Source organism: Electrona antarctica (assembly GCF_951216825.1).
Source record: "Electrona antarctica genome assembly, chromosome: 5".
In the NCBI taxonomy this organism is placed as follows: domain Eukaryota; kingdom Metazoa; phylum Chordata; class Actinopteri; order Myctophiformes; family Myctophidae; genus Electrona; species Electrona antarctica.
In genome coordinates, this window is record NC_136810.1 from 26,180,101 (window position 1) to 26,242,062 (window position 61,962).

A 61,962-nucleotide genomic window follows, 5' to 3' on the forward strand; every position below is an offset into this window, starting at 1 on the left:
AAAACCCTTAGCAGCAGTAGGGGGATGTGTAGGGAATGTTCAGAATTGTAGGGGGGGGTGTTTATTATCAGCTATATAAAATGTATGGTGAGATATATACATCCATATAAAAGCTGGAGCGTTGATTTAACTCAGGGCTGTATTTTGCGTGTCTTAGGTACCAGGTCTTATTACTTAACTTAAGACCTGGAGGCGTGATCAATGCCATTTGGCTATTCTGAGTGGCCAAAGAGCATTGACCACGCCTCCAGGTCTTAAGTTAAGTAATAAGACCTGGTACTTAAGACACGCAAAATACAGAGAGTGCAAACATTTCTGCAGAGTTAAATCAATCAGTGGATGAGGATGATACATGATTTTTTTAATATACAAGCTTTTCATAAGCAATGAGATAACAATTTACTGTGCACACATATAGCAAACTCGTATAACAAAAGTGTGGCATTGGACGGTTTGTTTTGGCAGGCAGAGACATTCTAACGTGTCACTGTCACTTCTGAGATGCTGGCGGGCATTAGAGGGCAGTCCCACATCAAGGGCATAGCCCGACCGATAGGCGGTATCCGACTGGACCATATATCTATCCGACTGGACCATATATCTATCCGACTGGACCATATATCTATCCGACTGGACCATATATCTATCCGACTGGACCAAATATCTATCCGACTGGACCATATATCGGCCATTATTTCACCTTTTGGACTTTGGTATCGGCAGTTGTGTAGCCAGTGAGTCCTGATTTATTTTAAACCACTTTAAAAATAGCAGACCTAAGCTTGTAGATCGTCTATTTTAGAAAGCAATAGGGCTTAAAATGGCACTATAACCTTTTTAAATGAATAAAATGCAATTTTGTCCAGTCTGTATGGTAGAATGTGTAAATACAATATAAGTCAGTATCAGTAATTGGTGGACTTGCTCTCTCAAAGATTAGGATCGGCATCAGACACAAAAATGGTGGCATCGTTCGGGCTCTAATCAAGGGCATGATCACCTCTGGTCCTGCAGACAGAGTTCCGTTCCAGTCCAGTCACGCTGCCAACAACGCTGGCTGGTTGAAAACAATGCCACAATGCTTCCAGTGACGCGTGGGACATCTCAACCACGGAGCCCACAGTATGCCAAGCATGCTTGGTGACTGTGTTTTTGTATTAACAGTCTCTCTTCTTGTTGCATCAGGGCTTTGGCATGTTAAAAATAACAACAATTCTACACAAAAGGTGTAAAACTGACATTAAAAGCCACACAGATCTTCATCCACTGTGATTTGTTACACAACGTACAATGCTATTTTTAGACAATAAAGGCCAAACCTAGATCATCATCCACTTCATCGTCACTTCACCCTCATGCCATCTCGTTGAAGACACAGAACTTTGAAATGGCAAAAGGTTTGTTTTGTCCCTTCAATCCCTTCAGCCAACAAACTGTACTGTACTGCTGTATTGGGACATCATTGTCTTTGGTGCTATGTTGTTGTGTACTATATGGTTATGTTGTTGTGTACTATATGGTTATGTTGTTGTGTACTATATGGTTATGGTGTTGTGTACTATATGGTTATGTTGTTGTGTACTATATGGTTATGTTGTTGTGTACTATATGGTTATGGTGTTGTGTACTATATGGTTATGTTGTTGTGTACTATATGGTTATGTTGTTGTGTACTATATGGTTATGTTGTTGTGTACTATATGGTTATGTTGTTGTGTACTATATGGTTATGTTGTTGTGTACTATATGGTTATGTTGTTGTGTACTATATGGTTATGTTGTTGTGTACTATATGGTTATGTGTTTTTCTGTTGGAACAGACTGTGAAGATGAATATCCCTGAGGGGACAATAATTATTATTATTCCGGCCTGATATTATCTGAAGGAATTATCACCAAAACACAAAGGCCCGGACAAATTGAAACATGTGTGCCACAATAGAAACAAGTGTGTGTACATGCGTTTGTTGCTTGTCTGTCTGCATGTACGCGTGCGCGCGTGTGTGCATATGTGTGTGTGCATGTGCATGTGCATGTGCGTGCATATGTGTGTGTGCATGTGCGTGTGTGTGTGTGTGTGTGTGTGTGTGTGTGTGTGTGCGTTTGTGGTGGTGTTGTTGTTGTTGATGGAGGGTCTCCAGTGAGGCAGCTCTTGAAACAGGAAACTGGGAGGGGTGAGATAAATTAAGCCAGGGGAATTTGGAGAGCAGGTCTGGACACAGATGAATGGCCTGCACGGCATCCTCCTGGACTTGTGCGCGCGCGCGCGCCAGTGAGCACACGCGTGCAAGTGTGTGTGTGTCCATGTGCACATGTGCGTGTGTGTCACAGAGATACCTCTATAAACTTGATGAACTGCCTCTTGCTATCTATCACTTGTAATCACCCCCCAATCTACTCCCCTCTCCGACACCCACTACAGCAATCACATTTAATGTGACACACACACACACACACACACACACACACACACACACACACACACACACACACAACACTTTTTTTTAACCATAACCCCAAAGCTGAAAATAGGTAATCTTTGAACTTGCACAATGAAGCATATATCTGCCATAAATCTAACCATAACCCCTAAACCTAACCTCGACAGTTAACACCCTGAGCGGCATAAACGGAGGTCTCCGTCCTATCAAATAGTTAAGCTCAGCGCTCAGGATGGAGATTAATCACAGGACAGAACATTAATGATATCATAACCGTGCACCGCTCCACAGGCTGGGAGTGCCTGTTGGGCAACGTTCGATGTCATTTCCGGTTGGGACGTCATCCAAAGTGATCCCCCTCCACTTTAGTGGATGAGATCGAAAATCTTAAAAACGTGAATAACTCTTGATCTAAATAAATCCTCCCAATTCTAACCAAAGATTATGTTTTTGACGGGCCATCGCGGTCCCGTCGCTAGTCGCGTTAGAAGTAATCATACCTCCCGTTGTTGTCGATCGCCTCAGGTGCGTTTTGGCTACATCTAGCTACTTCAGCTACATCCAAGATGGCGCCTGGTGCACCTTGAAATGCGCTCCGTAGCTGCAAATCGCTGGCTGGGCGCCCTGATTTAATGGTCCTAAATACCCCCAGGCTTTCGGGGGTGTTAATATCTAATCCTAACACCAACCTGAATCTTTTCTTAAATGTATATAAACCTATAACTCCCCAAATCTTTTTTTTAACCATAAAAGACGGAGGACCAGGAAAATGATCTTCACAATGTCTACTGTTCTAACTCTACTATACGTGTGGGGACATTTGGCCCTTACGGTACGGAAAACTCCAGTGAAGACCAAACGGAACATCAGTGGTATTTGAGAACGTATACAGTAGACTAGGTGAGAGCCAGTTCACCGGTTCACCAGCCAGTTGTGAACCAAGCAACGCACCCATGTTGTTTTATTCATCCGCATCGCACGGTAGCAGGTGCCGTGAAAAATACCCCCCCCCCCTCCTCCCCAAAGCCTACATGGATATTTAAATGTAATATCCACGATGAAAAGGGAGAGTAATAGCAGTATAGGTGAAGCGAGATGTAGATTAACAGATTTAAACAGAGAGAGAGAAAAGGACGTAGATAAACAGACTTTACTGGGACTATCGGGTGAAACCGCATTTGGTATGTCCAAAACTGTTATTTTTTAGGATTCAATGTAAAGAATAACAAAAGTAGCAGATCTACAAGCTCGAAACGCGGCGTAGATCTGCTACTTCTGTGTGATGCTGTAGTATGAACAAGTAGGGCTTTAATTTACCATGAAACACAACGTTTCAAATATGGAGATATATTTAAAACATATTCCTACTTTGTCAACCTTTTCAGATGGAAATAAGTCATTTTAAGGCTGGGCAATATGCCCGACAGATCAATATCACTACAATCACATGGATTTTTTTGATTGATGCATCAGGATATGACTTATGTTTGCAAAATCTGACAGTCAATCAAAGTGCTAGTCACTGCAGTGGATTGAAAGGCAATGTTATTTGTTTCATCAAGCAAGAATGTTAAAGACTTTATAACAAAGTTTGAGTTAAATTCGTAAGAATTGTGTCTAAAGTTAAACCCTGCAAGACCCGTATACTGTACATTTATACCTGCAAAAAAAGAGATTTCAACCTTACTACTACTTACTAGGACTTTGTAGAGGAAATTATGTAAAAAAAAGAAAGTATGCACATTTATAATAATTATTAAAATAATAATAAATTAATAATTTACATTGGGGGGATATCTTTCACAATAATAAATAAAACATGTTCTAGACATTCTAATGATCACAAAAAACATATATTACAGTTATTTTACTTACTTTTATCATCACATAATGATGATACAAATGATAACATCATGTTTTTGAGTGACACCAAATGATTGTGCAATGAAGCAGAAATGATCCTTTATTCCTTTACACCAGTGGTTCCCAAACTTTTTCACGTCAAGGACCCCCAAATTGACACTAATTAGCCCACGGACCCACATTTGAAAAGATATTCCAGGGACCCCGATAAGAGAAGATTTTTTACGGCTCTAGCAGAGATTCTCAACCCGTTTAATTTCAAGGTCGGACCCCCAGTTTGACATGCATAGTCTATGGACTTTTTAATGGCATTTCTATCTCTGGGACCCCCAATTTATAGTGTAAAATCAAGGTTAATTTAACTCTGAGAGTGTACAAATGGAAGGTTCCATTTGTACACTCATTCCATTTGTACACTCTCAGAGTTACAGACCCATACAGGTCCATTTGGTTCCAAACTATCACCTAGCTGGGGACCCCCTGGAACTCCCTCATGGACCCCTGGGGGTCCCCGGACCCCACTTTGGGAACCAGTGCTTTACAGTACTATAGTATACTGCATCATCGCATAGCATTCATGCATGTAAAATCCAGTAGATAAAAGGAGCCTGATGACCACAACAAAGAGAAGGAAGGGGAAGGCCAGAGGTGGAAATGGTCTGTCGGGTGGAAACCTCACATGTCCAAACCTGTTACTTTTCCGGATTCAAAACGCGTTGCTTCGCGCCGTTTCAAACTTGCAGATCCGCTATACTTTAGATGCTTTCGTGTGACTCTGTAGTAATATGGGTCTAGGGCTGTTAATTCACGATAAATACACAAAAAGTTGAAATGTGGAGATAAGAGGTTTCTGGCCGACAGCAACGAAATAGCATAATAGTGCACAAGAAAAGACATGATTGTGTTCTGATGAACAGGCTTCACTACAGTACGACGTGCTACACATGAAGAACATGCAGAGAACAACTACTGTCTATGTGATGGAGAAGAACAACAACATTTACTACAGCACAGCAACAGTGAGTAGGTGGGTGAGCTAAGAGAGAGAGAGAGAGAGAGAGAGAGAGAGAGAGCCCTGCATGGTCAGTGTTTTCATGGGAAGGAGTCGAGCGCTGCTCCCTAACCTTTGACCCCCGCGACACTGGTCGAGGGAGGTGGTGGGGAGGGAGAAGGGGGAGGGGGGGGGGGGGGGGAAGAGTGTGTGTTATTCAATGAGGATCTCTCCTCCGCCTAGCAACACAACCCGCTTCAAGGCCGAAGCGGGCAGACGAGATAACCATGGAGATGAAGCAGAAACCAAATTACAAGAAGACACCACTCCACACAGAGAGACAGAGATAGGCAGATAAACTTGTAATTACTAATTTCCCATGATTGTGATGTGTGAGTATATAAGATTTTCAAATCTTTAAGGACAAACATGTACATAAATAGATACACATACTGTACAGTGTAGTATATTGTATATCATATTTAGTATAGGCTAAGGCAGGGGTTCTCAACCTGGGGGGTCGCGACCCCCAGGTTTTTTTTATATATTTGGCAACTGAATGGCTGGAAAATGGAAATTAAGAGTTTACATATAGTAGGCCTACACGTAGTACATGCATACATTTCCTTAATGATTATATTCGGTTTCAGTATTTATTTATGAAGTATTTTCTGTATTATTAAGGTTATTATAGTGGTCAATTTGTATTGGGGGTGGGGAGGGGGGCGGGCGGGGCAGGGGTCGTGAGACATGGCCAAAGCATTTCCGAGGATCCCCAGCCAAAAATGCCTTTTACTTAATCCTCTTGCTATTCTAAATTATATCTTTGCTATTGTTGTTAGTGCTGCTATGTTGATGAACCGACAAAGAAATGACAGCATTCTTTTACTTGTTTACTTGTATACTGTCGCGGTAGCAGAATGCTGTCATTTCTTTGTCGGTTCATCAACATAGCAGGGGTGCAGTACGTATAGTTCAGACAAGTCATTGGTCCGACCAATGACAACCCACCTCATCTCCTAACCTAACCATAACCGCAAGCACGGGAGCAGACGCTAGTCCGACATGCAGATGCATGTCGGACTAATGCCCTGTCTGAAAAGCGTCCACCTCCCGAGGCAGAGAGCAGGAAGGTTCAAATTAATTGATTTATTCAATTAAATGAGGTCAGGCTTACAAAAGTTAGCAGTAGCTGCATGCAGAGAAAAATCAGGAATGCCAAAAAAGAAGAAGAAACTTCAAAAACACAAAGGCAAAAATGCAAACCTTTCAAAGGCACCCATGCAGTAAAGTCCAAAAACGCCAAACACTAGAGCAAAGCAAGGAACCAGAAACTTCGAGAGCTCAGGGACAACAAAGTAGCGCACCTGACATTGACTTATGTTCTGACAGTGTGTGTGTGAAATGAGTCCAGTATTTATATAGGGTGTACCAAAATCTCCTGGAGGGGGCGTCAACATATGTGTCACGTGGTAGCGGCCGCCATACTTGCTGGCTTGTCTGGTTTGTTTACATTGAGCGACTATCCGTGTGCTTGTATACGTTCTTTTTTTAAACTGACCTCACAATGGTGCAGACTTGCTCAGTAAATAAGTGCCACAGCAGGTCACGTCGAGGAAATGAGCCAGAAAACGGAATTAGATGTTCAGCTTTCCAGCATGGAGACAGCATCAAGGAACCCAGATTGACGAGTTTACAAAAAGACGTAGAATGGCTTGGATCGGCGCACGGGCGCAGAGACTTGGGGCCCTATTATGCATGTCTTAAGTACCAGGTCTTATTACTTAACTTAAGACCTGGAGGCGTGATCAATGCCATTTGGCTATTCTGAGTGGCCAAACAGCATTGACCACGCCTCCAGGTCTTAAGTTAAGTCATAAGACCTGGTACTTAAGACACGCATAATAGGGCCCATAATGTTCAACAAAGTATCTAAGCACAGCCGTGTTTGTTCACAACATTTTCCTTGTCCTTGTAATGTATTTGGGCCCGACGTTCTTTCTATCCACCCTGGTGTTGGTTCACTATGTTGTCGCCAAGAACGAGCTTAATATTTACAAATACATACCACCGTCACTCAATTCTGAGTGATGTGGGCTAGAATTTAATGCCCACGAGAGGGCCGTCCCAAGCTTTTCAGACGCCGCCCCCCTCTTGGTGACGTACACGTTCTCACACGCTATAGGTGGAGGGTTGATTGGAGCAGTGTTCACAGGTTTGTAAAGGGCTGGGCTGATGAGAGTGGAACCAGGTGCAATGGGAAGTGGGAGTGGCCGAAGTGGAAAGACAGACAGAACTGGGCAGAGGGAGAGATACAGAAAGGGAGAAATAGACAGGCAGAGAGCCAGACCATGACTGTATACGAGATGTAACAATTGAATAGTAAAAATATGTGTGCATCATCCGATCATCGCACTTACAGACCATGGGTCTTCAACAGGGGGTACGGGATCCCTATTGGGTCCTCAGAGTTAATACAGGGGAGCCGCCAAATCTTTGTATGATAAGAGTTTTTCTTTATCCCCTAAAATGCCTGGCTTTTGAAATTACGTCATATGGCAGCCAAGTCTATGGACATTTAATGTTTATTCAGGGCAGCAGTTAAACAAACTTTGACGACGTGCAACGTCATGTGGCCAGTATTATAAATACATCTTGTGACTGGTTTCGTTTCATACAATAACACGCTGCATTCATGTCTCCTACCGTAGATAGTGTTTTATACAATAACACGCTGCATTCATGTCTCCTACCGTAGATGGTGTTTTATACAATAACACGCTGCATTCATGTCTCCTACCGTAGATAGTGTTTTATACAATAACACGCTGCATTCATGTCTCCTACCGTAGTGTTTTATACAATAACACGCTGCATTCATGTCTCCTACCGTAGATAGTGTTTTATACAATAACACGCTGCATTCATGTCTCCTACCGTAGGTGGTGTTTTATACAATAACACGCTGCATTCATGTCTCCTACCGTAGATAGTGTTTTATACAATAACACGCTGCATTCATGTCTTCTACCGTAGGTAGTGTTTTATACAAGAACACGCTGCATTCATGTCTCCTACCGTAGATGGTGTTTTATACAATAACACGCTGCATTCATGTCTCCTACCGTAGATAGTGTTTTATACAATAACACGCTGCATTCATGTCTCCTACCGTAGATGGTGTTTTATATAATAACACGCTGCATTCATGTCTCCTACCGTAGATAGTGTTTTATACAATAACACGCTGCATTCATGTCTCCTACCGTAGATAGTGTTTTATACAATAACACGCTGCATTCATGTCTCCTATAATATATGGCAGAGTGACTTTCATTCCTTTTCAGATTCACTACCACTATACATAACCGGTAGTGAATCTGCAAGGAATGAAAGTCACTCTGCCATATATTTGCAAAGTAAGTGGGCGCCTTTCATTTCACACAAGTGTGATTTTTAGATTAACGACATGAACCCTATGATCCCTAATCTTGGGAAAACACTCACCCCCAGGACGTGTTGTGTTGGATCGGCTATTTCTGGCAAAGCGGTTTGTTGAGGGGTTGGGGAGGTGGGGGCAAGTACAGACTACAGAGCCAAAGGTCAAGTTTACAAAGTATTGAGGGTTGGCGGCCATTAAACACGGACAAGACACAAGACAAATGTTGTATGCATGTTGCAACAGTGTAAGTGAGGCCTAAGAGGTCCTTAGCCTGAATTGTTTTTAAACACCCTTGCTATAAGGCTTAAGATCTGCTATGGCGGACCATCGACCAGGCCCACAACATTAGAAATGCATACATTTGGGTGCTACCTGGCAACCTGCCTGATGCAAGTGCACAGCGTCGCGAGAAAATGAAGGCAAATCTCAAATAGATGGGGAGGAAAGCATAATGACCCAACATGGCAGCAAACGCCCCGCGAACACAGGGAGATTCCTGCTGCATCACAACCACAACACACTGCGGGCCCACATGTTGTCCACAAACACAACATCAAAACAATAGGCTTACAATCATATTGTACGCCTATATGGGCTCTATCAAAACACACCTCAAAGTCAACGGGTGAAGGCGTTGCCGCGTGCACCGTGGAATCATAACAACATCTAATGAGGTCACAGTAACACACAAAAAAAACACACAGACAAATACAGCTCAATCTACAGTAGTTTGTATGAGGATTGTACGCGGTTGCAATCCTGGCAAAACAAAACAAAACACTTGCGAGCCTGCTCCCGCAGCCAACGCGTTATATATAAGGCATACTGACATAGTGACAGACTTTAGTCGTGACGTGCAAAAAGGCGTGAGCGAGCGCCGAGTCAGCAGCAAGCGGCACAGTGAGATATATCAGACTTGCTATAGCGCATCGTTCTATACTGCTGGCAGACCTGCTGGCCCTGCGTGGATCTCTGCGCTCCGTTGTTTACCTCTATGTGGTGTTGCAGAACGCCTCAGTCAAGCAGAGCATCATCACAGTGCCCAGGGATGCAATCATCTCCGTCTCTCTGCTATCCGCTGTGTACTGAGCACATCCTCTGACGCTGCATATGTCTAATGGCGACCGAGTCTGCTCTCCCACTCTCTCTCTCTCTCTCTTCCTCTGTGTGTCCCTCCTTCTCTCTATCATCCTCGTTCTGTGTGTGTGTGTGTGTTGTGCGGGGACCAGGGATGGGGAGGGGAGGGAAGCGTGTGCCTGGTGGTGGTGCGTGGTGAAGGGAGAGCAGGGGATAAGGGTGCTCAGCATATAATATAATGCTGCTCCCTCTGACTGCAACACACCTCATCTCACAACAAGGCAAGCCCTTTAGCTCAGCTGCTCTCGCTGCTCAGTATGTACCGCATCCGCTGTACAGTGGTTTGACAGAAAGAGAGAGAGAGAGAGAGAGAGAGAGAGAGAGAGAGAGAGAGAGAGAGAGAGAGAGAGAGACCAACCCTTTCAGCATCCTTACTCAGCATAATAAAAACCTATCTCCTGCATCCCTTCCGCATCATCCAGGAAGGAATACTATGGAGGGAAAACAACCCCCCCCCCCCCCCCCCCCACACACACACACACACACACACACACACACACACACACACACACACACACACACACACACACACACTCACACTAAAATAGCCAGCAGCCAGCAGCAGCTCAGCATGAGGCTCTCTCACACAACAGCGGAAAACAAAGATGAGAGAGAGAGAGAGCGAGAGAGAGAGCTATAGAGAGAGAGAGGTATAGAGAGGTAGAGAGAGGTAGAGAGAGAGAGAGAGAGAGAGAGAGAGAGATTGTGCAAGAGCTGAAGCAGATTCTGCCGTTGCCATGGAAACAGCGTGGCCGGGGTGAGCCGAGGGGCAGGGAGGGTTGCACCACACACACACACGCACGCACGCACGCACGCACGCACGCACGCACACAGTTTTAACTCTACTTTTAACTCCATATTTTAACTTTTTTGTTGTTACTACTATAGCGTCACACAAAAGTAGAGATCAATTTGAGCTTGTAGATCTGCTAGTTTTGCTATATATTTATTTTGAATCCTGAAAAGTAACTGTTTTGGATGATTCCAGTTTCTAGTTATACCCAGCAGAGACGAACGATATTAACTCAAGTACTGTACTTGGGTATGACTTACTTCATATTTCTACTTTCTACACAAATGCACTTTTTACGCCACTACAATTATTTGCAAACTTATTGAAAGTTATTCATACTTGAAGATCTACAAGCTCATAGATCTGGAATGTAATCTTGAATGATCTACTTTGACCATAATATATTGTACTTAACACCCTCCGCGCCATTGCCGAAGTCCTTTGTCAATATGCCACAGACGAATAACAGTCTAAGTCCACACTATTGATCCATAATGTATAAATTATAGATAAGGGTTCAGGACAACGAGGCCTTTTCGTGGAGGGGTCAGAATGAAATTTGGACTTAGACTGTTTTTCGTCTGTGGTACTCAGAAGCCTAATTCTGATTAGGGGTGCACGCACCACAGTTTGGGAACTTGACTATTGTAACTCCCTCCTTACTGGCCTACCGGCATGTGCACTTAAGCCTCTCCAACTGATCCAAAATGCTGCAGCTCGCTTGGTCTTCAACCAGCCAAAATTCTCACACGTCTCCTCCCTTCTCCGCTCCCTCCATTGGCTCCTGGTTGCTGCCCGCACAGAATACAAAACTCTGATGCTGGCATTCAAAGCAACCAAAGGTATGGCTCCCCCATATCTTGCAAGTACAGTATGATCGAACCCTACAAACCCTCCCGCACACTCAGATCAGCCAACGCAGGGAAACTGGAAGTACCTTCACTAAAAATGCCGGGACAACGCTCCACACGTCCCAAACGCTTCTCCCTTCTGGCTCCAAAACTATGGAATGCACTTCCCATTACAATCAGAACTGCAGCCTCACTCCCAATCTTCCGCCGTAGTCTGAAAACCCACCTTTTCAGACTCCATCATGGCCCGTAGCACTTGCCCTAGCCCCTTAGATAGCACTTTATGTAGACTTAGATTTTGCATTTTATGCAAAATATGTAGGCTTCAATTGACCTAGATGTACGGCAATGGCGCTGAAAGTATTAAGTACATTTTGATTCCAATACTATTGTAACAGAGTATTTCTATATTGCAGTATTGATACATAAAAAATGTTGATTACTTTTTTTCCACCACTCCACATTTTGCATTATAAGGGGCAGATTCTACTGTATCTGACTACCCACACAGCTCTCACCTGTTCCTTCACAACGAGCCTGCGTGGTCTAAATGTGTTCCCCGCCCAAAATAGTTTGTTGTATCCAGTGCGTGACGTCGCCGTGTTCCAGAGAACAAACTAGAAAAAGTGCCCTTCTGGGCAAAGGTCTCCACCAAGAGGATAGGAGTGTGTGTGAGGTTTGTGTGTGTGTGTGTGTGTGTGTGTGTGTGTGTGTGTGACTGTGTGTGTGTGTGTGTGTGTGTGTGTGTGTGTGTGTGTGTGTGTGTGTGTGTGTGTGTGTGTGTGTGTGTGTGTGGCGCGACTTGGCCCGTTGTAGAGCCACTGTGAAAGATTCCAGGCAAAGTGTGCATACAAAATTTTACACAGATCCGTGCAGTTGGAGGTAAAAACACTAATTGGCCAGTTATAGTGCCACCATGAAGCTGAGTTGAAAATGTTCCAGTGGCATTTCTTCCTCAGCCTAGTGGGAATGTGCGTGCACAATTTAACGGAAATCACACGATGTGTTCATGATTTGCGGCATTTTGTTTGAAACCGTGCACTCCTGCGAACTTTGGTAGCCAATCTTACCAGGATGGAGTCTGAAAAATCTGAAAGACCCGTTTCATTGAATGGCTCTAGAGAGACTGTGTACCAATTTGCGTGATGTTTGGACAAATCTGTAGTTGTACTGTCCAATAAATTGTTTTGCACAAAGCGGCCTCCTGGTGGCGCTATAAGAGGCCAATGTGAAAACCTTGGGGCAGAGGTTCAGCTGTGGCATTCAGGGAGTGTGTGTGCTGAGTATGGCTGCGATCAAGCCAACTAGCCATCAAGCCAGGAGATTAGCTGTCCAGACGGACGGACGGACACACACACACACACACACACACACACACACACACACACCACACACACACACACACACACACACACACGGACGGACGGATGGAGTGCAAAACATACTCTCTCCCCATGCCTTCGGCCTGGTGGAGACAATTAATAAGGCATCACGCAAGCAGACGGTCTCATCCTGCTCTGAATTGAATAACCTCACAGAACAGCAAGCTGAAGGCAACTCTATAAATTCTATATATAGCCTGTCGACTCATGCCATGGTGTTGTTCGGTGAAAATAACTGACTTCTTAACCGTTAAGTGGGCCGCGTTGAGCAGCACGTTTATGTGAATAAGCACAGACCTTTTTTCACAGCAGACATTTACTTTTGACATGTCCTAGATCTGTGCTTCTCAACGTGGGGTCAGGGGACCCCCAGGCGTCCCTGGCTGAGGGCATTCCAGTGGGTCCCGGTTAAACCACTGCTAGGAACCACATGGACCCTTAATAAAGGAGAAGTCCATGCTAGAAGGATTTCTTATATTTCTTATTCCTTATTTGTAGTTGTTATGTCCCCACCAAAGGGGGTCTGAGCAATTATGTTTTAGTTTATTTTATGCCAGTGTTAATTTTTAGTTGGCTAAGACTAGATAGTTTAAGTAGCCTAGGCAGGCCTAAAGTTCAATGGATTGTTCAAAGACTGAGCTTAAATCAGAATTTGCTACTAAAAGTAAAACTAAGACTGAGTTGCTAAAATACTTTTAGTCTTTTAGTCTTAAAATTACTAGGTTAGGTATCTGGTTTAGGTTTAGGTTTATTCTAAGTGGGGAACAAAGAACCTTTTTTGCATGGTGGGGAACACACCATGCAAAAAAAGTTACACATGCTGGCACACAGAAACACCTAAAATAAATGGTAGCCATTAAAATAGGTTAGCAGGACGATACCCAGCATGCAGTGTGCGTGTGGGAGCCCAACGAAGTGCAATCACAGTCACAGTGTTTTAAAGTGAACTATCTCTCTTTAACCCAACCAAACCTGTGCCTAAATCTAATCATCTCTATTATACATCATGGGTGTTGTCCAGCAAACATGAGCTATTGAGCTATTGAGCTATTAATGAGCTATTAAGTGATGCCTAAAAGATAATGAGATCCCCAGATAATGTCATCATTTGGCGGACAGCGGTGGTCTGCTAACCTGACTCCGCCAGATGGGGCAGCAGAGAGTACACTGGGTTCCCCCCCTCGGAGCAGGAGGGGGAGGAACCCCAGTGTACTCTCTGCTGCCCCATCTGGCGGAGTCAGGTTAGTGGTCTGCTGCTGTGAAAGAAAAGATCTATTATGCAATAACCCATTTAGACCTGAGGACGATTCTATAAATGCCTTCTAAATGCTGACAGTTTTCTGAAAAACCCAGTCGTTCTCAAACATTTTCACGTCAAGGACCCCCAAAAATATATATGTATTTGGTCGCCGACCCCCATCTGAAAATATGGGAAAAGATTTGAGTTGAAAACATTCGCTCTGACGTATATATATTCAACGATTTGCACCATATTTTCACAATTTTTCAAAGATCAACAGTGACACTTGGTGGTGACAATATGCTATTTCTGTGCTCGGACACAGGGACACAGGGACACAAACACATAGCTGTCTATAGGAGTGGTTGCACCACTCAAAAATAGCAGGTCAACAAGCTTGTAGCGCGGCACTAGGTGCCGCACTATGAGCTTGTAAATCTGCTATTTTTCAATAGCTAAAGTATAACATAATGCTTAAAACACCAAAAGGGGTTCCCACCCAGAATGGGTTAAAAGCTGCACAAATGAGCTCTATCACGATTCACGACAACCGCGTTTTCAACGACCCCCAACATTTATGTGTATAATGTGGCCGACCGTGGACCCCAACCTGAAAATATGTTGGACCAGGGGGATCCTCATAAGAGAACATTTGTGTAAAAGAGAAATTATAAATGATTCCAAATGATAAACTAGCAGATATTATCTGCTAGTTTTTCATTTGGAATCATTAAGCTTTTTTTCCCCTCTTCTGGGGGTCCGTGGCACAAAACATTTTCAGTTGGGGGTCCGCGGCCAAATAACCTACATATCAATTTGGGGGTCCTTGGCATGAAAAGGTTTGAGAAATACAACTACTTGAGAAATACACTCTTGGGTACACCGACATGGTCCTTTTTTCACCAGATATTTCTACAATAGCATGTGTTACCAATGATGCTAATGAAGGCTCTGTTCCATTCTGGTCAGAGTCAGAGTGCTGATATTCTTGTTGGCTAACTGGAAACACTGCTACACCAGTGGGTCTCCCAGAGTTATGGGGGTCCTTGAAACTAAATGGTTTGAGAACCACTGTGCTACACTAGACGGAAAATACTGTCCAAGGAAGTAAGTAAGAAGAGGCCCAATTTCTTTCATACAGATTCATACAGTCAGGTACAGTGTTATCAGTGCTGAGTGATAACATTGAAATACCATGTATTATACTATCTAGGCCAAACAAGTTTAGAACAGAAAGAGAGGAAATAGTGTTCATTCAAATGCACAGGGTCCAACTGGCTTTTCTGTATGGCTGTTACAGTGTTACACTCTTTCATTGCTGTCGGGCAGAAACCGCTTATCTCCATATTTTAACCTTTTGTGTATTTACTTTATTTTCATAAATTAACACCATACTTGATCATACTACAGCAGCAAATATACAAGCTTGAAACGCAGAGCTTGCAGTTCTGCTACTGTACCTTTGCAGGGGTTAAAGTCAGTTGAGAGTTGATAACAAAACAAAAAGCAACCCTAAGTCTTTTGTACTGTCAAATATAATGTCAATGAGACAAAGTTGGAGGAAGTAACCTTATCTCTGCAGGAGTGGATATAATCCGCCACCAGAAGACATACCCACCCCGGCTGTTCTACAAAACCTATGAGCTAACTGAAGCATGAGGGATTCACCTCAATGATGCCATATCGCACGGTGGGGAGAAAGACAAACACAAAGAGATCAACTGGAGGACACCCAGCACTGAGGTAATATCATCCAGGTTATTCATTAACCCCTGTGCATAACGTCATCCATCTGTAGTGTGGCCATGCACGGCCTTCCCACTACTAGGGCTGAGAGAAGACTCTGGGTCTCACACTACGAGAGGAGAGGCATGGGAACCGTTTGCTACACAATAAACAATTATGTGTCAGACAGCCACCACCTCATAGCGCTCTCCCCTTTCTCTTTCCCATCATCTCCCTGACTCTCTCTCTCTCTCTCTCTCTCTCTCTCTCTCTCTCTCTCTCTCTCTCTCTCTCTCTCTCTCTCTCGCCAAAGGCAGTGGTTCTCAAACATTGTCATGTCAAAGAGCCAAATTGATATTAATTTTGCCGCAAAGCTGGACCGCAATCTGATCTGCCTACCAATGATTCACTGGCAGACAGACATGTTTCTGAACTGTCCACAGAAGAGAGCATTAGTGAGGACTACAGTAATTATATGAAGATAGGTTGAAAATGGGTGAACTGGTCCTTTAAGAGATGATAGAAATCCAACGCAACCCTGTTTTCTGCCCCACTAAGGGAGGGGCTGGAAGGAGCGCCGCGGCTTGTGATTGGGTGAGACGGACCGTCAGTAGGGTAGGGAACGCTCCGCTGTGTTCATTGTAGCGGGGATGAGGATTTACTATTCCATGCCTATCGGTCGTAACTCGAACAAGACTGAGTTGGCTCAAGCGAACTTTGCAACGTTCGACACGGCAACTTGCTCGCTTTAGCTCGCTCGGTGCTATATCTCGTGGCTCAAGTTCGCTTGAGACGGCGTCCCTCTGTCGCGGTCTAAAACTATAGGGTTGAATTCCCTCCTTTCGAGGGGCAGAATACTGTGTCGCTGTGCTGACATGAGGCACCATATTAGCTACACAGAGGAAGCACAAACACAGGTCACCTCTATACTATGTGGCGGGATGTACAAACATGACTTTCACAAGCACACTTACAGTATAGTATACCAACACAACACACCACAGTACCTATTAAACAAGTTCACTGCTGTAAACAAAATGATATGCATGGTGAAGGGGGGGGGGGGGGGACCTTTTTGTGTTATCCTTTTAGCCTTATCACTGTACCATGTGCTGTTTACACATTGTCTGACCAATAAAGTATTGAGTCAATCAATCAATAGAGAGACAAGTCACTTAGACTTTCATACAGCATGTCATACACTTCTCTGTATCTATTGTTTTAAACCACTGGTTCCCAAACACTGGGTCGGGACCTACTTTTCGGTCACGGACACATTTTTATTTGCTGTAAGAGTAAATATGCCTTTATTCGCTTTGTTTTGTTTTAAGGATCAGAATTTTTTTCTTCCAAAAAAGATCTAAGAAATTCCATGAACTTGAAAAATTGTAAGAAGTATAGTAGGTGAAGAATAGCAGATCTACAATCTCGACCTAAAACGTTTTTTCTGGGAACCAGTGTTTTAAACAATTAGTAGCCTAATGTCAAAACAACAATTATAATAAGTAGACTATATATACTTAATCTACCATTCTCAGTATTACTATGTATGCCTAGCAGCTTGTATTGTTACTGTGTGGTGGCCAGGCTGGTATACATGTGAGACAAACAAAAAAACGATATGCAACATAAGCTGTGTTATGTAATTTTTCATATCGATTTGTGGTAAGCCTGATTTTTTTAATATTGTGGTGATGGGGCAAAGAAATTATATTAATTTCTATAAATGAATAGACATTTCCAATTATCCTCATCTGATGTTGGCTTACAAACCGTGACGGCGTGACCCATTAAGCTTGTCTAAGACTCTAGCTTCTACATACATTAAAACACGGATACAAAATGAAATAAAATAAACAATATGCACGAATAGCAAATAATGCTGCTTCATTGAAATAGGTTGGGAGATGTATTTCAATGAAGCAGCATTATTTGCTATTCGTGCATATATTATATGCACGGATAGCAATGAAATCATGCTTTGTTGAAATAATGCATGGAGATATTGCCTATATAATTCAGAGTATTATTATTCAGATCAAAAGCAGAGATGATGCGCACACATAACATAAATAATATAGACGTTATAATATCAAAAATCATGGCCATGCAGGGCCAGATAATAACAACAATGCCTCATGGCTGAGCAGAAACGCCACGGAGGGAGGGAGGGAGGGATGAGCTCTGTACACGCACTGGAATAAAGCACCACAGATTGGGTTGGGAATAAGAATAGCACACAAGAAGAACACCACAGATAATACGCACAGCATAATATAGCCTGCAAAGCAGCCTATGGCCGAAAATAGACATATTTCATTGAACCGCAGATTCATTTGTTGTTGTGTGACGTTTAAGATGTCAGCGTGCGAAAAAACGGGGGTGGGGGGAATGCACACATGCACCCAATTGACACAAATTGCAATGCGATAAAAGCAACATTAAAATAAAATAAAAACCGCGTTGATATATGAACCTACCTTTAAAATGAGAACGCGACGAGACGAGACGCTGTTTGTTTGTTTGTTGGGAGAATGAACCGTCAGTGTTCTTTTATCAAGCGCTGATTTGGAGGTTTAAATTCCCATTATAAATAAAGGCGGAGGGGAGAGAGACGCGCGCACGGTGGAATGCGCACTGAACTGATGGGTTGACGGTGACGGACTAGCGGCGGAGAGCAGAGGACAGATCTACAAGATCTACAACGCGTCGCTTTGCGACGCGCTGTGAGCTTGTAGATCTGTTCTTTTCCGGCCAGCGAGTAATAATAAACGAGGCTATATAGCCGCCTCTGCTAGACCGTGTATTATGTAATAAAGCTACAAGCATCTGAGAGAGGGGAGAACAATATTTTGACGGGTCACTTTTCTAATCGATACGCGCTCACACATGCACGCGCGCGCGCGCACACACACACACACACACACACACACACACACACTCACCTCTTGTCTCTCCTCTTCGCCGGCTTTTTTGTTAGCGCAATTGTTGTGTTCAGCTGTCCTCCGGAGTCCATGCTCCATGTGTATGTGACAGCTAGCGTTTCTCCATGACACTCATATAATACACACGCAATGCAACGGGGAAGGCAGGCAGCGAAGGGGATGGTCACTTCAGTGTTTACTTGTCAGTTGTCATGGGGGTTCGAGGGCAAGGGGGACACACAACACTCACTACTACTCAGTAGCCAACTCTACACAGCTGACACTACTGTCACTCACTGCGTCAGTGGTGTGTAAAGTAACTCAAGTGCATTTACGTAGTACTGGTAGCCAGCCTATAGTACTTGCACTTTAAAATTAAGTTGTACAATTTGATATCATACTTCCATGATAGGCTATATAGCCTACTTTTACGCAAGTCAATTTTGAATTCCTGACTTTTACTTTCAGCAGAAAGTAAAAAGGACAGTAGAGTAGACCTATTGCTACTTATACTTAAAGTTAAAAAAAGGTGTAGCCTATACTTCCACCAGAAGTCAGAAACCCTACTCTACAGCTGACACTATACTGACTAGGCTACTGTCACTGTGTGTGCGCAGCAGAGGAGATCAAAGTGACACATTGCATTCTGGTGGGGTCACTGGGCTCTGTCACTGCTCACCTATGCTGCTCACTGGTGGACGTTTGATTTCTAGGATAGAAAGCACATGCTAGGTACCTTTTTTTGTACTTTTTTTTTCACAATACAAAAACTTCCTTTTTGTTGTTTTGTTTGTTTATGGGTCCCTCTTGAAAATGAGATGACGCATCTCAAGGGGCTGTCCCTTCAATAAAAATCTGAAATGTTTGGGTGGTTGGTTGGTGGGGGGGATATTTATCGAAATAGTTTCAGAAAGCTATTTGTCTCAAAAGAAAGACTGCAAACCCGAACAATTGCTGCTATTTGTTTCAAAAAGCTTTATCGACCTATCAGAAAGCATTATACCAAGTAGCATACCCTCACCATGAACATGTACAAAATTGTACATTATAAAGGCCTAATAACTGCAAGTTTTTTCCCCGTGTTGCAATGTGAGCTCTGTTTAGTATGTAGCCTATACCAGCTAACTGTATAGAATAGGCCTACTTTCCAGTTTATTTCAATTTCATTATGTGTTTGACCCTTGCTTTGACAATGTAAAACGTGTGTGTTCTCACACTAATAATAAAGGCTCATTTGAATTTTGAATTGAACATTTAATTGAATTGGTTTTAGTGTCTCTAGGATAGATTTAGCACACAACACATGCTAGGCTGGCTACGGTATATCAGCTAGCAGAAGGAGAGAGAGAGAGAGAGAGAGAGAGAGGGGGGGGGGGGAGATGCACTTTAGCACTTAACATGAACTAAAGGATGAGGTCATGGTTCAGAAGGGAGAGAAAAAAGAATCCAGGCTGACGTCAACGTCAGCCAATCGGAAGCGGTGGCTCAGGGGTTAGTTGACGTCAGCCTTCTGATCCGTAGATTAAAGGGTGCTGGCTCTTAAAGGAGACGCGCGCACATTTTTACCATAACTATGATTTTTACTGACTGATAATTCCAACATTCAACATTCCAAGATTTATTTCGTAGAATCGTAGTAATATACCTATAACTTTACCCATATGAACAAGGTGGACCTCTTGTAAACAAGTGTAATGCTTAATTGGGTTGTCCACTCACAGTTTCGGTTAACAGTCTTTGTATTGAGTTTGTGCTTGAAATGTACTGTAATTCTGCAAACTGTTAATACATATTTCAATCAATCAATCAAAGGTACCTAGACACGATTAAAATTCCGCTCCTCGATATTGTAGCAATAAGAATAAAAAGAATAGCAATAAAGTCACAATAATATTCATAGGCTAATATTAGTAGTAGATAATAGATAACTACGTCATAATAATGGTGTGTGTGTGTGTGTGTGTGTGTGTGTGTGTGTGTGTGTGTGTGTGTGTGTGTGTGTGTGTGTGTGTGTGTGTGTGTGTGTGTGTGCGTGTGTGTGTGCGCGCGCGCGTGCGTGTGTGCGCAATCGTGCCATTGTGCCCAGTATGAGATCTGGGATGCTATAAATAAAGTCACTAACATACTGTTGTATATAGTGTCACCTAGTGGTGGTCGTATGTCACTACATGTTGTAGTGCTTCAGGAAATGTTTGCAGGTGTCAGATATATAAATGTATAGTTACATACTTAAAGTTACATTACATCACGCACACGCCCAAAAAAAGAAGACAAAAGACAGAGGCACAGGCTCATGAAAATCTACTTTAATTTTGGATGCAAAAACTCACAACTTAAAGCAATACTGTATAGCAGAGGAGAGGAATACTGATTGCTGGTTGATTGTATGACTTTGTATGTCGGACTGTTTGGCTGTTTTGTCATCTCCACTTTCATCACCTGAACAACAGGTTTAGTAAGAGAGAGAAATAAATATATATAAATGGACTCACAAACTCAGTGAACATTATCAGCTCGCTAATGTCAGCCGGTTTGGGTCTCTCGAGTCTCTCTGATTAATTTTCAATGACACTTCCATTTTTCTCTCTAATATGGAATTGTGGCAGTATTTATGTAGCCTATTAATTTACACTCAACCACAAAAAATGTCTAAATCATAAAAAATAAACTGTCTACATGCTCACAATGAGTTGCACCTTGTAGATCTGCTGTTTAAAAAAATTGAAATGCTTTATACAGTATATAGGCTATTAATCATAATAATTACATGCCCAAATTTTAGAAGAAGATTCTAGAGAGACACAGTTGAGGATTTGGGAAATTACATGGAAATTACAATTACATGCATCATGATATCGTCTCCTTCGGCTGGAAACCTAATATGTCCAAAACTGTCACTTTTCAGGATTATATAATAGCAAAAGTAGCAGAACTTCAAGCTTGATCACTGTGTTTCAAGCTTGTAGATCTTCTACTTCTGATGTTTTTGTGTGACGCTGTGTAACGCGACAGATGGAACTTTTATTGTGACATGCTTCTTGCCATGTTGGGTCTCACAGACCTTTATTTCACTAGTTTCCTGTCCAAACTTCAGAAGCACATCAATGGGCACTGATTAGGTTGATCAAGTTCACCTGTGGTGCTGCTGATGCCCAGCATGGTGCTGCAGATTAGCCTGGTTAATAAACCAGACCGAATCAGCCGTTGGCAAAAAAAAATTGCCTGCCAGCGGATTAGGGTCTGGCGAGGCTCAGTAGCACGCCTCTTTCCTACAACCGAGAACAGGTCGGGCCAATCGGGACACGGTATGCAATATGGGCGGGCTTTGGTACAGTGACGTTCAATGCTTGAGACCTTTGACTGACAGTAGCTCTGACCAATTGCGTCAAAGAGAAAATGTTTGAACCCGCCCCCCGGGAAATGAAATCCAAGTGGAGCCAGCCCAGACTAATATACCGCGACAGTGTTGTGTGATATTAGTCTGGTTTATTAGCCAGGCTAGCTGCAGATAGCAACAGTAGACTATAAAACAGCCTCAGTGGTAGAGGAGCGAGAACGGCATCACTATGGGACCAGTAGGCTACAATGGAAAGGACTGGCGGTCAAAAAAAGCCAAACTTTATGGAACAAATGGACGCCAAGCAGTGTTAGCACATGCCACGTTAGCACCCAGCTGGAAAGGGGACAAGGTGAATCTCTTTTTTTATGGTTATTTGGTCTGAGACTGAGGGTCTTATTTTTGTGATTTCTTGTCTGAGGTTTATTGTTGTGGTTTTCATATTGCATTTTGATATGGTAGTTTTAAGCTATGTAGGCCTACTGTATGGATTGTATGGGATATGTATTATGGTTTATTGGAACTTGTTTGCTGTGCTGATATTGAGATGTTGGATAATGGATGTTTAATGTATCTGATTTATGATGTATCTTTATGCCTTTGTTCTACGTTGATTACAAATAAAGAAACTTCAAAATCATCAGTTCAGTCTTCAACCTTTCATGGCCAGCTGGGTCCGCTACACGCTGTATTATGATAAAGTAGGGGGCGTTAATATACATTAAAAAAAAGTTAGAATATAGAGATGGGAGGTTTCCACACAACAGCGATGATTTGGTGGCAGACTGGCAGTGGCTCAGGTGGTAGAGAGCAGTCGCTTGGGAATGAGAAGACTTCCGGTTTTATTTCCGGCTTCTCCTGGGTTAGTGTCAAAGTAGCCTCGTAACCACATGCATTGTCCTTTCAAAAGGAAAGTGTCAAAGTCTCCTTGAGCAAGACACTGAGCCCCTAACTGAATGGCTGCATGTGATGCACACACTGTAAAGCGCGTTAGATAAACTACAGCGTCACACAAAAGCATCCAAAGTAGCAGATCAGTAACACTTTTGGGCATGTGAGGCTTACACCCGAGACCCGACAGAGACGATATTGTGCATCAGCCTGAATACACAGTACTAAATCTATCCTCTGATAATGTTATTTCACTTGAACTGATGATTTTCAATCAAAGGTGCTTTGATTATGATTTTTGTCGCCTACAAAACTGTCAACACTCTTTTTTTGTTTTCTTTTTGTATTTTGTTTTTTTTAGCTGCCTTACACATATAGCACTAATTTCTCACATTTAAGTTCAGTGTAGCCTGGAATCACAGATGGAATTTAGTGGGGACTGTGTTAAAACTCAGTCTGAGGTAAAATTCTTCAAGAAAACAAGAGTTTCTTTTTTTCCTTTTTAAACAAACACAAAGCAAAAGCATAATAAAGCAAAGCCTAGAGGCATTAAAGTAATAATACTGAAGACCCAACATAATAAATTTTCTTTTCTACTTGTAAGGTAACATAGGTAGTTATCACATTTTTGTTCTGTCAAATCTTGCAATATAAACCAAATGGTTTGACCCACACAATATATGAGCTACATTCCATAGTGGTGTGAACAGAAATATACACAAGGCATCTACTCGAAAGGATTGTATCAAAATGTTCTAAAAATATCTCTGGTTGGTTTCACAAAAGCAAACGGTATCAAAAAGCATTGGGCGAGAGCAAGCAGTATCATAGGCTAAACCCGTTACACAACGAAAAGCTGGACAACCAATCACGTCGCTTTGATTGTGGACCTATGCAGTCCCATACAGCACATGCAACCATTAAAACTCAACGTAGTCAAAAACACGATACAGAGAAAAACAAAACAAATAAACTTTTACAGCTGAACATCAGAAAGACAACCTTGGTTGGTCTATTGTGCTTCATACGGATTAGGCTCGGCCTATAGCCTGATTTATACTTTGTCGTATGACAGGTGTATAAATTAAGCATATATATATCTATACAACAATCATGAGCTTCTCGGTTCACGCATGTGTTCAGGCTACTGTTGAAAGCAGAGGCATCACACAGCCAATAACCCTGAGAGGGAGAATCATGGCCATGGTTGATATTGGCAATCCACCTAAACCCTGTATCGTCTGTCGGGTGGAAACCTCATACCGGTATGTCCAAAACAGTTACTTTCCGGGGTTCAAACAAAAAAAAAGCATCAAAAGTAGCAGATCGACAAGCTCAAAACGTGTCTCTTCGCACAGCGTTCCAAGCTTGTAGATCTGCTATTTTGGATACTTTTGTGTGATGCTGTAGTGTGATCAAGTAGGCCGTTTAAAAAAAAAACACAAAAGGTTTAAATATGGAGATAAGAGGTTTCCAGCCAGCCGACAGCAACAATATGCTTTATACTATACTATACTATACTTAGTTGACCGTATTCCCATAGGCTACATGGGAATACGAAAATATGCCATCTATACCATCCCATCCTGCCGGAAATATCCCATCTACAAGCTCACAACGACACCTTGCAATGAGACGCACTGTGAGCTCATACTGTAGCTATAAGTTATTTCCGGAGAATGTTACCCCCAGAATAGCGATGCAAGGGATTTAAGTGGCTATATGGGACATTTTATCGACATAACGTGTGCCTCTCCAGCTATCTGGACAGAGACACACATTATTCGATATCCATCAGCAATACTTAACCGTACAAGGGTACAGACTTCAGACAACCTATTGCATCTGCTGTCTTCAGTGCTACGTTTCCCCTTGGAACGTATCGGTTTGCAAACCTTGAATGGGATACTTGAGCCAGGTTCTCCGGACCTTGCCATTGATTTCTCTATCCCCTAATGGTCTGTTCTATTTTGAGACCGAGCCCCCACAGTTGGCATTGGCTCTGTGAAACCTCCAAGTGTAAGTCTATTACTGTAAACATCAGCATGGGCCATGGAAACTGCACAGACAGCATGGAAATATAGTGATACTGTAGACTGCACAGAATGCCTAATTAGTTAATCATTAGTTAATAACCTAATTGATATACATTCCTCTATGTTCCATAACATTGTACATGCCTCAGTTATTTCATTTTATTCTTTTTTTATTTTTTTAATGAACACATAGCACCATGCAACCTGAAGATGAAGAGGGTTCTCAATGCTTCAAGAGATGAAATTGGCTTTTACATGGGGGATTGTGTTTTTACTTTTAAAGGAGGGTAGGGTTAGGTCAAAATGGGGTAAAGGGGGAAATTGGCCGGGGCTCAATATTTCAAGAAACGTGTCCATCAGTGTGCAAACGGAGTCACTGTTAAACATTAGGCTGGTATTTGTTCTGTTCTGTAAAATCACATCTAAAAGCTGGCACTTAAATGGGCCCTTATTATTTGATTTAGACAGACTCTGTGATAAAGAGCTTGCCATTCTTCCTCACAGGGGAATCGGTAGGGAACGTGTGTGTATGTGTGTGTGTGTGTGTGTGGAGGGGGGGGGGGGCACACTTTGAGTGATTATGCTGCACCCCCACTATAATGTGATAGCTGTAAAACATGATGCCACATGGCGGCTTTTGAGACCAGTCACAAAATGAGGCCTGAGCCGCCTGACAGAGACTGACTTGAGAGTTGAGACTCATGAATGGCAATGTAACTCACAGTCACAACTTAGTTGTGCACATGAGGAACAAAACTAAACAAAGACTGGCACTCAGTGGTGGGAAAGTACATTTAATTAAGTGCTGTACTTAAGTACAATTTTGTACTTTACTTGAGTGTTTCCAATTTCCAATACTTTTACTTCTACTCCACTACATCTCCGATCCAAATGTACTTTTACTCCACTACATTTACGGTATTTTTTTTTTTACTTTACTTTACTTTACATACTAGTTACATTGGAGATTTGGATTAGTATTACAAAACATACATTAACCACTTCAGCCCTATATACATTTCGACCATTTGAAAATTGCCACAAGTACACAAGGCATTGCAACGCATTGTGAGCTTATTTGAAATTTTTAAATGGGACCGTCTGTATATAATTAGTACTTTTACTTTTGGTACTTTTTGAAGTCAATACTTTTTTAATTCCGGTCTTTTACTTGTAACAGAGTATTTCTACATTTCAGTATTGATTGACTTTTACCTATAAGCAAGAAATGTGAGTATTTTTTCCACCACTGATTTCTAAATCTGATTGATTCTATGGAGCAGAGATCAGGCTATCTGAGAGGACACCTCCGTTGGGGTCCTTTCTGCACAATAACAGGTCAGTCCCATCTGAGTGACCCCATCTTGGGTAGAGATTCACCAGTTGAACCCTATATGGTTGCCCGGAGTCCCTCTGGGCTCTATACTAGTGTCGTTTCACTAGTTTTCCGTTGTTGTGGGGGTAAGCTCTTGCTGAAAAAAGCTGATCGACAACCTCGCCAAGTTGTGAGCTTGCCGATCTGCTATTTTCTGCTAAAGCTTTCCCCCACAATACGGATGCTGGGTGTTGATTGGTTAAAAGCTACGATCCAAGACTCATGACTAAAACATGTGATTTTAAACAATCTGAATGTATCTTAATACAACATAACTAGCACATCTGCGGACGGTCTTACTACTCTTTCATTGACAGGACACTGACATGTTGACAAGGTCAACATCAAAGTTATTTGAAGCTGACGGCACACAAGATTTATAATGGTTCGGACACGCTGCAATTAGCTCACTCCGCCAGGAGAGGGAGACAACTGACAAATGTATGAATTGTAGCTTTCAAAGCATGGTTGATCTCCATACTTATTAAATTATGACGTTGCAATGATGGGTGCAGTGTCTACGCCAGTGGTGGTACAGCGGTGTACAGGTGTCTACAGAACCATCAGTGCTATCTTCAGCCAGACTGTTCTCTCACACAATTTTCAAATGCTTCTGTCAATATGTAAAGGAGGTGCCTCCTCCCTAGCCTGGCTTTGCCAGACACATAACGTGGATTCACTCACGCCTCAAGTGCGAGTGTGAAAACACGTTATCAGTATGGCCAAAGCCAGGCTACCTCCTCCCTGCTTCCCTTTTGTCTTTGCAGTCACCTCAATTTGCCCCACTGTAAATCAAATTAGTAATGTGGTGTGCTGCTTATCAGAAATGGAAATTCAAAAAAGATATTTCCGTGAACGGAAATGACGAACAGATGATGACAGCTTCCTTTCTCAGATTGCAGGGGGTGTAGTTCCAGAATCAAGCATTCAGAGATTGTGGAATAGTAGTCTGGCTATAGTCTAATTGCCAGCCCATAGAGCCCCATTGTGAACCCGGACATGTTGAGTACACCAAGGTTTTATGTTAGAAATGTTGAGTATGGGTCCCCAGCATGTAGAAACTGCCGGATGCTAACTTGCATATGTTGAGCAATTTTCATAATTGGCATAATATGTACCATACAATTAACAACCTACTGTATAAGGGGGGGAAAAAAATCTAAATTTCATCATGCTTTAAGTAGCACGTGACATGTGAAACTAGGGGGTTTTCATGATGCTGATGAATCCATTAAGCATTAGTCTTGCACAAAAAAAAATTGCTCAACATATGCAAGTTAGCATCTGGCAGTTTCTACATGCTGGGGACCCATACTCAACAAGTTAGAAATGAGTTGAGTACACCATGTTAGAAATTCTAACTTTGGTGTACTCAACATGCCTGGATTCACATTCTGGCAAGTGGACTACTATGTGAGACTACAGTGCACAGGTGTGTCTACCATCAATGGTGATAGTGTACAGGTGTGTCTACCATCATAGTGTACAGTGGTGTGTCTCGGTGTGGGTGGAGCCTGTGGCTCTGTCTCCTCCTACTCCTCAGCAGTGTGGTTCAGCTGCTTCTCGTACAGGCTGAGGACGTGGTGCACAAACTGGTACTGCTCACATGTCTGGATCATCCCACCCCTGTGACACGCGCACGCACGCACACGCACAGACACACAGAGACACACACACACACACACACACACACACACACACACACACACACACACACACACACACACACACACACACACACACACACACACACACACACACAATTTCATATCAATGCAGGATAAATATAAATATTGGAGACCACCTGATGACCTCTCTTCCATGCAGGCCAAGGCTTCATCCATTAGAAATGGATTATATTTGCATCTTTGATGTATTTACAAACTGAACTCCCTGGGCAACCAGTGACTTCCAAGAAAGTCTGGATGGCAACCGAGAAAGGTCGGCAACGCTGGAGAGACAGCTGACCTCCAGGAAAGACTGACAGGGCAACAGTGGTTAGCAACCTCTGTTGCAGTACTCGCAAGAGGGCACCAAGCAAGCTACAGAATGTACACATGAGCAATACCCCAGAGTCTCGAGAGAGAGGAGGGGAGGAAGAGAGACTCGTTAGGACAGATCCAACGACAACAACAACGACAGTGACACAGACGCAGAGAAAGCTTCCTTGACTCAAATACACCAGTAAGGCTGGGGGGTGTGGTCAGCACTGGTTTGCTGCACTTCCTTCCCTGTTGGCCGGGTGTGGCCCTCCCCGCGGTGCTGGGTGCACCTCGGTGATGACTGTGCTCGGGGTGCCCCTCCGTGGATTTCGTCTGTGGCTGGAAGCCTGGAGGAGAGGGGCAGTGACTTGGCCAATCACTGCTGACCCGCCAACTGGAGAGTGTAGTGGTTGAGGGTTGACCACCTGATGACCTCTCTTCCAGGCCAAGGCTTCATCCATTAGAAATGCATTATATTCACATCTTTGATGTATTTACAAACTGAGCGATATCATCTTCAGCGGGAGGCGGGAGATTATGTTTTCACCCCTGCCCGTCCGTGTGTTTATCTGTTTGCCTGTGAGCAGCTGATCTCAAGACACGGCTGGACAGATTGGTGTGAAACATAATATTTGCGCGTCGCACACTTCCCTGGAGGCCAAGGAGGAACCTCTATCCCCCCCCCCCCACACACACACACACACCTGATGTGAGGTTCACATCACGACGGTGATGGTTGTTTCTCACCTGTCCAGACGGAGCTGGCAGGTGGTCTTCAGGATGTCCACCTCATCCTCGTACCTCAGCTGTTTGCACAGGATGGAGGTGGCAATGAAACAGCCTGTCCGGCCTATCCCAGCACTGCAGGGGAGAGGGGGAGGAGGAGGAGGAGGAGGAGGAGGAGGGAAAACACAGAGCGGGAATTAGAATTAGGTAGAAAGAGACAGTGAAAAAACAAATAGCGTTTTCTGGATGTTATATGGTTGTCATTTTGTATTGTCTTGTCTCAGGATCTGTCATTCTGGCAAAGCTGTGTAATATCTATATGCCTCTTGTAAGAGACTTTAGTCTCAATGTGGTTTTATATTGGTTAAATGAAGGTTAAATTAAAATAAATAAAATAAGAGTGTACAAATGGAACATAGTGTGCACTCTCAGAGTTACAGATCAGTAAGGGTCCATTTGGAAGCCCCTCTAGGAACCCCAGTGGTACCCTGGCCCCACATTGAAAACCACTGGGATGCATTTACTGGCATTGATCCCAGTAATTCTATTAGAGTGAAAGTGTCCCTTGGGATATCACTGTCACATACACGCATGCACGCGCGCGCGCACTCACTCACTCACTCACTCACTCACTCACTCACTCACTCACTCACTCACTCACACACACACACACACACACACACACACACACACACACACACACACACACACACACACACACACACACACACACACACACACACACACACACACACACACACACCTGCCTGTCAGCAGCCTGTGTGTTGAACAAAGTCATGGACACCTTATAGCTTTACCACACACAAGCCAATTCTTGGGGGGTCCACTTGCAATACCCTCGTGGTTGCACCAGTGGTCCCTGGCCCACAGGTTGAGAACCAGTACTCTAAAACAGCGGTTCCCAAACCTTTTAGCTCAAGACCCAAAAGAGAAACCTGGTCCTGGGACCCAAACTAGTGAAAATAGCAGATCTACAAGCTCACAACGTGACGCTTCGTGTTGCGTTTGTTTGTGGTTTAATGTTTTTCTTTTTCTTTTTTTTCTTTCTTTTCTTACGTTTTTTTGGGGTCGACCTGGCCCGTGACCCACAAAGGGGGCCCCGACCCGGAGTTTGGGAAGCAGTGCTCTAGACTAGTAGCCTGGGTTCCAGCCTGATTCGCTGCGTTCCGCGGACCTGAAAATGTCGTTTTTATTTCCAGGGAGAAAAAAAAGTCTGGGGCCACTTAAATTCGGCATAGAGTAGCGCAAACGTCGATCACACACACACACACACACACACACACACACACACACACACACACACACACACACACACACACACACACACACACACACACACACACCTCTCTCTCTCTGTCGCTCAAATTAATTAGTCTCATGTCGCGCAGCTGCGTCTAGATTCTCCCGGCGGATCCTGCCGGGAGCTGCCTATGCCATAGAAAGCATAGGTGGACCCCAGGCTACTGCCCTAGTGACAGCGCAGTGACATTTTCAGATCCGCGGAACGCAGCGAATCAGGCTGGAACCCAGGCTACTAGACTAGAGCTCTGCTGTGGAAACAAACAACAGAGTCTATATATGACCCTGTGTGTCCTTGTTAATCACACTGGCAGTAATGTACACCAGGAAACTTAACCCTTTCAGCACATATCTGAGTATAGCACATTTAACCACTTAAACCCCATGCATCCGTATTGTGGGGAAAGCTTTTGCTTAAAATCGAATTGGAATCCTAAACCTCAGCTTTGCTTAATGCCTTGGGACATTTGGCAGCTTTTGGCAAATTGTTTTAATAATATACAAGTCTCGTGAGGGGAATCGGTTTAGCCCAGTGGTTCTCAAAGTGGGGTCCGGGGACCACCAAGGGTCCTTGGGGGGGCTCCAGGTGGTCCCCGCAGCAAAAGTATAGTTAACGTATGCATGACAATCATTTTAACTACTCTATCCATTTATGTTGGCTATTTAAAAAGTAGCAGATCAGGCTTGTAAATCAGCTATTTTGAAAATATTTGGAAACTTTGCTTACCTTTCTTTGTAGTTGTTACGTCCCCACCAAAGAGGTCCAGGTGTTTTTTTGTGCAAAAACTCCTTATTGGCTATTTCCCAGCCCTCAATGAATTGCATTGAATTGAATGGGAATTGAATGGGCCTATGGGGTGTTGTGCTAATTTGCTTAGTAGTAAAGTGTGCCACTTGGGATATTATTTACATTATGAAGAGAGGATATATACAACCCATAGCCCCATTGAATTCCCATTTAATTCAATGCAATTAATTTAGGGCTTATGGTAGGGGAAATAGCCAATAAGGAGATTTTGCACAAAATAACACCTGGACCTCTTTGGTGAGGACGTAACAACTACAAATAAAGGTAAGAAAGCCTTCTAGCATGGAATTCTCCTTTAAACACAAATCTTCTCATCCGGGGTCCCTGTACTGGGACATTATGTTTTCAGATGTCTTCCTCGTGAAGGACGGACAGACCTGTCCTTTCCCCAGCTCGTGAAGGACAGACCACTGTGGTCTGTCCTTCCCCCCAGCTCGTGAAGGACAACCTGCAGTGAAGGATCACCTGCAGTGGACAATGGTGGGGCCACTGATGAGCGGAGCGTCCTCCCTGGCCCTCTCCACTTCCTGCACCAGCTCCAGCAGGGGCGGGGCTTTGTCTGGGGTCTTCTGATCAGGCCAGGAGGTGTACCAGTACTGTCTGAGGCTGCGCTCCTCCCCAGAACACTGACACACGGACGCACACGCACGCACGCACGCACGCACGCACGCACGCACGCACGCACGCACGCACGCACGCACGCACGCACGCACACACACACACACACACACACACACACACACACACACACACACACACACACACACACACACACACAGATATGTTCAGTAACAGCCACATAATCATCTTAACCACTTTATGATACAGTGGTCCATTTATATGTGCATGGGATATTCAAAAATAGAAGATAGCAGATCAACAAGCTCACAGCGTGTCACTTCATGTACATCTGCAATTTTGGACATTTGAAAGAAATATGTTTCGAACAGTGGCAAAGCCAGAACCGAAGTTTCCTGGCCAGGAGTGGGTGGGCCTGCGTGCACGCGTGCGATGCCGGTACCTAGCTTTTTTATATACAGTATGTATTCCTTTTTTTGTTTTTGTTGTTGTTGGGGGGAGGGGGGGCAGTAGTGTCCCACCCATGGTTTGGAAACGTTTGAATAATGTAGATTATTTTTCTCCTCTGGGAGTCCCTGGCACAAAACATTTTCAGATGTGGGGTTCTTTGAAAAAGGTTCTGGATTTGCAGCAGTTTGACAACAAAGTCTGCTTCATAGCCTGAGTTTTTGGGGTTGTAATTATGTTGAATTACATCGTCACCGTCAGGTGGAAACCTTGTATGTAAAAAATAAATAAAGTGTTCCAGTGTATTTTATTCTATACAGATCTGCTCGTGTACACAGTATGCATCCAAGTTGCTACGGTGGAGTGGGTTGCTGTGGTGACAGTAACAGCACATGAGGGAGGTGGCTAAGAGGAGCGAGGGGTTATTAAACCAGATATGCTATTTTTACCCAGGAGTAGGCTACTGTACCATACCAGACCTAACAATTTACTGAATGAGGTGTACAACAGTTAATCCAATATTTAATTCATAAATTAATCTTTAGACCTGAGGCCGATGCAGAAAACGCGCCTTCTAAATTGGGAGATTCCTCCATACGACGGTGTTACTATCCCCAAACTTCTGCTGTGATAAACATGTTTGGTGGTTTCCCACGCCGTCGCATGTAATGCACATTGTAAAGCGCCTTGGATAAAGGTGCCGGTACTGTATATAAAATTACCAGCTCAGTGGCCTTGTGGTTAGAGCGTCCGCCCTGAGACTGGGAGGTCGGGGTTCAATCCCCGGCCGGGTCATACCAAAGACTCTAAAAATGGGACCCAGTGCCTCCCTGCTTGACACTCAGCATCAAGGGTTGGATTGGGGGTAAGTCCCTGCGACATACTAGCGTCATGTCCTGGGGGTGTACACGTACATCAAGCTGCCTCACGCTACAGAAACAGGAGATAGGCTCCTGCCCTATGGGCCTCATGGCTCGGCAAGGCTACTTACTTACTGTATATAAATGCACCATTTATCATTTTGTCTAACGGATCCATTTGATTCCATTTGTACGCTCTCAGAGTTAAATTAACATTGATTTTACAATATAAATTGGGGGTCCCAGAGATAGAAATGCCATTAAATGGGGGTCCGTAGACTAAATGCGTGTCAAACTGCGTGTTCTTGAAATGAAACGGGTTGAGAATCACTGCTAGCCGTAAAAGTCTTCTCTTATGGGGGTCCCTGGCATATCTTTTCAAATGGGGGTCCGTGGGCTATTTAGTGTCAATTTTGGGGTCCTTGACATGCATGAAAAGGTTTGGGAACCACTGAAGTAGGGTGCAAAAAGTAGTGAAAAAGGGTTTTACTTAAGCACAAGTATTAATACTGCAATGTAGAAATACTTGGTTACAAGTAAAGGTCCAGAATTCAAAATTGACTTGAGTAAAAGTACAAAGGTATGTGTATCAAAATGTAATGTACAAAAAGTAGAAAGTACTCATTATGCAGAATGTCCCATTTCAAGTTTTATAAACAGTTTCATAAACACCTTTCTACAAGCTCACAATGCGTCGTTGTGGCCTATGTTCCGAAAGGGATACAAAGGCCTAAGTCAAGTAAAGTAAGTCATTGTGAGCTTGAGCTTCAGAAACCTGTCCACCAGTGACATCATCGATGGGGAATCCAAGCTAATAGAAACTGCAGGCTTTCTATTCCTGAAAAGTTGCAATGCGAAAATGGAAGCCATCGTTCTCACGATAATAAAAAATCTAACATTTTTGTAAAAAAAAAAAATCTTGCCTAAAAATCTGCCTAACAATGATGTCACTGGTGGACGGGTTTCTGAACTGCCCATAGCCCTCCTATGAGACAAAGACTGAGTAGAAAGAAATGGTGGCATTTTATCATGATTATTAGAGAGGACCTATTATGAAGATGGGTTGAAAAGTGGTCCTTAAAGTACTGTACAATACTTAAGTAAATGTACTTATAGTTACTTTACACAGTATTAATTTATGGAAAAAAACACAAAAAGTTAGAATAAGCAGGTTTCAGCGCCGATTTTATTTTATCGATAGAATAAAGCTAAGAGGCCTGGGCGGCTAGGCTGCTAAGCCAGCCTGGCAGTGTGTCGCGGGTTCGACTCCCGATCCCGACGACCTTTACCGCGTGTCTGTCAACCACCCCCCCCCCCCCCCCCCATAGAGTATATAAAGGATAGAGACCGAACTGGAGCACTAGCCCCGCCCCCAAGCTATTCATTTCGATGAAGTTGCTCAGTGGCGTTTTGAAGCACCCGGAAGACTGCCGGAAGTACCTCCTCCGACGTAGGGAGTGATGGTCCTACGTGTTAAAGCACGGGTCCGCCTGCAGTCCTTCCTCTTACCACTAGGGCCCAGTGCTTCAACGTTGGAGCGCCTCACTGGCCCCTTGCCCCCCCCATCTCTCTCCCCATTTCATGTCACCATACTGTACAGCACGCTATCCAATAAAAGCTGAAGACGAATGTGAACGGAAAGGAAATAAAAGCCTGGGTACCGAGACTAGGGTCACAGTGACCGAGGCTAGGGTCACAGTGGTATTCAATTCAATTCAATTTTATTTAAGTGTCAAATCACAACAAGTTGTCTCAAGACACTTTTACATATAAAGCAGAAAACCAACAAAGATCCACCCAGAGCAAGCAATATTGCGACAGTAGTAACGAAAAACTCCTCTTTAGGAAGAAACGTCAGGCAGAACCCGACTCTAGGGTGGGCGGCCATCTGCCTCGACCATGTCGGGTGAAAGGGGGGAGAGGGGGAGAGGTGAATAGAGAGAAAGAAAATAGAAGAAAGATAGACAGGGAAAGAGATGCAGGCAAATACAAGTAGTATAGCAATAACAATAATGAATGTAATATTGTAGGATAATATAATATGGTATAGCAATGTTGTCGGATAATAATAATACATAATGTATAAGAATATTAAGATATATAGTGTAGTAGTGTAATAATATGATAGCAGTCCATGGTCGTGCTCTGTGTGCTCTGTGGTCCACGGTCACACTTTTGGTGCAGGGCTCCGTGCCACTTAGAAAACCATGCATGATAATTGCGTAAACGCTCCCCTGCGTTGGGACTGCAGAGCAGGGACGGATTAACCCCCACGAGGGCCCCTGGGCCGGTAATATTTGCAAGGCCCCCATAGCGCGCGTGCGCACGACATTTTTGTGTTTTTATCATCTTTTTAACCTAAATTTAACAAAATCAACAGCCAATGGAGGGTCCAAGGAGCCCTTTTCAGGGCGTCAAACCTAGTACCTCACGGTCCAATTTCCCCGAGGGGCCCCTGAATGCCAAGGGCCCCTGGGCCACGGCCCCACTGGCTCAATGGCTAATTTGTCCCTGCTGCAGAGTGCCAGGGGATCATTGCATAATGTATAGGACTCCCCTGGCGTTGGGACTGCAGAGTGCCAGGGGATCATTACATAATGTGTAGGACGAGGAGATGAAAGCTTGTTATTTGTTGGCTTGCTGTTGCTTGTCTTTGTCTTTCCTTCACAACTCCCAAATCCAATACAATAGACAGAAATAAGATCTGGAGATTCTCTTATAGCCTCATTCTAATCGATCAAATAAAATTGCCACTGTCGGACAGAAACCTCCTTATTCTTATTATAACTTTTTGTGATTTTTCCAGTGACTGAAATTTAAAACAGCAAAAGGTATTTATTTCACTTGATTAAATGTAGTATATCATATGATTAAATATAGTATTATTATTATTATTATTATTATTATTATTATTATTATTATTATTATTATTATTATTATTTAGTTGTAATTATTTTTTCTTTTACAGAATCTAAGGTTTTATGATCATGATTCAACAGGACCTTGGATGGCTTGATTCTATATAGGCTTAAGAGTGCCGTGATTTATTTCCACCCTAAAACATGATCATCAGGTCTTATTGGTAACTATCAGCACTATTTAGTATTCATCACCGGTGTCATTTTTCACTTCACTTTGCAGTTGTTCTGTCCCCTGTACCATGTTGATCTGTTCCTGTATTGTACAGTATTGTATTGTGTTTTTGTATGGACATAGTGTTGGGTGCTGGCACATATGCACACATGGCATCAACGCATGGTGTTGTGTGCTGGCACACTACACACTCTGTCTTTCTTTTATCTGTATTGTATTGTGTTTTTGTATGGACATAGTGTTGGGTGCTGACACATATGCACACATGGCATCAACGCATGGTGTTGTGTGCTGGCACACTATACACTCTGTCTTTCTTTTATCTGTATTGTATTGCATTGTATTGTATTTTTAGTTTTACTACCATTTTAAGAGCCTGCTCAGTGACTACAGATGTAAATTAGGTTATGGCTAACTCTGGCACATTTACATGGAAGTGAAAACTGAAATGTTGATTAATGAGCATTGTCCCTTTTTTATGTTTTATGTGTTACCAGTTCATTAAGTATGCCTGGTTTGCCTGGTGGGTGGTGATGGGTGGTGATCCACCTGAACTGAAGCCGCACCCACAGCTGTAGTTGTATGATAAAGGGGGAAGGGTTAGGGGAGGGGCTGATAATGTGATGTCACTATATTACTGTTTATTTCATTGGCCCGTTTGACTGTCAAGGGTTCAGCCTCCAGGAAGAAACCCTAAATACAAAGTTAATACACCATTGCACATAAAAACGACTCCAGGGTGTCTAATGAAGTACTGTCACCGCATAGACATGGAAAACTGGAAAAATACAAAAATTGTGGCACTCCATCTTTAAAATAATTGATATAAATATTTTTGGAAATCTCTATGGGAGAAATGAATGGAGTGAATTTGAGTATGATGGGATTTAGAGATATATATCTATTATATATATATTGTTTTGTTATGTAAACAAGTTACATAGTATGCCTTTAATATTGTATTATTCTCATTGTTTTCAGTCTCACCTTCAGGGTGAACACCCTCAGGCTGTAGTCGTCCTCCTGGGTTACCGTGACGACGGTGATCTGGATGCCCTCGTGGGTCACAGTGTCCTCTGGCCAGTACTCTGCACATTTCTACATGCAAGCACACGCACACACACGTGCACAAGTACACGCACAAGTACACGCACACACGCACACGCACATACGCGCACGCAGACACGCACGCACAGACACGTTTGGAGCCTATTAATATGCTTGAGAGAACATCAACATTTTGGAATGCTGATTTTATGATTTTCCTTGTGTAAACAAATATACATGAAAAAGAAAAGATTAGGACAATACATACAAATCAAATACAATACAAATAGGTGAACAAAGTCCATTAATGGAACAGATTGAACACAACTGAATTTAAATAAAATCAGGTCTTATGGTAGAGACATGAGTAATCCATTTAAACCAGTTGTCTGTGAAGACTTCAATTTGACCTCTAAAGCTGAATGTAATTCTCTCCATAATAAATATAGCATCCATTTAACATTCGTAAGCCACTTTTTAGTTATAAAGGCTTTTTTGGATGACACCAGCAATACCCTCAGTAAATACTGATCCTGCCTTGCAAATTTAAGTCCTTCCAAATCTGCATCTACATGGTTTTAATATAAAAAAGAATGTGAAGGGGCGCCCGCTGGCCTAGTGGTCCAGGCGCATGCCAGGCTCTGGCCTGACAGCGAGTCGTGTGTTCGAGTCCCGTTCATGACGACCTTTGCTGTGTGTCTCTCCCTCTTTCCTGTCCGTCTTCACTGTAACTATCAATAAAGGCACAAAAGCCAAAAACGAATATATATATATAAAAAAGAAAGAATGTGAACTCCAAAACTGCTTCCAGGACACTGTGTACACATCTCCAAAATGGAACCACAGCGGACAATAACTAGAGAACCGAGGGTCGTTTTTTCACGCAAGCAAAGAAAAACGCTCTGTGTTTCTCAACGATCAGGGGATCGATCGTACTGGAGATAAATATTCTGTGACGACTTGAAAGGTACGGCAAAGCGAAAAATCGCCGGCAGAGGCTGAATTCTTTATTTATTTACTCTGGCAGTAAGCAGATCTACAAGATGTAGATGATAGATCAGCTATTCTTCGGTGGGTGACACTTGGCAGTTGGCATGCATAGTATAAATCATGTTTAACTTGAATTCCAACTCCTAAACCTTAATGTTTAACACTAATCCCAACCTGAATCTTTTTAGTAAACATATCTCTACAAATCTTTTTTCAACCATAAAACAACATCTATTCTTACTATACTTGTGGGGACAGTTGGTCCTCACAAGTGTAGTAATTCATGCGCATACACGCACGCACGCACGCACGCACGCGTGCGCGCGCACACACACACACACACACACACACACACACACACACACACACACACACACACACACACACACACACACACACACACACACAATATTAATTAATTAATTAATTAATTAATTCATTCATTAATTCATCCAAAATATATCCATCCATCCATGATCCATACCTCATTCTTCTCCTCCAGGTTGGTGATCATGACGATAATGGGACATCTCTCCTGCCACACCATCCTCCAGAAATCTCCCACTGTGTTGACAGTGGGACCCTGGGTGGCAATGTATGCCTTCTCCTCATCTCCATATCCCTACACGCACGCACGCACGCACGCACGCACGCACGCACGCACGCACGCACGCACGCACGCACGCACGCACGCACGCACACACACACAGTCCTGTCAATGCACGCTTCCTGCCCACAGGCGGTGAGAGTGATGAGTGAGTGTGACATGACAACCTGCCGTCATATGGTTTGCTGTCGGGCAGAAACCTCTTATCTCCATATTTGAACTTTTTGTGGTTGTGGTGGCATCGCACAAAAGCACAAGCTTGCAGATCTGCTACTTTTGCTATTTTTGAACTTGAATCCTTAAAAGTAATATTATAACAGTCTTGGACATACTGTAGCCTATGGTTTCCACCCGACAGAGATGATAATATGCACAAAAAAAACACACAACTTGACCTACTTTTAAATAATTAGCATTGATGTAAGTAGTGAGGAAGTCCTCTTCATCAGCTGACTTCAGGATCACTCTGCTATGTGTGTCTGAAAACAAACACCTTGAGCTGAAATAGCTGAAGAGCACCAAAGTCTGATGCCAATATCGCTAGAGGGCGCTATTGCACGGGTTTATAATATAATCCCCATAGGGGGATTTTAGATCGCCTCATAAGAACTGTATTTGAAAAATAAGCAAATCATACCGACCGTTTCACTCAAATGGATATGAAGAATCAACTGACTGCGAGAAAATGCTATAATGTTACTGCTGCCGAATTAGTTAAACTTTCGCTAGAAACTATATCAACAGAGATACCTCCCCGACAATATCGCAGAGCCAGAGTTTGTGCCCTTGATAGAGTTTGTTTATTTTTGGACCACAATTCTTATATGAGACGATTTTAAGATGACCCACTGTTATTCTCCATAGAGAAAAACCTCCGCAAACCAGAGGATGAGCGAGTGACGTCAGGACTTTGGCACTCTATACAGATGTAAAAGGACGGACAAAACATGAAAATAGTCCACTTGATTGAAGAAACTGTACTTTATTGTGGGTAGAATGGTTTTGTAGTTTCTATACTGGGTAGAATGGCTTTGTAGTTTCTATACTTACTGGGTAGAATGGTTTTGTAGTTTGACTAGTTTCTATACTTACTGGGTAGAATGGTTTAGTAGTTTCTATACTTACTGGGTAGAATGTTTTTGTAGTTTCTGGTAGAATGTTTTTGTAGTTTCTATACTTACTGGGTAGAATGGTTTTGTAGTTTCTATACTTACTGGGTAGAATGGTTTTGTAGTTTCTATACTTACTGGGTAGAATGGTTTTGTAGTTTCTATACTTACTGGGTAGAATGGTTTTGTAGTTTCTATACTTACTGGGTAGAATGGTTTTGTAGTTTCTATACTTACTGGGTAGAATGGTTTTGTAGTTTCTATACTTACTGGGAAGAATGGTTTTGTAGCGGTTCTTTCTCACCAGTCCGGGGTAGTTGTACTCCTTCGGGGCCACAAAGTTCATGGGAGTTTCCTGCCAAGTGCACAGAGAACGATGGTTTTAAACTAAACTGTCTTCCCTAACTGAGAGGACAGGACATGTCAGGGCATGAGCTACAGTGGTCCTCAGCTGGCATTCTATATGTAAATAGATGTAGCTTTCTGATAGTGAAGAAAATGGCCAAAACACCTACTGTGCTTCCTATCTTAGTGACCATACCATATGCGGGTAGCTCTGCTATTTTGCCATTCTGTACTCTAAACTTTGAATAAATACAGCTCCGATGAGACCATCATTTTCTCTCTGCCTGCTTTTCTTCATCTGATGCAGTTTGTTTTTGAGAACTCCATACTTCTCTGATTTGGTTAGTATAGCTTAGAATGGTGTCTATATGCCATTTTAATATACAACAACCCTTCAAATGAATATGCATTTGGCCACAGACACCCAAGTTTTGTGTTATAAAAGATTTTTTGAAAAAAGCAGAGCTACAAAGACTGCATTATGTCACGTCCTGAGCTTTTAGATTGGCAATAGTGTTGGCATACAGTATGTACAGTAGAGTTGAAGAGATTAAAGTGATTTTAAATGGGTTTTTTTTTTTGTGGCTTTCGCCTTTATTTTTATATTTTTTATGGAGGGACAGACAGTAGGCTGACAGGAAATGGGGAGAGAGATGGGGGGAAGACATGCAGTAAAGGCCGTCGGGATCGGGAGTCGAACCCGTGGCACACTGCCAGACTGGATTACTAGCCATGGTGCCTGGACCACTGAGCCATGGCCCAGGCCGATTAAAGTGATTTTGATCCTGAACTAATTTAGCCAGTGGATCCCCTAGCTGGGGCTTCCCGGACCACGCGTTGAGAACCACTGCTGTAGATGCTACATCAATTAGCTCAGTTGTTGTCAAAGTCCAGGGGTCCTTGAGGAGGTCACGGGTCCCCAGTCAAATGTTTCTTTTCAAATTGTATACAATGGCCGGAAATCATTTAAAGTATACTGCACATGATTTTGACATGCACGGTACATCATTATCAGACCTGAATTTATCTGTCAACACAATTGTTTATCCAATAATGACTGCCTATCACAGGTTTTGTAGCATGTAACATTTCATACTTTGTTTTGAATAGGATTTTTTTTAAAGCATTTTGAATATCTAATCTATAAAAACATTAAAAGTACTCCAGTAAGAAGTTCAAATTTGACAGTTTCACTTAGTAATATTTGATCTATCTACTAACTATCTATACTTTCAAGTACTGAGGTTGAATACTTTGTCCACCAATCTAAACCATGTTTTTGCGTTTGCTGATTGCATGCGATGAACTTGAGAGTACAGACAGAAGGTGTGTGATCTGTTTGCCTGGCAGACAATGGAATCCTCCATGGGTTTTGGGGTATGCAAATTAGTGCTCAAGCATCCTCGGTTCGCCCACTGACAGACAGAGAGCTGAGGCTTACGGGAGTGGAGTGGGCACAGTTCCACTTGGCTTCATGTTGGCATGGATTTCTTCCATTGTTATTTGTTGTTGTTTTGTTTTGTATGAGCCTACGGTTGTACGCGCGTGTGCATGTGTGTGTGCATGTGCGTATGTGTGCGTGTGTGTGTGTGTGTGTGTGTGTGTGTGTGTGTGTGTGTGTGTGTGTGTGTGTGTGTGTGTGTGTGTGTGCGTGCGTGCAATTGCGTGCGTGCGTGCGTGTGTGCGTGTGTACTTGTATATAACTATACAAGTACAGTAGGTGAGGTCCAAATGAGCCCATAGACATTGTGAGGACCATTGTCCTTGAGTCCTCATAAGAGAAACTGTTGTTAGGCTTAACATTATTTAGGAATATATTCAGGTCAGGATTAGGTTTGGGATTATTTAGAGGTTAAATTTAGGTTTCCAGCTTTACGTTTCTGCTTAAAAAATGTCAATAAATTGGTTACAATGGCATTCATATAAAATTGGCAACCTAAAGTTGTCCTCACAAGTATAACAATGCAAACCTGTGTGTGCGTGTGCATGTAGGTTGTGTAGGTTGTGTAGGTGTGTAGGTGGGTATTAATATTAGCTGCTAGCATGCGGCTCCTTCACTCACATAGAACTCAGCTTGCAGAGCCTGGTCCTCCAGAGCTCGTGTGTGGAGCAGGGCAGGGGTCAGCGGGTGCGTCCCCTCCCTCAGGTACTCCTTGGCGGACTGGTCCCTGGGAGACAGCTGGGTCCCGTAGCCGTAGGGCTCCGTGCAGCCCGGGGTGCACATGTCCAGGGTCAGGGACACGTTGGAGCCCCTCCTGCATGCGTGGGTGCATCATGCAGTAGGTGGTGAACAATATGGTAAATGGACTGCATTTAAAAACACATTTAGACCTGAGGACGATTCTACAAATGCCTGACAGTTTTCTGAAATACCCATGTTTCTATGTCAGTCGTCAAACATTTTCATGTCAAGGACCCCCAACAATATATGTAGACCTAATTGTCTGTCTGTCTGTCTGTCTGTCTGTCTGTCTGTCTGTCTGTCTGTCTGTCTGTCTGTCTGTCTGTCTGTCTGTCTGTCTGTCTGTCTGTCTGTCTGTCTGTCTGTCTGTCTGTCTGTCATATCATATTATCCCACACAGTGCGTCTGCTCTGTACCTCTCCTGCAGTCCCGGTGTGACAGTGAGGGTGTCGCCGTCCCCCTCGGTCCTGCAGGCGTCCGGGAGGCCGGCGCCCTGCGGGTCGAACCCCTGGGGGGTCTGGGGCTCGGGTTCCGGGTCCAGCAGGTCCTCCTGGGCGTCCGTCCACTCGGACAGCGTGAAGGACGGCTGGCGGTTCACAGACTGTCTCCTGTTGTTGTTGTCGTTCCCGCCGCCTGCGCGCGTCCCGCCGCCGTCCCGAGACTCGCTCGCTGCTGCAGCGGCCGACGCCCACCACATGTAGTTGTAGTAGTACTTACACACCAGGTGCACGGTCTGAGGAGGAGAACCACTTTAATGATTATTACTTGCGCAAGCAGAGCGTGCAAGTAATGTTATCAGTCAGGTGCTACGATACGTATGTCCCTTAGCAGCAGATGATATGACGTCATATGCTAGCACGGGACACAAGGAAGCAGACCGTGCAGGTATGTGTTCCGTCATGCTACGAAGCGTATGTCCCATGACGTGATGAAGATATATACCAATGTCCCTTAGCAGCAAATGATATGACGTCATATGCTGGCACGGGACATACGGAAGCAGACCGTGCAGATATGTTTTCCGTCATGCTACGAAGCGTATGTCCCATGACGTGATGAAGATATGTACCAATGCCAGGGTACAATTGGTTTACGATGGTGACGCAATGATGATATGTTTCAGTGTCGGGTGGATTAAAGGGACATACGCATCAAACCACCCGAGTAACCACATTATACCACTAATCAACTCAGAAATTACATATACATACATATAGACATATACATATATATAGACATATGAGCATATGACGTGATGAATATATGTACCAATGCCAGGGTATAATTGGTTATCGATGGTGACGTAACGATGACATGTTTCAGTGTCGGGTGGACTAAAGGTAATGCCCCTATGTATACAAATAATAAAATAGCTAAACCTAATAATTCAATATTGCAAACGTTCTTTCACAGAGAGGCTGAGATTTGAAAGTTTGTAGTGGTCTACAGTACTTGCACGCTCTGCTCTGCGCACTAGTAGGCCATTTATGGCCTACTTGTGTGCAACAAGCAAGTAGGCACTCGACAGAGTGCAGTTCTAGTTATGTCTACTTTATGTTTTGTTTCACAAGTTAATGTATTGGGTTTGATTTTGATGATGTTAATTATTACTAGCTAGTACCGTACAGTATATATCTCTGCTGTCGGGAAGAAACCATACTGTTTTATACTGTTCAGGAACAGTATACAAAAATGCCACTCCTACAATTCCAAGTGTTTGTCAGGGTGGGGAGGGGGTCCCCAGTTCAAATATAAGTGTTTGTCAGGGTGGGGGGTCCCCAGTTCAAATATGATTATTTTGGGCGGTCATGGCCTGAAAGGTTTGAGAAGCACGGCCGCAGGGTGCTCTACACTACAATAGTAGGTCAGTTCTAGTGCTGTCAGGTCAAATAAACCTTTAGGGAAACCCTGCACTGCACTTCACAGCACTGTACTGCCCACTAAGCATAGCATCACAATGCTACTGTACAACATCATACTGTATGCTTGAAATAACAGTGTCATCTGAATGTGAGCAATTTAGACTATAGTGGGGAAGGTTTTTACCATGATCACAAAGATGGCAATGCCAACACATCCAGTGGAGTCGATGATCCAACGGTGCTTTTTGCAGTCGAACGTCTCCCTCATCAGCAGCAGGGTCTGAGAGAGAGAGAGAGAGAGAGAGAGAGTTTCAGACCAAAGCAAGAGAGTCCAACAGACGTTATGGTAACACTGTATATTAAGGCCAGGTCTCTAGAGAGGTGCCCGTGGGGCCTCTACGGCGGTTCCCGTTGGGCACTGGCCTACATGGAATGATGCAAGTTGGAAATGCATGCTCGGTGCATGCCTGGTTCTCGAGTTACGTGGATTACAGACATACAGAAGTACACACAGAGACTTGGTGCATTTATAGTTAGATTAGATAAGCACATTTATAATGTGTTTACCGTATAAGGCATTACAACACTCGTTATAAATGTTTATTTTTTATAGGCTACTTTAAAAAAGGCGCTTGCGCTGTGCTGTGATACTCACATCCCCCAGCAGGGGGTTGCCGGACATGAGGAAGGCCATGTAGAAGTCAATGACCTGCAGGGTCTTATACATGGAGGACAGGGGTCCGAATCCCAACATAAAGAAATACAGCCAGTAGCCCTGCAGAAGACAGAACTCGCACGCACGCACGCACGCACGCACGCACGCACGCACGCACGCACGCACGCACGCACGCACGCACGCACGCACGCACGCACGCACGCACACACACACACACACACACACACACACACACACTTTAATACCTTAAAATCACACCCGTGTGAACTGAGTGGTGCAACTCCCCCCCCCTCTCTCTCTCTCTCTCTCTCTCTCATTAGCAGGCAACAGTGCAGCACTAACTAAAAAGGACAATCAAAAGTAAAACTAGCCGATCTACATCGGCTTTTAGATCGGCTAAACTATTTTAAAAGGTTTTTCAAAATAGTAAAAAAATGGCAATTAAGTTTAGGGGGTAAGGGGTAGTGCAAGATATAGCCCCAAGTGTTTGTCAGGGTTGGGGGTACCCAGTTCAAATATGATTATGTAGGGGGTCCCCAGTTCAAATATGATTATGTAGGGGGGTCCCCACTCCCCAGTTCAAATATGATTATGTAGGGGGTCCCCAGTTCAAATATGATTATGTAGGGGGTCCCCAGTTCAAATATGATTATGTAGGGGGGTCCCCACTCCCCAGTTCAAATATGATTATGTAGGGGGTCCCCAGTTCAAATATGATTATGTAGGGGGTCCCCAGTTCAAATATGATTATGTAGGGGGGTCCCCACTCCCCAGTTCAAATATGATTATGTAGGGGGTCCCCAGTTCAAATATGATTATGTAGGGGTCCCCAGTTCAAATATGATTATGTAGGGGGTCCCCAGTTCAAATATGATTATGTAGGGGGGTCCCCACTCCCCAGTTCAAATATGATTATGTAGGGGGTCCCCAGTTCAAATATGATTATGTAGGGGGTCCCCAGTTCAAATATGATTATGTAGGGGGTCCCCAGTTCAAATATGATTATGTAGGGGGGTCCCCACTCCCCAGTTCAAATATGATTATGTAGGGGGTCCCCAGTTCAAATATGATTATGTAGGGGGTCCCCAGTTCAAATATGATTATGTAGGGGTCCCCAGTTCAAATATGATTATGTAGGGGGTCCCCAGTTCAAATATGATTATGTAGGGGGTCCCCAGTTCAAATATGATTATGTAGGGCGGTCACGGCCTGAAAAGGTTTGAGAGAACCACTGGTCTAATAGTGGCGACCTACCATGAGCTGCTGCACGGCGAAAAAAGCGCCCCAGCAGTGCAGCTCCACCAGCAGCGCGGTCATCTTCAAGAAGTAGAGCTCGGTCTGGCGGGGCATCGGCAACTCTCCGTCTCTCAGGCCCTCGCCATCGTCATCATCGTCCCCGCCTCCGGGGGCTCCCTTAGGGGCCCCCCCTTCCGGTTCAGGGGTCCCTAGTTCCCCCCCAGTTCTGTCTGCCTGTGTGTGTGCGGCGGTGGTGGTGGTGGTGGGCTCGTCCAACCAGACGGGGTCTTCATCGGGCCTCAGAAAGATGGAGTCGTCGGTGTGGGAACCGGTGCGGCTGCTCAGTCGGCGGGTCATGGTCCCCTGTTTGGTACACAGACCGTATTATATATATATCGTCTCTGTCGGGTGCACGGAAAACTCACATGTCCAAGCTTGCGGATCTGACACTTTTGCAAAAACACGGAAAGTTAGAATATGGAGATAAGAGGTTTCTGCCCGACCGACAGCAACGATTTGGAGTAGTATGGGTTACAGTCGTGTCAGCATGATTTCACCTGGTATATGTTAACGTCTGTCCACCATCTGAAATACACCTGCTGAACTGAACGGAGCCAAAGATCCTTGCCTCCAGGCGGCAAGGAAGCTTTGCCAGAATTTAGGCTTTTCAAGCATGCAGTTAATAATGGCCTTGATGGATTGATTGAAACCATTATTTATTCTCGAAAAGAGCACTGAGGTTCACCCTCATTTGCAATGCTGCCGAGATCACATACAACCCTGTCCACTCAAGACACGCTCCATATATGGCCAGTGCACGCAACCTCGTCCTTTAGGCGTCTTACTGGTATAATGACTCATGCATGCATGCAAGTATCTGTCAGTATTTATTTGTGGTTTCGGCCCGACAGCAGAGAAGTACAATATGTGCAGGCTATAAGCTTTGACCGCTCACGTCAGTAGGTACTGTAGGCTGCTGCACGGCTGTTTTGTTTGACCGCTCTAGTCAGTAGGTAGGCTGCTGCACGCCTGTTTTGAGCTGCATTCTTGTATTTTCACACGTCGGCTAGTAGGGAACCACAGGACATGCCACACAAGTCTCCAGGTGTTTTGTTTGAGGGGCGCTAGCGCCTCCTATGCACAGCTCCCTATGCACAGCTGAGAGAGATAGAGATAGAGAGAGAGAGAGAGAGAGAGAGAGAGATGGAGAGATCCTATGCTGAAAAACTCTCCATCTCTGTGTGTCTTTAAAAGAAGGGATCTTCAACGATCTTCAGTCTTCAGACCAACGACTCCGTAGCTGCAAAATGATGAAGCAGGGACCCCCACTATGCATATTGTATTGTATACAATTGTGTTGGAGATTAACTCTTTCATATACTTCAGACATAGTTTCATAGACTTGTGTAGCACTGCACTGTGTTGGAATCACTTCAACCCTCAATACATTGGTCTTTTCCCCGAACCTATATTTGCCGGAAATAGCTAAATGTTCCCTTCTGAAAAGGGATGCTAGGTTTCAAGTGGCAAAAAAAATAATTAATAATAACAAAAACAAAAACAAAAAAGCCCACGAAGATTTGACCTTACTCTGAGGGCCCCCTGGGGGTCCAAGACCCCCTGTTGAAGACCCCTGCTTTAAAGAAAAACCTACAAAAGAATGCTCATATCCAAAAAACAGTAGATAGGACAGACAGACAGACAGACAGACAGACAGACAGACAGGCAGGCAGGCAGGCAGGCAGGCAGGCAGGCAGGCAGGCAGGCAGGCAGGCAGACAGACAGACAGACAGACAGACAGACAGACAGACAGACAGGCAGACAGGCTATATTGTAGACTGGATGAGTCAGGGGTAAAGTGTTTACGGCCCTGTCCGTTGCCATGGCAACAGAGTGGCTCTCTCTCATCCTTCCTGCGCATAATCGCACCACGTGCACGCACGCACGCACGCACGCACGCACGCACGCACGCACGCACGCACGCACGCACGCACGCACGCACGCACGCACGCACGCACGCACGCACGCACGCACGCACGCACACACACACACACACACACACACACTTCACGTCGCCATCAGGACAGAAACACCCAATTAGAGATATTAAAATGATAACACATAAAATACAAGGGGGGCTGCTCTGTTTGAAAAGGTATATCATCATCATCATACTCCTGGTTCAAAGCAGTGCTGGATAAAGTACTTGAGTCAGAGTATAGATACTTTCTGTTCTTTGACTATATAGAAGTGTCTATTTGTACGTCTCTAAATGTTTTGATTAATTGAACATGGTGGACCCTCTTGTAAACAAGTGTAATGCTTAATTGGGTCGTCCACTCACAGTTTAACAGTCTTTGTATTGAGTTTGTGCTTGAAATGTACTGTAATTCTGCAAACTGTTAATAAATATTTCAATCAATCAATCAATCAATCAATCAAACTCCCGGTCAAGTAATATGCCACTGTGAAAGTTGCCCCGTCACAGGTGTGGACAGATGTACAGAGTACTGGAGTAGGCCTACATAATACATATTCGAATGTACAAATGTAGCACTGCTGTCGGGCAAAACCCATCTACATATATATTTAAACTTTTTGTATTTTTTCATAAATGAACTAATGCCCTATACTTCATACTACTACAGTGTCATACAAAAGCATCACGAGTAGCAGATCGCCAGATCCACAAGCTCACAACATGTTGTGAATCAACGTGTTTTGAGTTTGTAGATATGCTACTTTGGCTGTTTTTTTTAATGCTGAAAATTAACAGTTTTGAGACGATATAGGCTATATAGGCTATGTTGTATACATTGGCTCAAAGGAGGGTGATAAGTGTGGCATAAGTGTGAGAGAGAAATCCAGCACAATATGTTGGATTTTTTATGCTGTGTCATTAAAGATGGAATGCTGTGATCCCCCCCCCCCCCCCCCCCATCAGGTACTATGATGCGGGTCGAGAGACATGGCCAGCCAAAAATGTTTAGAACCCCTGTATTAACTCCATAGACAAATAGGCAACATAACAAAAACAGTACAAAAATCACGGCACTCCATCTTTAAAATGTATGTTGGCGTGGCTGGCACACTGACTATCGAGAAAATAAAAACATGGCACTTCATTTCAAAACGATTGCAGACCCCTGCTATATAATATATAATGTGCAAAATGTGCTAGTGTTAAGAACCTTGGTTGGCACATGCATGTTCTGTGGCAGCATAGCTTTTGGGGATTTGCTGGAATCCTTTTTGTCTTTCCTTGTGAATTTGCCTCAAATTGTGACGTATTTGCAAGCAGCACTCGTGCTGCTTTCTGGCCCGTCTGGACAAAAGTCAGGCCAAGTCCTGCCAGGGAGAGGTGGAGAGAGGAAGTGTAATTAGCATTTGCCTTTTTGTCCTCCTGCGTCTCACATTTGCCACCCAAGGCCATTTATGGTGGCTCTGCGCGTTTTTTAATCTTTACAATTACTCTCAATTACTCACCTCGCATGTATAGCCTTGAATCCATGGAAATGTGTTCGCATGTCCTGATCCAAATGATCCATTATTTTACTACTAATGTATAAATTAAATATAGGTGTTGCTGTCAGGGAGAAACCTCTAATCTCCATCCATATTGTAACCTTTTCAGAAATGAACCCCCTACGTTGCTACGTAATCATTCTACAGCATCACACAAAAGCATCAAAAGTAGCGAATCCACAAAGCGTTTCGAGGTTGTAGTTGTGTTACTTTCGCTATTTTTGAATTTGAATCCTGAAAAGTAACAGTTTTTTTCATGAGGTTTCCACGCAACAGAGACGATATAAAATGATTGATAAACTCCCAAACTCTCTCACAGTGTAATCCAGTGTGGACTACGGCAGGGACGTGCAGAGAGTGTTAGAGAGGCAGGGGCTGAAATCCCGTAAGAGGGCACTTTTGGGCAAAAATAGCGAAAACAGCAGATCTACAAGCTCACAACACGCCGCGCTGTGACACGTTGAGAGCTTGTAGATCAGCTATTTTAGGGGCGCAACCCAGCACTCTTTAGCTAGTGGAGATGCAGGTGTACGACATGGATCGCAAAATACTGTGTTCAAGTTCAGGAGACTTCGGAAAAAAAGCAATTCTCCTGAATGATGCCTTCCGGCATGGCATGGAAAGGAGGGGCATTTGCATTTCTTTCACCTATAGTAAATGCTGCATTCGTAGTCTGGAAAGGGCAGTTGTTTTACAGACGGGTAAAAGGGCAGGGCTGAAGCCCCCTTTGATGTCTATGTGTGCACGTCCCTGGACTACGGCTGTCCCAGGTTTATAAACCAATGTTTTAAATATATGAAAATCTTCAATGCTTCACAGGGTGAGTCATTGTGAGGGGAAAAAGTAATTTTGTGGGTGAACTATCCCTTTAACACTTAACTTAAAGGGTAAGACCACTTTTTTTTTAGGTTTGAGTTGTGTAGTTACCTTGCCATGATGTAACTCCACATGTGAACAAGAAATAAAAAAACATGTTCCAGTGATCAGAATTGATAATTCAAAATATGCTCCTCATTGATTTACATTGTATGCTAAAACGGCTCTCAAAGTCACTCTTTTAGTACGTAAACAAACACAAACAAAGTTGATTCAGACAATATGGAGCTTCACCAAAATTCATGTGGTTTTATTTTTTCATAAAAATGTTAAAGGGTAAGACCACTTTTGTAGAGGTTTGGGTTGTGTAGTTACCTTGCCATGATGTTACTCCAAATGTGGACAAGAAATAAAAAATAATTTCTCCAGTGATTAGAAATTGATAATTCAAAATATGCTCCTCGTTGACTTACATTGTACGCTGAAACAGCTCTCAAAGTCACTCTTTTAGTACGTAAACAAACACAAACAAAGTTGTTTCAGACAATATAGAGCAACACCAAAACTCATGTGGTTTTATTTCTTCATAAAAATGTTAACTTCCTGTTGATTTGTCCATTTTTATTCAGAAGAAAACCCGGACTGGATCCATGGATCCGGATCCAGATCTTCATATAGTAAAATCAACAGGAAGTTACCATTTTTATGAAGAAATAAAACCACATGAGTTTTGGTGTTGCTCTATATTGTCTGAAACAACTTTGTTTGTGTTTGTTTACGTACTAAAAGAGTGACTTTGAGAGCTGTTTCAGCGTACAATGTAAGTCAATGAGGAGCATATTTTGAATTATCAATTTCTAATCACTGGAGAAATTATTTTTGATTTCTTGTCCACATTTGGAGTAACATCATGGCAAGGTAACTACACAACCCAAACCTCTACAAAAGTGGTCTTACCCTTTAACTTCCTGTTGATTTTACTAGTTGAAGGTCTGGATCCCGATCCACGGATCCAGTCCGGGTTTTCTTCCCAATAAAATGGACAAATCAACAGGAAGTTAACATTTTTATGAAAAAATAAAACCACATGAATTTTGGTGAAGCTCCATATTGTCTGAATCAACTTTGTTTGTGTTTGTTTACGTACTAAAAGAGTGACTTTGAGAGCCGTTTTAGCATACAATGTAAATCAATGAGGAGCATATTTTGAATTATCAATTCTGATCACTGGAACATTTTTTTTAATTTCTTGTCCACATGTGGAGTTACATCATGGCAAGGTAACTACACAACTCAAACCTAAAAAAAAAGTGGTCTTACCCTTTAATGTAGCTCACAACCTCAGACTGATGGCATGAAAGTCAAATATCTCCCCTGAATCACAGTGATATCCCTTTGGTTTAGTGGTTAAGATGTTGGCTTTCCACGTGGGAGACTCGGGTTTGAATCCTGGGTGTGTTACAATAACACATCTGACACAAGCTGAGAGCTCCATCCCACAAGTGCATTATGCCTATAGAGCGTTGCAGTCCCGCCCCCTACCAGGGCCCAGGAAATGATTCTCTGTTCATTTTCCTCATAGACTTTTCAGAAAGTATTTATTTAAAGACGGTTACGGACAAAGCCAACTCTTGTCGTGACAAATCATTACAATAAACACAATGTTTTGGGCCAAACAAAGAATTAGAAAGTAGAAAAAAACGGCAGGTTACAACACTTTTTTTGTTGTTTTTCTTCTTTGTAATTGTTTGTTTGGTCCAAAATATTGTGCTTATTGTCTTTAAATAAATACTTTTTGAAATGTCTAAGGGAAAAATACATTGGGATTCATTTCCTGGGCCTGGCGTCGTCATGACAGGGGGCGGGACTGCGACGCTCTATAGGGGTACCAAAGATTTGGTGTAGTAGACCAGATTGGTTCTCTCAAAGTGGGGTCCAGGGACCCCCATGCAGGGACAGGGGTCCTTGAGAGGCAGCATAATGGGTTATTACATTTATACATTTATATACATTAAAAAATCACACCCGTGTGAAGTGAGGGGTGCTAATATATTAAAGTCTAACTCATGTTGATTAGGTGATGTAATGGTGATGTAAAACAAACATTAAACGCCATTAACAATAAAGAGACAATAAGATGTAATGAGGCACATTATGACGTAAATTGTCCTTTCATTGTCGAAGGTGTCTACAAAACAAACATTGAACTAAAGACAATACTAAAGAGTTTTATACATTCAAAAATACAAGCTTGTACTTTTTGATTTTCAATCATTTTCGATGTAGTTACTATATCGTTACACCCCTATAGTCAGTGGTGTGTCTCTGCCAGAGAAGTTTGCAAAACCAACGTGTGTGTGTGTGTGTGTGTGTGTGTGTGTGTGTGTGTGTGTGTGTGTGTGTGTGTGTGTGTGTGTGTGTGTGTGTGTGTGTGTGTGTGTGTGTGTGTGTGTGTGTGTGTGTGTGTGTGTGTGTGTGTGTGTGAATGTGCGTGCGTGCGTGCACACTCCGCGTGACAGAACTTACCATGGTAGGTCGCAGGGAACAAGAACTGTGTCAGATCACATGATCAAGTTGAAGCCCATCTCCTGGGTCAGCCACAGTGTGGCGGAATCTGGACCATGGAACCATGGAAGAGAGGAATAATAATATTAAAGCAATGTATATATAAGAGAGATAAAAAAAAAGAAAGAAAAAAAGAAAATAAATACAGTTCAGTCAGACAACTCATGAATAGATTTAACCAATTTATTATAGAATGAGAATACAAGTGTTCATATGATATTTGATTGGCGTTCGGCTCTGCTGCATTTTCTCCCTGCTCGGTGCGATTAAACACCATCGTAAAACATTAAGAGCAGGGAGATAGATATACAATAAAACCCCCCATGGGGAGCATAAATAACAGAGCCCACCGGTGGTGCTGGGGTGATGGTGGGAGCAAACATCACATAACAACCTAGGACAAATAAAGAGGATAGTGCACGGAGGTGCGGCCCACTCTCCTGCGGGAGGTTTGCACATGCTCAGTGTAAACAGGAATTGCGATGATGGAGTGTTCCAGCAGAGGTGCTAGAGGTGCATGAGAGTTGCTGACCCTGGCCTGAACTGAAATAATAAAAAGGATATCAAAAAAAGAGAATGGTACAAGGTTGATTTTGTTTTTATTTTAAAAAGTATATCAATTTCATAACTGTGGAAATGATTTTGTGTATAACAGACTGAAAGATAAAGGACAAGTACATTTACTAAATGTTAATGTTTTTGTATATTTTCTCTTGTGGATTTTCCATGTTCTTTAGTAGGCCTACATGTGTCAAACTTTTATTTTTGTGAAATGACAAAGGAACATGGATACTGTTCATTCAAGTGCTGTGGATGATATAAAACATTTGAAAAGGGAAGGGTGATTTTGCTGCTGTTTGATTCTCAACTGTTCTGGATCTCATTATTTACATCACAAGTTATGAGCTTTCTATCTAGCACCTCTGCTGGAACACTCCATCATCGCAGTTCCTGTTTACACTGAGCATGTGCAAACCTCCCGCAGGAGACCGGGCCGCACCTCCGTGCACTATCCTCTTTATTTGTCCTAGATAACAACCAGGAACCATATGCAGAGGAAGGCAGGAAGTGCATACAGACTAGAGAGCTTAAGTAGCCCGCCCAATTGGTCAGCTGACTGCCACATCAGCGAATTACGTGTGGGACTTGCACACACTTATGCAGTGTTTCCACACCTAAGCGCAAAACGGTCGACAGCCGCGCACGTCTTAAGCTGTGCGCAGCTTATTTTCCGAGTTTTTAGACAGCTGGTGGATGAAAAAGAAGCTCCACCTCCGCAGCTTAAGACGTGCGCGGCTCTTTAGATAGTGTGGCAGCACTATACACCCACATAGAAATTCAGCATGTTAACCCCTTGAGTATAGTATGCGCCTTTGAGCACGGCATGAACTCCCTTGAGTATGTCTGACTGAACTAACTCCGAAGGCTACGTCTCATTTCAAAAGCAACCTTAAACCGTAACAGGGGATCGACAGCAAAATGTGCTAACATTGCGTCAGTTTTAACCACTTTAACCATATTGTATACTTTGGCTATAAAAAAAATCAGATATTCAAGCTCATATCGCCTCACAGGCTATGAGCTTGTAGATTTGCTATTTTAAACATGTTTTTAAACAACAAATCGTTGCTTCGGGGGGTCCCTGAACATATTTTTGACATGGGGGGTCTGCAGCCAAATGCATATCATTTTGGGGGTCCTTGACATGAAAATGTTTGAGAACCACTGTGCCACAAGTTACTGTAGTCTCTAAAGCCAGACTGTTGACTACTGTTGACTACTGACTCACACAATTATCAAATGCTTCTGTCATAGGCTACTCATACAGTCTGTGCAAAGGAAGCGCTGAAAATGCAAACAAACGAACAGCAGATGTCTGCCTTCCCATAGACATGTGCCTTCCACCCTGTGCTTCCGTTTGTCCTGCTATAGGCCTACTGTAAATCAAATTGGTTGAAGCATGTATATTGCAAGAAATCTGAAAATCTAAAACAATATTTTAAAGATATTTTGAATGAAATGAGAAAACAGAGAAGGGAGGAAATTACGCCTTTAAGGAGGCGTATATATTTACAAACTATTGTAGCAATTGGAGATTGTGGAATTCCGGTAGTTATCTGGCTTGAAAGATTACATGTCAACAACTGGTGTGTACCAAATATATCGTCTCAGTCGGGTGGAAAACCTTTTCAGGATTCAAATTCCAAAATAGCAAAAGTAGCAGATTTACAAACTCAAACACATCGTTTGAGTTCTCTCTCTCTCTCTCCTCTGCTCTTATTCGCTCCCCTGACCTCTTCTCTCTGCTCTTATTTGTCCTCTCCTCTTTTTGTGTGCCACTGGACTCGGTTGAATGAATGGGTGAGCTCAGCGGAATATGACACCAGAAGCTGGAGTGCGTGTGGCGCGTGTGTGTGTGTGTGATGCGTGCGTGTGTGTGTGTGGTGTGTGTGTGTGTGTGCATGAGAGAGAGTTGCTTTGAATGCTTCTCCCTCTCTCTCTCTCTCTCTCTCTCTCTCTCTCTCTCTCTCTCTCTCTCTCTCTCTCTTTGCTCGCTGCAATGGAAGATGGTTTTGAACTGATGACGCCAGTCATCCTGGCCAGTAGCCATGGCAACACTCATACATACTGTACAACACGCACGCACGCACACGCACACACACACACACGCACACAGTGCACAGTGCTAACAAATATACAGCACTGTACACAGCACAAACACACACGGGCAAAGGCACACAAAAATACATGCACTCACACACAAGTGTGTCTTCACACGGTGGCGTACAGTACATGCACAAACATACGGATATAGGCTGACTGACAAGTGACATTCACATATTTTTTCAACTCCTCTTGATGGCCACTTTGACAGGCTGGAATGGCTTAGGGTTGATGACAGAGTACAGCATCTTGCAATGGGTCTGGTCCACAAGATTCGCTACACCACCAAGATACCCATGCATGTACCTGTCTAAATACTTCCTTAATGTCAACAAAGTCCACACCCACAACACCAGAGGGAGTTCAACAAACCATGTGAACCCAGATTCGGAACAAACAAGGGACTAAATTCATCTCGCTCCTATGCCACCAAAATGTGGAACGCCCTACCAACAGTCATTAAGACATGTGAATCCCTTGATTCCTTCCAAAAAACGCTCTCAAAAGGCTCCTACGGACGGCTGCAATTCGAAACTGGCCCCCATAAAATCTGAATCCCCACCCACCCCCTTTTCCCCTCACCTCCTCTATGATGATTTTCAGTTTTTGGCTATATAGAAGTGTATATGTGTACGTCTCAAAATGTTATGATGAATTGAACATGGTGGACCCATAGAGTATAAAGAAGGATAGAGACCGAACTGGAACAATTATTATAAGTCTGGATCTGCACCCAGAATTAAGTTGGTATACACTGTAAGTTCAGGACCTGAAAACAATCTCCTCCCCATCTGAATCATCTCCAATCTACCAGATATCAACTCCTCCTCTCAATGAGAGGAGGAGTTGAAATAGTGGTTTGAAATAGGTATGCATGAGAGGCTCTCATGCATACCTATTTCAAACCACTCCTCCCTTATCACCTCCCCTCAGACCAACTCCTCCCTTATCACCTCCCCTCAGACCAACCAAGTGTATTTATCAAGCCCCCGTGCCCAAATATGGAAGTCTTGAGCACCGAGCAGACGCACTAAGCTAGGCCCTGGGTTTCAAACGGTATAGACCCATGCACAGTAGCATTTTAACACAGAGCCGCCAGAAGCGTAGAAAGCATATAAATTAACTTTAGTCTGGCAGCCCGCCAACAGCGTATAGCCTACGTTTTCTAGGCTTTATATTATTTAATCCAAATCGGATCGGATCGCATCGATAGCTGTCTCTCGTTAGCATCCCAGTGTAAAGTGTGACAGTGGATGCGGTCATTTTGAAGATGCGCACGCATCCACTTGCACTGCTTTCAATGGCCTGTATCTCCAAATCGGTGCAATGAATGTCGTTTCTGGTGAAAACAAGGTTTTTCAACGGCCGACAGCAGGCTCTGTGATACTCGCGCTCAGGTTTTTTCTGCACCGAGCGAGAGTACAACAACCAGTCAAGACACCACACACAGCATTATGTCATCGTAACATCCGGTTACGGATATTTGGCTCTTCAAAATAAGGGTTGAAAGGGGAAAAGCCTTGGCAATGCGCGATAAATAGATGAATTAATCCTAGCAGCAGAAGTGTTGTTTTCCCAGACTTGACCACCAGGCGACGGCCGCTTCACTGTTCTAGCACTGTTCGGGGTCCGACAACGTGGCTGGTTAGGGTTAGGGCTAGGGACATGGTTAGTAATGGGGCGAGTCGGACCAACACGCCATTGGAATAATGCGCCGACTGCAGAATAATGTCACTGACCCAAAATTTGGAGCCCAAAAAGTAGAGTTATTCCGGGTGCTTCAAACGCCACTGAGCAACTTTCACTGAAATGAATAGCTGTGGGCGGAGCAGTCCCTCCTCTATATGGTATGTACTGCACTACGCACAGACAGCACACATCCATTTATACTTTGGCTATGAAAAAAATAGCATATACAAGCTCTCGACACATTAAAAAGATATTGTACCAATAACAAGTATTAAAAAGCACTGCGGGGCACGGTGGCACATTGGTAGTGCTGTCGCCTCACAGCTAGAAGGTCCTGGGTTCGATTCCCGCTCGGGACGCTGTGGATGTTGGCGGCGTGTTTCCTCCTCCACGTCATCAGTGCCCATACCCGAGGCGGGGTTGGTGAAAGGACCTTTCTGTGTGGAGTTTGCATGTTCTCCCCGTGTCCCCTAGGGTAGGTACCCTCACAAAAAACATGCAGTAATCCTGGTCTCTAAACTGCCTCCCCCTGGCCAGCCGGGGTGCCTGATGGAGGGGAAAGGAACTGGTTGGAATAACGTGTTCCTTCCACGCACTACGTCCAACCAGGGAAACTTCCAAAGGAGCAACTTGGACACTCAGGCATGAAGGAAGCATGAGTTCAAGTCCGTTACTCTCCTCATGTTCCCCATATATGGGGACTAGGTTGGCGGAGGGTGTGTAGAGCCCATGATCACATTAGAAAATTGACACAGGGGTGAAAAATGGGTTACAAAATCGTGGGATAATCTTTTTAAAATAAACTGCTAAGGCCTCATACACACATATAAAACGCATGTTCTGTGTTCTGTCTGTGTTTGATGGCCGCCTCAATGCTTTTCTAATGGGAGTCACATGGTTTGACCAAACATGTGTGTTTGATGGCTGTGTTCTGCCCTCCTCCTTGCATGTGTGTATGAGGCCTAGAGCAGCTAACTCCACCACCTCTCCCCTTTAGTGGCCGAGCAAGGTATCGTGGACCGTAGTGACTGTAAGACTGCCATAGACTTTACATTGAAAAAGTTAAGATACGCAGTGCTCACACCAGGAGACCTGGGTTCGATTCCCGGGAATTACAATGGTGTCGTGACCTGGATCAGGTTTCCCATGTGGGAGGAGGTCAAAAGAGTTGTGAATGTAGCAGAGTGGCTCAAAGTTTTGATTTCGGTGGTGCATGGTGACCACTACTCTGGTGGTGAGGTGACCACCGGAGCGGTGGTGAGTAAAAACCGGTGGTCACCTCACCACCGAAAATCCAAACTATGAATAGGCCTTTAGACTCTTCATCTCAGGATTGACCATATACATTTATTGCAAAGCTATTGCATTTAGTTTGGCTGTGTGGCTCTGCGCTCATGTGATATTACCGATTACCTACAAGTTACAACCCATAAATGACATATAATCAGATTAATCACAGAATCACACATTACAGAACTAAATGCCACAGCTAGGGAGGAGCCCGGGGAGGTGGAGGGAGTCAAAGCTAGCATGTAAAGAGAATGCAGAATACTGACTGCTTAAATGGACCCGCCTTACACATTGTGTGGGCGTGTGCGAGTTAGCTTGAAGCGAATGAGAAACAGACTGATTTGTATATATGGGGAGTGAGAGTTAATATATAAATTAATTATTTAGCGAATGAATGGGTGGGTCCGGGGAGAGATAATTAGAAGTATAGCCTCCTGCCTTCTGTGACGTAATGAACTATCACTGCGCTGGATTTAAGATGTTGGCTTTCCGCGCGGGAGACCAGGGTTCAGTTCCCAGGTGTATGGGTTTCTGTCTGGCTCCATCAGACTATGCAGCAGCCATGTATGGGTTTCCGGTGGACGGCTGAACACCCACTGGGAGGGGGGTTGCCCTAAGGTTCGACCTCCCGTTAGTTCGACCGGATTAAGGTTGGTGAGGGTGGGAGGCTGTGTCCCCCAGGAGAGTAGCCTGCAGTGACTCACACACGCCACACTCACACACTGTGTGTTTTTGTGTGTGTGTGTGTGTGTGTGTGTGTGTGTGTGTGTGTGTGTGTGTGTGTGTGTGTGTGTGTGTGCACGTGTGTGCGTGCGCGTGTGTGTGTTTACGAGTATTAGTAAAAGCACTGATTGTGACCAACCTGACGACTGTCGGGCAAGAAATCTCCTATCTCTGTATTGCAAATGAACGCATTGCTTGATCATACTACAGCGTGACACACAGAAGCATCAAAAGCAGCAGATACATTACACATGCTCCTTCGCGATGCATTAATTCCGAGCTTGTCGATCTGCTACTTTTGCTGAATCCTGAAAAGTAACAGTTTTGGACATATGCCACCCACCAGAGACGAAATAACATTGATATTTTAAAAAGATTACCGGGTATGTAAAAAAGAACATGTCCTTCTATTTTTTCCTCTAAAAACCATGGAAATGTGTTTTCATATAAATAGGAACTTACACTGATCCAAGCCGGAACACAATCGATTAATTGCATCGTTAAAACAAACAATGTTCTGAAAAGCAGCTGTAAAGCGGCCCATCTGACCACTTAAGCACGACGGCCCATTGGCCCTGATCCAGAAAAGGTTTGAGAACGGTATATAAAGCTTGCGGACGGTACGACATGTTCTATCTAACTCGTGAGGTTTTGTTTTTCCACATCACGAGTAGGCTACAGTACCTGGTGCCATGTTTTAATGGACTTGAGTGTCATTACGCTCCCACGCTTCGCCAGACACTGAAATGTACAACTACTATAGGCTACTATACACTGTAGTGTTGAAAGGTCATTTTCCCCAAAAACTACAAATTGTATTTTGTGTATGTTTTTCTCCTTCAAAATGAAGATGTATATCGTCTCTCTCGGGTGGGAAACCTCAAATAAAAAAAATCGAATTCAAAAACAGCAAAAGTTGCAGATCTACAAGCTCAAGGACTATGATCAAGCACAGCAATAAATTATCGAAAGAAATGAAAACATAAAATATATGATATAAAAGGGTGCGTGCTGCACTCATAGGTGAAAGGAGGATCTGTGTCACATGGCATGGGAAAGTATTGGCAGTGGTGGAATGTAACTAAAGTACATTTAGGCTACTTAAAGATGAAGTGCCATGACCCCCCCGAACCCAGAAAAAAATGAAAACATAAAATAGATGATATAAAAGGGTGCGTATAGGTGAAAGGAGGATGTGTGTCAAATGGCATGGGGAAGTATTGGCAGTGGTGGAATGTAACTAAAGTACATTTAGGCTACTTAAAGATGAAGTGCCATGACCCCCCCCCCCCCCCCCATATCATTATGTTTTGCTCTATGTGTGCGTGTGTACAGAATTCAAACTATATAGGATTGATTATTGTCACGGACAGAAGTAATTCTTTCCCTTTGCATATACCGCACCGGAGCGCACTCGTCTATTTGTTTGCATTGCATTCAGAACGCGCCCTTAATTAAGAACTGCAGCTGTGCGTGACTCTCAGCGGGGTCGGTGTCCCACCGAAGTTGAACTGCATGTGCTGTGTCAGAGAAGTAACAGATAGAAGCACGCAAACTTTATCCCCAAACTTTATCCCCCCCACCTCCGTGCTGGAAATAAAATGTCTGGGTTTCTGAGGCTACATCCGTGCTGACGCAATGACTGTCCTGTTTCTGGTTTAGCTTTACGTGCGGGACGCATGAATCTCTCCGTCTCCGGTCAGTGCGGGTTGTTGTTTATTTGCATGGCTCAGAAAATAAGGTTCACGTCGTGAACGTGGAAGGTAATAGCAGATTGTATTCTGATGATGTGTCAAACTGCTGCTTGCTGCTGTAATGTTAATATAGACCTATGTCTTCTATGTGTTCTGAAGGTCGGGTCGCTGTACTGCCACAGTGCTACTAGTGTTAATGTTATATTTTGTATTGCGTTCTCAGGCCGCTGCGCTGCACTGTGTTGCACTGTGTGTGCCAATTATGCCCCCTCTCCTGTTGTGTTCTCTTTTCTGGTCTGTGTACCAGTGTGCAACGCACACTTGCGTGTGCCTGCACTGTTCAGTATTTACTATTACATTTTAATGTTTTGATAATCAGTGCTTTGCCATATAGATGATACATACACTGTGCCATATTGGAGATGCCACTGTGTGTGCAGTGCTTTGTTTGACATGCTCCGTATTTGAGCGTGTGCACCTCCACCCGCCCCCTGTTAAAGTCGTCCCCGTCCCCGTCCCGTCATAGAACGATGCATCGACTCAACTTCGACTTTACTGTCTGCACAAGTCGACTTGGAAAAATCTCAACTCGTTAATGCCCTACTATGGTTATACTAGGAGGAAGATTTTCTTTATCAAAAAAGTGTACAGGAAGTGTTAAAACAATGTTTTTTATGTGGCCACACCCACCAGTTCATT

At 43.5% G+C, this 61,962-nt stretch overlaps 2 protein-coding genes across 3 annotated transcripts in view; both read right to left on the minus strand.

Moving 5' to 3' along the window:
* dusp8a (dual specificity phosphatase 8a) overlaps positions 1–18,913 on the minus strand; it is a 91,763-nt gene extending 72,850 nt beyond the window's left edge. The window contains exon 1 of one of the 2 annotated variants that reach the window (XM_079501348.1): positions 18,811–18,913. The gene's annotated coding sequence lies outside the window, so the exon portion shown is untranslated. Of the gene's footprint in view, positions 1–6,561; positions 6,675–18,810 lie in introns of those variants that run through there. The other variant, XM_079501349.1, reaches the window with a different exon arrangement.
* A 9,047-nt stretch (positions 18,914–27,960) lies between these two features.
* Positions 27,961–46,654, minus strand: LOC306923919 (tyrosine-protein phosphatase non-receptor type 5-like; the record flags this gene model as incomplete). The annotated part of the gene is made up of 12 exons (XM_079502265.1): positions 27,961–28,054; positions 29,158–29,271; positions 31,730–31,890; positions 37,231–37,341; positions 38,765–38,902; positions 39,287–39,366; positions 40,267–40,351; positions 42,404–42,596; positions 42,940–43,256; positions 44,570–44,665; positions 45,041–45,160; positions 46,316–46,654. 12 exons carry the CDS (start codon positions 46,652–46,654, stop codon positions 27,961–27,963), a joined length of 1,848 nt encoding a protein of 615 aa, XP_079358391.1.
* Between the last annotated feature and the right edge of the window lie 15,308 nt (positions 46,655–61,962).